This window comes from Engystomops pustulosus, chromosome 10 (genome assembly GCF_040894005.1).
Source record: "Engystomops pustulosus chromosome 10, aEngPut4.maternal, whole genome shotgun sequence".
NCBI classification, from domain to species: domain Eukaryota; kingdom Metazoa; phylum Chordata; class Amphibia; order Anura; family Leptodactylidae; genus Engystomops; species Engystomops pustulosus.
This window is the reverse complement of record NC_092420.1, coordinates 92,977,642-93,045,336: the sequence shown is the minus strand read 5'-3', so window position 1 is coordinate 93,045,336 and position 67,695 is coordinate 92,977,642. Positions and strand designations below refer to the sequence as shown.

The window sequence follows — 67,695 nt, the reverse complement described above, 5'->3', positions numbered from 1 at the left end:
GCAACAATATTTAGCTCCCAAACAGGGACTGGAATGAGGGAAACAGGATTATTGGGAAAACTGCAGTAGTGTCCAAGCTGGAAGGAAGAGACGCATTATAGCTGCACGTGAGACGCCTCATTCACACTGCACCCTCCTCCGTCCATCTCTGAGCTCCTCCTGCTTTCAGGTGAGTCACAAAGAGGTTACCTGATTGTTGCTCTGATTGTTGTCAGTGAATGGAAACATTTATTAAAGCTTAGGGCAGCTGATTACTGCATCAATGCACAAGGTTCTCACTGATACAAAGTGGAGACTTTCTGGATCCAGTAGAAGGTTTAGTGATTGCCCCTTCCCCGGAGATGTATTTGGGTCTCAGCAAAGGGTCTGGTCTACTCCCCAATACTATGGACCTTCTCTCCCACCCCAGTTCTCAGCTTCTATTCCAGCTGATGCCTATGGATGAAGAATCCCTGGAAATGATCTCCATCTCTTGGCTTCATGGATTTTCTATTTTGAGCGATTTCCCCCTTAGGTGGGGTCTATTATCTGTCCACTTCACCTCCCATTTCCTGCAGTTTTATCTTTCCTCCGCTGCCTCGAGGCCTCTCCACAGCTCCTGACCCCAACAGCAAGCGGAGATATATAGAGCTCAGTATTCACGGACAAAGGACACGGCCACCGATTGTATTAAACTAGAGGCAACATCCTAAAAAGTGGAGGGGGAAGAGGCAATGGACGCCCCTCTACACAGACCCCAAACATATGTAAATAGTGGGAATGGGGTGGACCCAGGGGTTAATATTCTTCTCCTCTGCGGTGGACAGAGGAGACCCAATAACCAGGGAGGATCTTCTATCCCTATACCTCACCATATAATACCCCACAAACAAGGAGCACACATAATAGAAACCTGGCGTAATATCTGTGCCGGGATCATCGTCAGACAACAAAGGGCTAAGGATGTGTTATATTACACTATTCTGTCTGAACACTGGTCTATTTCTTCCTAGCATCACACCCAATAGTCTCCTGTCTGGTTCACTAACAGTTAATCTGCTGTGATGGGCAGAATCCGTATCCTATCAGTGTTGGAATTAGGATTCTGGCATCACATGAAAGGTCCTGAGAACCTATCAGCAGGGCTTGTTGTAGTTCACACTTGACAAGTCTTGTGTGTATTCTGTTGCTTATATCTTGTATCATCTGTCCCCTTGGCTCGTCTTTCAGGTTATCTCTATTGTCTATCCATTTGGTACTTTGTTGTCCTCTAGGTTTCTAACAAAGTTCTGGTGACTTTTCTTATTCGTTGTTTGTCTTGTCCTGTTGTTATCATTTAGAATTGGGCAGGGACTGTCACCCAGTTACTTGTCACTGCCTCGGGTGGTCCCAGGTAAGTAGGTAAGGAAAGTCTGGTGGACCTTCAGGGCTCACAGTCTGTATCTGTCTTTCTATTGCCCCATCGTACACAGATCCGGTACACCTTTGATGGCAGATCTCCATGTATGTATGATAACACATAGTCACGCTGCCAGGGCAGTAACTGTTCACTATGGCAGATAGAGGGGAAGCCATGGCCACCCATGATATAGTCATGCTGTAATAAAATACATGGACTGGGGTTTACCCAATTATTATCACCCCCATGGCCTGGTCCTGTAATCTACAATGGGTCACCATAAGAACCGGCACAAGCCTGGCTTTCCATTATTAGTGCAGTATTTGTTGCTCATGGGGCAGATCTACCTGTAATATCATCATAGTATCATAGTTTATACGGTTGAAAAAAGACACTTGTCCATCAAGTTCAACCAAGGAAGGGAAGGGATTGGATGAGGAAGGGATTTAGGGGAAACAATTCTATATAACATAACCATCAATGTTATTTAGGTGTAAAAAGGCATCTAGACCCTTCTTGAAGCTCTCTGCTGTCCCTGCTGTGACCAGCGCCTGAGGCAGGCTATTCCACAGATTGTGTGTTCTCATAGTGAAAAAATCCCTGTCGCCTCTGGTGATTAAACCTTGTTTTCTCCAGATGGAGACAGTGCCCCCTCAACAGGATCATAGAGACAGGATCCCACCATACAGGTCCTGGAATCTGTGTGGTGTTACGTGGCCAGGAGATGTGGGAAGAGGGATAATACTGCAGCCAGTGCTAGGAAGATGGAAGAGGGACAATACTGCTGTCAGTGGGTTATGTCGCACACAGCAGGGTTACTACGAGATCTATAGTCTGATATTTTTGCTGGAGTGGACCCAGTAGGACTGATCTCCCTATTGGGCTCGATAACTCCAACATCCAGATTTCTAGGGACCCCTGCTGATAAATGTTTCCTTGTTAATATAGGCTTAGCCCTGGGTTCTGGATCTGTTCAGTCTTTGCGGACTTGAATTTATTCTACACATATCGCTGGTCCCGTGGTGCCGATGCAGCAGAGCCGACACAGCTCCCAAACAACCCTGCAGACCACTGCTATATGGCTGAGGTACTAGCTCCTTCCCCCACAACAAGGGAAGAGTTACCTTTACTCTAAGTGTATAATCCGTCCAGTGTGGCGCTTGGAGCCCTCCTCTGCACTGATACATTGTAACAGATGCTCAGGGCCGGATACATCTTGGAACAGCCATTGTACAGATCTAAAGGGAACCTGTAATGATTCTTCTATTGGCAATTAGTGACCCTGACGCTCATTACCTCCTCTGTATAAGCACTTGGTGACACGGCGCAGGAAGCGCAGGGCGCGCCATTTACTGTGTAAGAAACCTGAAGACAAAGTGGTGACATCCTCAATAACCTGGGGTCCGGGTCGCCTGAGAATCGGCAGCTGCTCGCGGCTCACAGCGTCTCAGGATGTGGAGACAAACCTCATTACTGTCCTCATACAATAACAGGAAAACATCCCGAGACAAAGGAGATGCCGAGAACTTAACCCCCGAGGTGCAGGACAAGTTATTTATAAGACATTTATTACGTTTATATTGTCCATCAAATGGTGACCTTTATCCGTGAATCAAGGATGAATCTGAACCCTGGCACAGAGATCTCTGAGGAGGGTAGGGGCAGATATGGAAGGGGCAAGGAGGGTATTTGGTTTCTTGACTGCCTGTAGAGGGGGTGACCCTGATATCTTCCTTCCACTATATTGCGTGTGTTCCCCTTTAAATTGATGGTGCACATCAGTCATTACTCCATCCGGTTGTGTGATGTTTGGTACTGGATTTGTTCTTCTTTGTGTATTTATTCCTTCACCTGGGTCATAAATTTAGGGGTCAGGAGTCTGATAAAATCATTTGTCTCGGCATCAAACTTTGCTGTTGTGAAGAGAAGTCGTCATTATGGTCTGAGCTGCCTAGAGAAGAAAAGAAAATGGGGCTTATTTACTAAGGGTACTAAGGATGGCACTTTTGTCGGATTTTGGACATTTTAAGGATTTGCTCCGCTGTGACAGCTATTTAAAAGGAGATTGTGTCACACATGATCGGATTTTGCTGCAATTGTGCCGACTTTCATGCGACAGAAATCGGGGGGACGGGACTGAGGACTCAGCTCGGGATTTAACTTTCAAATTGTGTCGCAAGACAATGCTCTTACATGCACCAGGAAGAAGAAGGTGAACTCCGGGGACCTGAGCGGGGAAGCGACACATGCAGGATATCGGTGCACGATCTTAGTGACTCCCCGCACAGCGCATTATACACGGACAATGCTCTTACATGCACCAGGAAGAAGAAGGTGAACTCCGGGGACCTGAGCGGGGAAGCGACACATGCAGGATATCGGGCGCAGGATCTTAGTGACTCCCCGCACAGCACATTATACATGGACAATGCACTTACATGCACCAGGAAGAAGAAGGTGAACTCCGGGGACCTGAGCGGGGAAGCGACACATGCAGGATATCGGGTGCATGATCTTAGTGACTCCCCGCACAGCGCATTATACACGGACAATGCACTTACATGCACCAGGAAGAAGAAGGTGAACTCCGGGGACCTGAGCGGGGAAGCGACACATGCAGGATATCGGGCACAGGATCTTAGTGACTCCCCGCACAGCGCATTATACCCGGACAATGCACTTACATGCACCAGGAAGAAGAAGGTGAACTCCGGGGACCTGAGTGGGGAAGCGACACATGCAGGATATCGGGCACACGATCTTAGTGACTCCCCGCACAGCGCATTATACACGGACAATGCACTTACATGCACCAGGAAGAAGAAGGTGAACTCCGGGGACCTGAGCGGGGAAGCAACAGATGCAGGATATCGGGCGCATGATCTTAGTGACTCCCCGCACAGCACATTATGCACGGACAATGCACTTACATGCACCAGGAAGAAGAAGGTGAACTCCGGGGACCTGAGTGGGGAAGCGACACATGCAGGATATCGGGCACACGATCTTAGTGACTCCCCGCACAGCGCATTATACACGGACAATGCACTTACATGCACCAGGAAGAAGAAGGTGAACTCCGGGGACCTGAGCGGGGAAGCGACACATGCAGGATATCAGGCGCACAATCTTAGTGACTCCCCGCACAGCGCATTATACACGGACAATGCACTTACATGCACCAGGAAGAAGAAGGTGAACTTCGGGGACCTGAGCGGGGAAGCGACACATGCAGGATATCGGGCACAGGATCTTAGTGACTCCCCGCACAGCGCATTATACCCGGACAATGCACTTACATGCACCAGGAAGAAGAAGGTGAACTCCGGGGACCTGAGTGGGGAAGCGACACATGCAGGATATCGGGCACACGATCTTAGTGACTCCCCGCACAGCGCATTATACACGGACAATGCACTTACATGCACCAGGAAGAAGAAGGTGAACTCCGGGGACCTGAGCGGGGAAGCAACAGATGCAGGATATCGGGCGCATGATCTTAGTGACTCCCCGCACAGCACATTATGCACGGACAATGCACTTACATGCACCAGGAAGAAGAAGGTGAACTCCGGGGACCTGAGTGGGGAAGCGACACATGCAGGATATCGGGCACACGATCTTAGTGACTCCCCGCACAGCGCATTATACACGGACAATGCACTTACATGCACCAGGAAGAAGAAGGTGAACTCCGGGGACCTGAGCGGGGAAGCGACACATGCAGGATATCAGGCGCACAATCTTAGTGACTCCCCGCACAGCGCATTATACACGGACAATGCACTTACATGCACCAGGAAGAAGAAGGTGAACTTCGGGGACCTGAGCGGGGAAGCGACACATGATGGAAATCGGGCGCACAGGCCATTCCAGTCGGACATTCTGGGTCGGGGAATGCGCAAGTAAATCTGCCCCAATGTCTACAATTGGAGAAGTTGCTCCCTGGCCGTAATAGGAGGTCACATCACTGCATCATCCATCCATTGGCTGCTGAGATCACATGGTCAATGACGCATCTTCAGTCACTGGTCTTAGTGTATTTGAGAAAAATTGACATAAAAAACTATAAGATGTGAAAAAGTACAAAAATGTCATGTTTTATTTCTTTGAAAATTTCAACAAAAAATGTGCAATTCTCAAGTAATTTCAATTTCTAGTAATTTCTTAAAGGTCCCCCCTCGACGTTGTGTGGACTGCAGAGCGGCGGAGACATGTACTGGGCACTGAGCGGATTTGGATCAGCGCCAGGAACTGATGAATTACAGGAAAAAAAACAACTTCTGAGACGTTCTTACCGCGTCCAGAGACCCCTCCTCTGGACCCCCAGGACTTAAGACATTGGCCAGACTTCCTCTCCATTGTTCTAGTATCAGGGCTTCAGAGGTAGAAGTGACCCATGTGAGCTCCCGAAACATCCCCACGGGTCCAGCGAGTAAACAGCACTGAAATATTATCCTAAAAATAGTAACAAAATATTACAAAGTTAGAATCTGGAACTGGGATGCCAATGTCTAGAAAAATATTCCCGAACTATTCCCAATTTTTTTCAGCTGTATATAATCGGGGAGGGGGGGGGGGGGGTTACTGGACAACACTAGGAGGCCACATTAAAGGGATTGCACTGGATTCGATTGATATATCAAAAAACAGCGCCACCCCTAGGCCAGGGCTCACAATTTGGCTGTGTTGGAATTTGTGGTAACTCATAGATGTAGTCACTGGATGATACGAGATTGTTCTGTTGCCAAAGCTTTTCCATGGGTTTCATCCAATTCATTTTTGATTATGCAATTTTAGCTGAGCCGCAAAACCAGTCACAGCCCATGGACGGATGTGGCGCTGTTTCCCAAAAAAAACTGAGGGACAAGAGTAGGACCCAAATATAAAGTGACTGAATATTCTTGCAACTAGTCAAATTGTAAATTCTACAAGATGGGCTAAAAACGGATGAATTCCCACCATTGATGTCCCAACAAGTAAAACTAAAGTTGAAAATTTTGGAATAATGAACAGTTTTAAAACTTTGTAAAAATTCCATTGGTATTATCAGGATCTGAAAAAAAAATTGCAAAAAAATAAAATAAAAGAGAGAATGAAGCTGAATATCGGCTTTAACCCATCGACAGCCACAAAGCACAATTCAGGCTGGGAAACCCAGAATCCACTAAACTCCACGAGGAGACAATGCAGAAAACAAACATTGTGCCGTCTCCGCATAGTAAACTCCATTGTGTCTCCGAGACTTAGACTCCACATCCTCTATTCTTCCTGGTTTTTCCACCACCGCCCCCCTCTGCCTCCAGGACTCCAGAAACATTTAATAGACTCAGAAATCCAAGAATCCGAATATCCTGTGCTGTGAGGATGATCAAGAAGTTGTTGATCTTCTTACCAAAAAAGTAGATGGCACAATCCTCCTTTGCCATATTGTCGCCCAAGGACCTTCCCACCTTTGAGTGAGTCAATCCTCCCAGTTTTGGACTTGGGTTCCTTGGCTCTACCAGATCTGTTTGTTCTTAGAACTTTCTGACGAGAGTTTGGGCCTGAGATGTTCCCTCTCGTTCCTCTGGTGGGTGAGACCCATTGGATTGTCTCTTACATGTGCAGTTGTGTTCATCTATTGGGTGGATGAGGAGAGGATAACAGTTTGGTCTCGTGCAACCAGACTCCATCATAGACTGCAGGAATTCTGTTTTACCCTCCCGAAACTGATCTGGAAAGTGATTTTTCTTTGGAAAATGAGAGGGAGAGTGAAAATGAGAGGGACCGCCATGGGTACAAAAATGATCCCTTTATATGCAAACTCCTGTGTTATAGATTTTCTACTCCCTTTTCAATCTTCCAATCTCACACAATGATGTGTTCAAAATGTCACCATCTTTTACATGGGATGAACCTTTGGCTTGTGACACAATGGGGCACATTTACTTACCCGGTCCAGTCGTGATCCAGCGGCGTATTATCCGTCGAAGATTTGGGTCTGCCGGCATTCACTAAGGTCCGTGCGCCCGATATCCAACAGGTGTCTCTGTTGTCCGAAAGCCACGCCCCTGATTTCTGTCATGTGAAAGCAGGCGCAAAATCCGATCGTGTGCGCCAAAATCCCGACGGAATTCGGCGCAAAACGGAAAAGTTCGGGAAACCCGCCGAAAGTGCGGCCGCGGAGCCCTTAGTAAATGAGCCCCAATGTCACAAATGGTTCAACTCTTACTAGATTTGTGGCAGCTCCATATTACTCATTCCCCTGCAGGACCTTATACATCAAAATCACCTAACCTGGCATGTGTCACTACCTATCAGCCTAAAATCCGTCAGATGGATAGAACCTGGTCTATGGGGTGGGGATTCAACATTCAGCATTAACTGGCCATAAAAGGGTCTAAAACATCACAAACTGTTCACAAACATCAGGGACACCAGGACAAACCACGGAAGTGGTAGTAGATTTTTGTCCCTCAAACATTAAGAGACATTTGGATCCACTCATTGGGGACATTGGGGCAGAGTTACTTACCCGGTCCATTCGCGATCCAGCGGCCCGTTCTCTGTGGAGGATTCAGGTCTTCCGGCGATAAGGTAGTGCGCCCAATGTCTACCAGGTGTCGCTGCTGCGCTGAAGTCCGTCGGAGTTCACTGGAGTTCACCGTCCTACCCTGGGTGCAGGTAAGTGCGTGTCGAGCGCCACTTTTTAAAAAAAAAAAATACGGCATAAATTTTACTACACACATATTCATATTTTTCTTTCTGGGGCCAGGGTGCCATCCCTACATGTGCATCGGCGATCTCCCCCATTGATGGTAGCCTTATCTTACTGACACAGCTGCCATCCTAGATCCTTGTGTGCGATTCGGGCGGCCATGGGCCGGTGCACATCGCACACAGAGACAGTCAGGAACTCAGCTGAGCTGAGTCGCTGACTGTCTGAAACTGGTGGGGGCCCCTTTAAAAGTGAAAGTGGTGGTGGCCCCAGGGCACGCGCCCCGGGAGCCCCTCCTTTAATCCGACCCTGATAAAGGTATATAGTGTAACAGTATGACAGTATATTATGTATCTGTGTATGACGTTGTACGATGTAACACTATGATGGTATGTAGTGTAACAGTGTATAACGATATATAGTGTGATAGTATAACAGTATATAATGTATCAGTGTATGATGGTATTTATTGTAACAGTATAAAAGTATATAATGTATCAGTGTATGACGGTATATAGTGTTATAGTATAACAGTATATTATGTATGGCTGTATATAACGTATCAGTGTGTAGAACTTTGTAATCACAAGATTTTGTTTCCAGAACAATCCTGAAGGCTGAGGAATGGAATGTGGAGGGCACAGGAAGCCCAAGTGTTGACTGTGTGATAAGAGGAGGACCCCCCAACACCAGCTAACGACCCCCTAACCTGCAGCGGTCACTGTCATGCATATGTGTAGCCAATATCTCCAATCAATATCTGATAATCAACCTGTAGATTTTGCGCTGTGAGATCCGGATGGGTCACCCTGGTCGGTAATATAACACATGACAATTAGGTTCAGTCTCAGGGAAGCTGGGGCAGCGGGGGGGCGGTTGTTCCTTTGTCATCTTCTTTCCCAGACGCACTCCCATTGTATTTCCTATAGTCGGAGCCTGTGCTGAGTGTTCTGCTCCGGCGCTTCCTGTGCTTCGCTCCTCTGTTACGCCTTTTCCTCTTTCCATGTCCAAATCCCAGAAATCGGTGGAAGTCAGAGGTGGGAGAACGTGAGAAAGTCGCAGGAGCAGCGCCCGGGGCACAGCTCATCAATATTCCTCTGGTACAATTTTGGATTTGTCTTAGGAGCTGACGATCTATGGCGGACGGGGCAGTCATGTGAGCGGCGATCCCGGGCTGGATACATTGTAACGACCAGTCGGATATTGGCTTGGTCTTGGGATCTCACAAGGGTCGGTCACTGGATTCCGGGATTCGGATGGAATTTCTGGGCTGATATTTTTGGAATAATTTTGTGGATCTGTTTTGGCTTCTTCAGTCCAGGGGGACACAATGTGGATGCGGCAGTGACCCCTGGACACGTGGAACGCACCCCCACATTCTCGCCTCTGGATCGGATTAAGGACAATGCTCAGGCTGATCCCTTCTCTCATTCTTCTAATCGGAATTTTACTTTTCCAGGAAATAGGTAAAAACTTTGAGAAATGTCTTTAAATTTTCATTAATTTCAAGATTTCTGCTTGCTGTCAGTGATTGCCCATACATGATGATCCAATCATGCTCTCAATCAATCTATACAATCCCCCAAAAACCATAAACACCTATAAACCCATAAACAAACAAGTCAGTCTCCTCACTTTATCTACACTAACACATTGAAACAAACCCTCAGCTGTGTAAGCAGGACTATGTTACAGATTATATAAACAGTACATGTGAGGTCAAACAACATTTCTACTTACTGTTGGCAAGCAGAAACCTTGAAAATAATAACTTCTGCTTGCTGTCGAAACTTATTGAAACTTGTGATTTGTATGTAAGATGATACATAGAACAGTTAATTAGATAGACAGTGTTTCCAGTCACTGACAGCAAGCAGAGGTATTGAATATGGCATAATAAAAATATTCCACAATTTTTTAAAACTTCATAATTGAATCTGTCGCTAAATCTTCTTCTTGCTGTCAGTGAATGGAAACTTACAATAATAGACAGGTGTAACCCAAAAGTAGTTTGGAGATGTACTTTTTGTACAGCAAGATCTCTGCTTGATGTGAGAGAAAAGAAGAATTTTGAAATCTTATGCTGGCCAGAATATTATCACACAGCTGCGACTTTGTTACAGTGTAGCAGCAGGAACAATACATGGTGAGCCAAACACAAATCTATTTCCTGTCCTGCACTTCAGCTGCCACCTGTGTAGAAACAAAGTAACAACCCCCCAGCTGTGTGAGTATATGATGGATAGTAAATACTCATTATTATATTTCATCACTTACAGAGATCTGGAAAACAGACAAAGAAAGATCCTGAAGATTTTATACAATGCACTTTACAGTGCAAGGGAACCTGGGGACACATTATCAACCACTACAGGGCAGGGAGGAGCCAACTATAATATTCTATAATAATAGGAAGACTAAGAATGTGAACTGATTTTACATCCACCAGCAGAATAGTGAGTGCAGCTCTGGAGTATAATACAGGATGTAACTCAGGATCAGTACAGGATAAGTAATGTCATGTATGTACACAGTGACTGCACCAGCAGCAGAATAGTGAGTGCAGCTCTGGAGTATAATACAGGATGTAACTCAGGATCAGTACAGGATAAGTAATGTCATGTATGTACACAGTGACTGCACCAGCAGCAGAATAGTGAGTGCAGCTCTGGGGTATAATACAAGATGTAACTCAGGATCAGTACAGGATAAGTAATGTCATGTATGTACAGTGACTGCACCAGCAGCAGAATAGTGAGTGCAGCTCTGGAGTATAATACAGCATGTAACTCGGGATCAGTACAGGATAAGTAATGTCATGTATGTACACAGTGACTGCACCAGCAGCAGGATAGTGAGTGCAGCTCTGGGGTATAATGCAGGATATAACTCAGGATCAGTACAGGATAAGTAATGTCATTATTGTACACAGTGACTGTACCAGCAGCAGAATAGTGAGTGCAGCTCTGGGGTATAATACAGGATGTAACTCAGGATCAGTACAGGATAAGTAATGTCATGTATGTACACAGTGACTGCACCAGCAGCAGAATAGTGAGTGCAGCTCTGGAGTATAATGCAGGATATAACTCAGGATCAGTACAGGATAAGTAATGTCATGTATGTACAGTGACTGCACCAGCAGCAGAATAGTGAGTGCAGCTCTGGAGTATAATACAGGATGTAACTCAGGATCAGTACAGGATAAGTAATGTCATTATTGTAAGCAGTGACTGCACCAGCAGCAGAATAGTGAGTGCAGCTCTGGAGTATAATACTGGATGTAACTCAGGATCAGTACAGGATAAGTAATGTCATTATTGTACACAGTGACTGTACCAGCAGCAGAATAGTAAGTGCAGCTCTGGGGTATAATAGAGGATGTAACTCGGGGTCAGTACAGGATAAGTAATGTCATGTATGTACACAGTGACTACACCAGCAGCAGAATAGTGAGTGCAGCTCTGGAGTATAATACAGGATGTAACTCGGGGTCAGTACAGGATAAGTAATGTCATGTATGTACACAGTGACTACACCAGCAGCAGAATAGTGAGTGCAGCTCTGGAGTATAATACAGGATGTAACTCGGGGTCAGTACAGGATAAGTAATGTCATGTATGTACACAGTGACTGCACCAGCAGCAGAATAGTGAGTGCAGCTCTGGAGTATAATACAGGATGTAACTCAGGATCAGTACAGGATAAGTAATGTCATGTATGTACACAGTGACTGTACCAGCAGCAGAACAGTGAGTGCAGCTCTGGAGTATAATACAGGATGTAACTCAGGATCAGTACAGGATAAGTAATGTCATGTATGTACACAGTGACTGCACCAGCAGAACAGTGAGTGCAGCTCTGGGGTATAATACAGGATGTAACTCAGGATCAGTACAGGATAAGTAATGTCATGTATGTACACAGTGACTGCACCACCAGCAGAATAGTGAGTGCAGCTTTGGAGTATAATACAGGATGTAACTCAGGATCAGTACAGGGTAAGTAATGTCATGGATGTACACAGTGACTGCACCAGCAGCAGAATAGTGAGTGCAGCTCTGGAGTATAATACAGGATGTAACTCAGGATCAGTACAGGATAAGTAATGTCATGTATGTACACAGTGACTGCACCAGCAGAACAGTGAGTGCAGCTCTGGGGTATAATACAGGATGTAACTCAGGATCAGTACAGGATAAGTAATATCATGTATGTACACAGTGACTGCACCAGCAGCAGAATAGTGAGTGCAGCTCTGGTGTATAATACAGGATGTAACTCAGGATCAGTACAGGATAAGTAATGTCATGTATGTACAGAGTGACTGCACCAGCAGCAGAATAGTGAGTACAGCTCTGGAGTATAATACAGGATGTAACTCAGGATCAGTACAGGATAAGTAATGTCATGTATGTACACAGTGACTGCACCAGCAGCAGAATAGTGAGTGCAGCTCTGGTGTATAATACAGGATGTAACTCAGGATCAGTACAGGATAAGTAATGTCATGTATGTACACAGTGACTGCACCAGCAGCAGAATAGTGAGTACAGCTCTGGAGTATAATACAGGATGTAACTCAGGATCAGTACAGGATAAGTAATGTCATGTATGTACACAGTGACTGCACCAGCAGCAGAATAGTGAGTGCAGCTCTGGAGTATAATACTGGATGTAACTCGGGGTCAGTACAGGATAAGTAATGTCATGTATGTACACAGTGACTGCACCAGTAGCAGAATAGTGAGTGCAGCTCTGGAGTATAATACTGGATGTAACTCAGGATCAGTACAGGATAAGTGATGTCATGTATGTACACAGTGACTGTACCAGCAGCAGAATAGTGAGTGTAGCTCAAGACAGTCATGTTAGGTTTGTTCCTCTCTGTTACTGTGTGTCTCGCACTTGCAGTTGCTGTATTGGACGTGACGTTGGTGTCATCCACCTTTGAGCACCGGAAAGGAGATCTGTTGTTATCATGTGTCACCGGGGAGCGGGATATGAGGAGTTCGGATTTGCACATTGAGCGGGATAATAAGATTGTGCTCATCCCTCCCGGTCGGACGTTCAAGACCAAATCATCGGGGAAGGAGGTGCAGGCCAGCGGATTCGCCACTCAGGAGCTGGTTGGGGTCTTCTTCTGCACAGCGAAAGGCCCAATCGAGCAGACGAAAATCCTGTATCCATATAACAGTCCAGCAGGTGAGTGAGAGGAGGGGGCAGGGGGCGGGGCTTGTATATCTACAATATAATATATAATTCCATTATACATTTCCCTCTTGATATTAATGGAGTTAAAGGGATTGTCCGAAGATTTAAGGATGAAGTGTAATTTACGTGATTGGTTGTAACCTGTCTACTGCCCCCCACCTATCATGAGATTGGGGGTTCCCATCCCTGAGGGGCCCCTCTAATGTTTTGGATCAGCTCTTGCAGTGTCACAGGCAGGGGATGGAGTGACAGGGCACAGGTGACACCTGCTGGGGGTCCCCTCTGTCCTTGGTTTTACAGGTCCCACCCTCAGTAATTGGGGAATAACATTAAATCTTTTGAAAACCCCGTTAAAACGAAACACCAAAGTTTAATAGAGGGGATGGAGCTAAACTATCAGAATTATCGGCAGAATTATGATCTCAGCTCCAGAAGTTAATGTCAGATCTGAATGATAAGTAAAAGTATCCGGACAATGGGGGTCATTTACTAAGGGCCCGAATCACGTTTTTCCGGCGGGTTATCCGAATATTTCCGATTTGCGCCGATTTTCCCTGAATTGCCCTTGGATTTTGGCGCACGCGATCAGATTGTGGCGTGCACACGTGACGGAAATGGGGGGCGTGGCCACAAGAAAACCCTACAGATTCGGAAAAACCGCCGCATTTAAAAAAAAAAAGCTTGACACGCACTTACCTGCTCCCAGCATAGGAAGGTGAACTTCAGGGAACTCCGGCGAACTTCAGCGCAGCAGCGACACCTGGTGGACATCGGGCGCACTACCTTAGTGAATCGCCGGAAGACCCGAATCCTACACAGCTGACTAGTAGACTTTCTGTTCCATTACAGCAGTTTTCTGCTTGCTGTAAGTGAATGGGACCTATATGAAATCCTGACACTTGGCATGGAATCCAGCATAATGTTACAATGTATCGGTGCAGGTTATATGTATCCAGGACGGTCTAGACTGCATACGTTTGTAACATAGAAGTGGTCGCCTCCGATGTGATTGTGGAGGGCGATCAGGGAAGCTTTGCCTCTTGTGGTCCTCCGGAGCTGGAATCCTGCAGCCCCTGATTGGGTTTCCTTCCTCTTCCTTGGACGGTAGCGCTGATCTTATCGCTGCTCTGATAAAGGCGGTAAATAACTGCGGAGTTCCCACGGAGAAAAGTATAAGTGGAGAGCAAATCATTTACGAGGAAGCGACTTTCACTAAAATCCTCTGATAATCGGTAAAAGCAGGAAAGAGAAAGAATGTGAGATAAGAGGAGGAGACGTCTGGAGCTGGAGATTGTGCTCAGATTCTCCAGATATTATACTGCTGCTGATTAAATTCAGCTGTTACATTGAGGCAAACACCTGTATGAAGGGTCGGCTCCAGGTATCAGTAGGCCTCTGGGCGACAGAACCTCAGTGAACTCTTTGCATTGGCCCCTGTGGCGGCATTAAAAATACAGAAACTAAAACAGTCTCCTGTTCAATAAAATATTCCCTAGTTTATCATCCCAAACAGCCCCTCATGGTAATTTTATATACAGCCCCCTAACCCCTTAATGATTCACTAGTTACTGCCTTATGTGGGCCCCCCAGCAGCTCTGGGCCCAGTCGCTTGCCCGGCATTATAAAAAGATAAGACATATCACACTGACAAATAGAGTCAGGCACATAATAACCTGGAGGAACATAGAGCTCCCCCTAGTGGTGGTGTATAATCTGTATGTAGTGATCTCCCCCTAGTGGTGATGTATAATCTGTATGTAGTGAGCTCCCCCTAGTGGTGATGTATAATCTGTATGTAGTGATCTCCCCCTAGTGGTGATGTATAATCTGTATGTAGTAAGCTCCCCCTAGTGGTGGTGTATAATCTGTATGTAGTGATCTCCCCCTAGTGGTGATGTATAATCTGTATGAAGTGAGCTCCTCCTAGTGGTGGCTGTATAATCTGTATGTAGTGATCTCCTCCTAGTGGTGGTGTATAATCTGTATGTAGTGATCCCCCCCTAGTGGTGGTGTATAATCTGTATGTAGTGATCTCCCCCAAGTGGTGATGAATAATCTGTGTGTAGGGATCTCCCCCTAGTGGTGGTGTATAATGTGTATGTAGTGATCTCCCCCTAGTGGTGGTGTATAATGTGTATGTAGTGATCTCCTCCTAGTGGTGGCTGTATAATCTGTATGTAGGTAGCTCCCCCTAGTGGTGGTGTATAATCTGTATGTAGTGAGCTCCCCCTAGTGGTGGTGTATAATCTGTATGTAGTGATCTCCCCCTAGTGGTGGTGTATAACCTGTATGTAGTGATCTCCTCCTAGTGGTGACTGTATATTCTGTATGTAGTGAGCTCCCCCTAGTGGAGGTGTATAATCTGTATGTAGTGAGCTCCTCCTAGTGGTGTTGTATAATCTGTATGTAGTGAGCTCCCCCTAGTGGTGGTGTATAATCTGTATGTAGTGAGCTCCCCCTAGTGGTGGTGTATATTCTGTATGTAGTGAGCTCCCCCTAGTGGTGGTGTATAATGTGTATGCAGTGATATTCTCCAAGTGGTGGTGTATAACCTGTATGTAGTGATCTCCCCCTAGTGGCGGCTTTATAATCTGTATGTTGCGAGCTCCCCCTAGTGGTGATGTATAATCTGTATGTAGTGATCTTCCTCTAGTGGAGGTGTATAATCTGTATGTAGTGAGCTCCCCCTAGTGGTGGTGTATAATCTGTATGTAGTGAGCTCCTCCTAGTGGTGGTGTATAATCTGTATGTAGTGAACTCCCCCTAGTGGTGGTGTATAATCTGTATGTAGTGAGCTCCCACTAGTGGCGGTGTATAATCTGTATGTAGTGAGCTCCCACTAGTGGCGGTGTATAATCTGTATGCAGTGAGCTCCCCCTAGTGGTGGTGTATAATCTGTATGTAATGATCTCCCCCTAGTGGTGGTGTATAATCGGTATGTAGTGACCACCCCCTAGTGGTGGTGTATAATCTGTGTGTAGTGTGCTCCACCTGGTGGTGGTTGTATAATCTGTATGTAGTGATCTCCCCCTAGTGGTGGTGTATAATCTGTATGTAGTGATCTCCCCCTTGTGTTGGTGTATAATCTGTATGTAGTGAGCTCCCACTAGTGGTGTCTGTATAATCTGTATGTAATGATCTCCCCCTAGTGGTGGTGTATAATCGGTATGTAGTGAGCACCACCTGGTGGTGGCTGTATAATCTGTATGTAGTGATCTCCCCCGAGTGGTGATGAATTATCTGTGTGTAGTGTGCTCCACCTGGTGGTGGTTGTATAATCTGTATGTAGTGATCTCCCCCTAGTGGTGGTTGTATAATCTGTATGTAGTGATCTCCCCCAAGTGGTGATGAATAATCTGTGTGTAGTGTGCTCCACCTGGTGGTGGTTGTATAATCTGTATGTAGTGGTCTCCCCCTAGTGGTGGTGTATAATCTGTATGTAGTGATCTCCCCCTTGTGTTGGTGTATAATCTGTATGTAGTGAGCTCCCACTAGTGGTGTCTGTATAATCTGTATGTAGTGAGCTCGTCCTACTTGTGTTGTATAATCTGTATGTAGTGAGCTCCCCCTAGTGGGAACTGTTTAATCTGTATGTAGTGAGCTTGTCCTAGTTGTGGTGTATAATAAGTATGTAGTGAGCTTGTCCTAGTTGTGGTGTATAATCTGTATGTAGTGAGCTTGTCCTAGTGGGAACTGCATAATCTGTATGTAGTGAGCTCCCCCTAGTGGTGGTGTATAATTTGTATGTAGTGATCTCCCCCTAGTGGTGGTGTATATTCTGTATGTAGTTATCTCCCCCTACTGGTGGTGTATATAGTGAGCTCCTGCTAGTGGTGGTGTATAATCTGTATGTAGTGAGCTCCCCCTAGTGGTGGTGTATAATCTGTATGTAGTGATCTCCCCCTAGTGGTGGTGTATAATGTGTATGTAGTGATCTCCCCCTAGTGGTGGTGTATAATCTGTATTTAGTGATCTCCTCCTAGTGGTGGTGTATAATCTGTATGTAGTGATCTGCCCCTAGTGGTGGTGTATAATCTGTATGTAGTGATCTCCCCCTAGTGGTGGTGTATAATCTGTATGTAGTGATCTCCCCCTCGTGGTGACTGTATATTCTGTATGTAGTGATCTCCTCCTAGTGGTGATGTATAATCTGCATGTAGTGATCTCCCCTTAGTGGTGGTGTATAATATGCATTTAGTGAGCTCCCCCTAGTGGTGGTTGTATAATCTGTATGTAGTGATCTCCCCCTGGTGTTGGTGTATAATCTGTATGTAGTGAGCTCCCCCTAGTGGTGGTGTATAATCTGTATGTAGTGAGCTCCTCCGAGTGGTGGTGTATAATATGTATGTAGTGAGCTCCTCCTAGTGGTGGTGTATAGTATGTATGTAGTGAGCTCCTACTAGTGGTGGCTGCATAATATGTATGTAATAAACACGCCCTAGTGGTGGTGTATAATCTGTATGTAGTGATCTCCCCCTAGTGGTGGTGTATAATCTGTAAATAGTGAGCTTCCCATAGTGGTTACAGTATAATTTGTATGTAGTGAGCTCCTCCTAGTGTTGGTCTATAATCTGTATGTAGCGAGCTCTTACTAGTGGTGGCTGTATAATCTGTATGTAGCGAGCTCGTCCTACTTGTGTTGTATAATCTGTATGTAGTGAGCTCCCCCTAGTGGTGGTGTATATTCTGTATACAGTGAGCTCTTCCTAGTGGTGGCGTATAATCTGTATGTAGTGAGCTACCACTAGTGGTGGCTCTATGATCTGTATGTAGCGAGCTCGTCCTACATGTGTTGTATAATCTGTATGTAGTGAGCTCCCCCTAGTGGGAACTGTATAATATATATGTAGTGAGCTCCCCCTAGTGGTGGTGTATAATCTGTATACAGTGAGCTCTTCCTAGTGGTGGTGTATAATCTGTATACAGTGAGCTCTTCCTAGTGGTGGTGCATAATCTGTATGTAGTGAGCTCCACCTAGTGGTGGCTGTATAATCTGTATGTAGCAAGCTCGCCCTACTTGTGTTGTATAATCTGTATGTAGTGAGCTCCCCCTAGTGGTGGTGTATAATCTGTATGTAGTGATCTCCCTCTAGTGGTGGCTGTATAATCTGTCTGTAGTGAGCTTGTCCTAGTGGTGGTTGTATACTCTGTATGTAGTGAGCTCCCCCTAGTGGTGGTGTATAATCTGTATATAGTGAGCTCCCCCTAGTGGTGGTGTATAATCTGTATGTAGTGAGCTCCCCCTAGTGGTGGTGTATAATCTGTATGTACTGAGCTCCCCCTAGTGGTGGTGTATAATCTGTATATAGTGAGCTCCCCATAGTGGTGGCGTATAATCTGTATGTAGTGATCTCCCCCTAGTGGTGGTGTATAATCTGTATGTAGTGATCTCCCCCTAGTGGTGATGTATAATCTGTATGTAGTGATCTCCCCCTAGTGGTGGTGTATAATCTGTATGTAGTGAGCTCCCCCTAGTGGTGGTGTATAATCTGTATGTAGTGAGCTCCCCCTAGTGGTGGTGTATAATCTGTATGTAGTGATCTCCCCCTAGTGGTGGTGTATAATCTGTATGTAGTGACCTCTCCCTAGTGGTGGTGTATAATGTGTATGTAGTGATCTCCCCCTAGTGGTGGTGTATAATCTGTATGTAGTGATCTCCCTCTAGTGGTGGTGTATAATGTGTATGTAGTGATCTCCCCCTAGTGGTGGTGTATAATGTGTATGTAGTGATCTCCTCCTAGTGGTGGTGTATAACCTGTATGTAGTGATCTCCTCCTAGTGGTGGTGTATAACCTGTATGTAGTGAGCTCCTCCTAGTGGTGGTGTATAATCTGTATGTAGTGAGCTCCTCCTAGTGGTGGTGTATAATCTGTATGTAGTGATCTCCTCCTAGTGGTGGTGTATAATCTGTATGTAGTGATCCCCCCCTAGTGGTGGTGTATAATCTGTATGTAGTGATCTCCCCCAAGTGGTGATGAATAATCTGTGTGTAGTGATCTCCCCCTAGTGGTGGTGTATAATGTGTATGTAGTGATCTCCCCCTAGTGGTGGTGTATAATGTGTATGTAGTGATCTCCTCCTAGTGGTGGCTGTATAATCTGTATGTAGGTAGCTCCCCCTAGTGGTGGTGTATAATCTGTATGTAGTGAGCTCCCCCTAGTGGTGGTGTATAATCTGTATATAGTGATCTCCCCCTAGTGGTGGTGTATAACCTGTATGTAGTGATCTCCTCCTAGTGGTGGTGTATAATCTGTATGTAGTGATCTCCTCCTAGTGGTGACTGTATATTCTGTATGTAGTGAGCTCCCCCTAGTGGAGGTGTATAATCTGTATGTAGTGAGCTCCTCCTAGTGGTGTTGTATAATCTGTATGTAGTGAGCTCCCCCTAGTGGTGGTGTATAATCTGTATGTAGTGAGCTCCCCCTAGTGGTGGTGTATATTCTGTATGTAGTGAGCTCCCCCTAGTGGTGGTGTATAATGTGTATGCAGTGATATTCTCCAAGTGGTGGTGTATAACCTGTATGTAGTGATCTCCCCCTAGTGGCGGCTTTATAATCTGTATGTTGCGAGCTCCCCCTAGTGGTGGTGTATAATCTGTATGTAGTGATCTTCCTCTAGTGGAGGTGTATAATCTGTATGTAGTGAGCTCCCCCTAGTGGTGGTGTATAATCTGTATGTAGTGAGCTCCTCCTAGTGGTGGTGTATAATCTGTATGTAGTGAACTCCCCCTAGTGGTGGTGTATAATCTGTATGTAGTGAGCTCCCACTAGTGGCGGTGTATAATCTGTATGTAGTGAGCTCCCACTAGTGGCGGTGTATAATCTGTATGCAGTGAGCTCCCCCTAGTGGTGGTGTATAATCTGTATGTAATGATCTCCCCCTAGTGGTGGTGTATAATCGGTATGTAGTGATCACCCCCTAGTGGTGGTGTATAATCTGTGTGTAGTGTGCTCCACCTGGTGGTGGTTGTATAATCTGTATGTAGTGATCTCCCCCTAGTGGTGGTGTATAATCTGTATGTAGTGATCTCCCCCTTGTGTTGGTGTATAATCTGTATGTAGTGAGCTCCCACTAGTGGTGTCTGTATAATCTGTATGTAATGATCTCCCCCTAGTGGTGGTGTATAATCGGTATTTAGTGAGCACCACCTGGTGGTGGCTGTATAATCTGTATGTAGTGATCTCCCCCAAGTGGTGATGAATAATCTGTGTGTAGTGTGCTCCACCTGGTGGTGGTTGTATAATCTGTATGTAGTGATCTCCCCCTAGTGGTGGTTGTATAATCTGTATGTAGTGATCTCCCCCAAGTGGTGATGAATAATCTGTGTGTAGTGTGCTCCACCTGGTGGTGGTTGTATAATCTGTATGTAGTGATCTCCCCCTAGTGGTGGTGTATAATCTGTATGTAGTGATCTCCCCCTTGTGTTGGTGTATAATCTGTATGTAGTGAGCTCACACTAGTGGTGGTGTATAATCTGTATGTAGTGATCCCCCCCTAGTGGGAACTGTTTAATCTGTATGTAGTGAGCTTGTCCTAGTTGTGGTGTATAATAAGTATGTAGTGAGCTTGTCCTAGTTGTGGTGTATAATCTGTATGTAGTGAGCTTGTCCTAGTGGGAACTGCATAATCTGTATGTAGTGAGCTCCCCCTAGTGGTGGTGTATAATTTGTATGTAGTGATCTCCCCCTAGTGGTGGTGTATATTCTGTATGTAGTTATCTCCCCCTACTGGTGGTGTATATAGTGAGCTCTTGCTAGTGGTGGTGTATAATCTGTATGTAGTGAGCTCCCCCTAGTGGTGGTGTATAATCTGTATGTAGTGATCTCCCCCTAGTGGTGGTGTATAATGTGTATGTAGTGATCTCCCCCTAGTGGTGGTGTATAATCTGTATTTAGTGATCTCCTCCTAGTGGTGGTGTATAATCTGTATGTAGTGATCTGCCCCTAGTGGTGGTGTATAATCTGTATGTAGTGATCTCCCCCTAGTGGTGGTGTATAATCTGTATGTAGTGATCTCCTCCTAGTGGTGATGTATAATCTGCATGTAGTGATCTCCCCTTAGTGGTGGTGTATAATATGCATTTAGTGAGCTCCCCCTAGTGGTGGTTGTATAATCTGTATGTAGTGATCTCCCCCTGGTGTTGGTGTATAATCTGTATGTAGTGAGCTCCCCCTAGTGGTGGTGTATAATCTGTATGTAGTGAGGTCCTCCGAGTGGTGGTGTATAATATGTATGTAGTGAGCTCCTCCTAGTGGTGGTGTATAGTATGTATGTAGTGAGCTCCTACTAGTGGTGGCTGCATAATATGTATGTAATAAACACGCCCTAGTGGTGGTGTATAATCTGTATGTAGTGTGCTCCCCCTAATAGCGACTCTATAATCTGTATGTAGTAATCTCCCCCTAGTGGTGGTGTATAATCTGTATGTAGTGATCTCCCCCTAGTGATGGTGTATAATCTGTATGTAGTGAGCTCCCCCTAGTGGTGGTGTATAATCTGTATGTAGTGAGCTTCCCCTAGTGGTGGTGTATAATCTGTAAATAGTGAGCTTCCCATAGTGGTTACAGTATAATTTGTATGTAGTGAGCTCCTCCTAGTGTTGGTGTATAATCTGTATGTAGCGAGCTCTTACTAGTGGTGGCTGTATAATCTGTATGTAGCGAGCTCGTCCTACTTGTGTTGTATAATCTGTATGTAGTGAGCTCCCCCTAGTGGTGGTGTATATTCTGTATACAGTGAGCTCTTCCTAGTGGTGGTGCATAATCTGTATGTAGTGAGCTACCACTAGTGGTGGCTCTATAATCTGTATGTAGCGAGCTCGTCCTACTTGTGTTGTATAATCTGTATGTAGTGAGCTCCCCCTAGTGGGAACTGTATAATATATATGTAGTGAGCTCCCCCTAGTGGTGGTGTATAATCTGTATACAGTGAGCTCTTCCTAGTGGTGGTGTATAATCTGTATACAGTGAGCTCTTCCTAGTGGTGGTGCATAATCTGTATGTAGTGAGCTCCACCTAGTGGTGGCTGTATAATCTGTATGTAGCAAGCTCGCCCTACTTGTGTTGTATAATCTGTATGTAGTGAGCTCCCCCTAGTGGTGGTGTATAATCTGTATGTAGTGATCTCCCTCTAGTGGTGGCTGTATAATCTGTCTGTAGTGAGCTTGTCCTAGTGGTGGTTGTATACTCTGTATGTAGTGAGCTCCCCCTAGTGGTGGTGTATAATCTGTATATAGTGAGCTCCCCCTAGTGGTGGTGTATAATCTGTATGTAGTGAGCTCCCCCTAGTGGTGGTGTATAATCTGTATGTACTGAGCTCCCCCTAGTGGTGGTGTATAATCTGTATATAGTGAGCTCCCCATAGTGGTGGCGTATAATCTGTATGTAGTGATCTCCCCCTAGTGGTGATGTATAATCTGTATGTAGTGAGCTCCCCCTAGTGGTGGTGTATAATCTGTATGTACTGAGCTCCCCCTAGTGGTGGAGTATAATCTGTATATAGTGAGCTCCCCATAGTGGTGGTGTATAATCTGTATGTAGTGATCTCCCCCTAGTGGTGATGTATAATCTGTATGTAGTGATCTCCCCCTAGTGGTGGTGTATAATCTGTATGTAGTGAGCTCCCCCTAGTGGTGGTGTATAATCTGTATGTAGTGAGCTCCCCCTAGTGGTGGTGTATAATCTGTATGTAGTGATCTCCCCCTAGTGGTGGTGTATAATCTGTATGTAGTGACCTCTCCCTAGTGGTGGTGTATAATGTGTATGTAGTGATCTCCCCCTAGTGGTGGTGTATAATCTGTATGTAGTGATCTCCCTCTAGTGGTGGTGTATAATGTGTATGTAGTGATCTCCCCCTAGTGGTGGTGTATAATGTGTATGTAGTGATCTCCTCCTAGTGGTGGTGTATAACCTGTATGTAGTGATCTCCTCCTAGTGGTGGTGTATAACCTGTATGTAGTGAGCTCCTCCTAGTGGTGGTGTATAATCTGTATGTAGTGAGCTCCTCCTAGTGGTGGTGTATAATCTGTATGTAGTGAGCTCCTCCTAGTGGTGGTGTATGATCTGTATGTAGTGATCTCCCCCTAGTGGTGGTGTATAATCTGTATGTAGTGATCTCCCCCTAGTGGTGGTGTATAATGTGTATGTAGTGATCTCCTCCTAGTGGTGGTGTATAATCTGTATGTAGTCATCTCCCCCTAGTGGTGATGTATAATCGGTATGTAGTGAGCTCCCCCTAGTGGTGGTGTATAATCTGTATGTAGTGATCTCCCCCTAGTGGTGATGTATAATCTGTATGTAGTGAGCTCCCCCTAGTGGTGATGTATAATCTGTATGTAGTGATCTCCCCCTAGTGGTGGTGTATAATGTGTATGTAGTGATCTCCCCCTAGTGGTGGTGTATAATGTGTATGTAGTGATCTCTTCCTAGTGGTGGTGTATAATCTGTATGTAGTGAGCTCCCCCTAGTGGTGGTGTATAATGTGTATGTAGTGAGCTCCCCCTAGTGGTGGTGTATAATGTGTATGTAGTGATCTCCCCCTAGTGGTGCTGTATAATCTGTATGTAGTGACCTCCCCCTAGTGGTGGTGTATAATGTGTATGTAGTGATCTCCCCCTAGTGGTGGTGTATAACCTGTATGTAGTGATCTCCCCCTAGTGGTGGTGTATAATGTGTATGTAGTGATCTCCCCCTAGTGGTGGTGTATAATGTGTATGTAGTGATCTCCTCCTAGTGGTGGTGTATAATCTGTATGTAGTCATCTCCCCCTAGTGGTGATGTATAATCGGTATGTAGTGAGCTCCCCCTAGTGGTGGTGTATAATCTGTATGTAGTGATCTCCCCCTAGTGGTGATGTATAATCTGTATGTAGTGAGCTCCCCCTAGTGGTGATGTATAATCTGTATGTAGTGATCTCCCCCTAGTGGTGGTGTATAATGTGTATGTAGTGATCTCCCCCTAGTGGTGGTGTATAATGTGTATGTAGTGATCTCTTCCTAGTGGTGGTGTATAATGTGTATGTAGTGATCTCCTCCTAGTGGTGGTGTATAACCTGTATGTAGTGATCTCCTCCTAGTGGTGGTGTATAACCTGTATGTAGTGAGCTCCTCCTAGTGGTGGTGTATAATCTGTATGTAGTGAGCTCCTCCTAGTGGTGGTGTATAATCTGTATGTAGTGAGCTCCTCCTAGTGGTGGTGTATGATCTGTATGTAGTGATCTCCCCCTAGTGGTGGTGTATAATCTGTATGTAGTGATCTCCCCCTAGTGGTGGTGTATAATGTGTATGTAGTGATCTCCTCCTAGTGGTGGTGTATAATCTGTATGTAGTCATCTCCCCCTAGTGGTGATGTATAATCGGTATGTAGTGAGCTCCCCCTAGTGGTGGTGTATAATCTGTATGTAGTGATCTCCCCCTAGTGGTGATGTATAATCTGTATGTAGTGAGCTCCCCCTAGTGGTGATGTATAATCTGTATGTAGTGATCTCCCCCTAGTGGTGGTGTATAATGTGTATGTAGTGATCTCCCCCTAGTGGTGGTGTATAATGTGTATGTAGTGATCTCTTCCTAGTGGTGGTGTATAATCTGTATGTAGTGAGCTCCCCCTAGTGGTGGTGTATAATGTGTATGTAGTGAGCTCCCCCTAGTGGTGGTGTATAATGTGTATGTAGTGATCTCCCCCTAGTGGTGCTGTATAATCTGTATGTAGTGATCTCCCCCTAGTGGTGGTGTATAATGTGTATGTAGTGATCTCCCCCTAGTGGTGGTGTATAACCTGTATGTAGTGATCTCCCCCTAGTGGTGGTGTATAATGTGTATGTAGTGATCTCCCCCTAGTGGTGGTGTATAATGTGTATGTAGTGATCTCCTCCTAGTGGTGGTGTATAATCTGTATGTAGTCATCTCCCCCTAGTGGTGATGTATAATCGGTATGTAGTGAGCTCCCCTAGTGGTGGTGTATAATCTGTATGTAGTGATCTCCCCCTAGTGGTGATGTATAATCTGTATGTAGTGAGCTCCCCCTAGTGGTGATGTATAATCTGTATGTAGTGATCTCCCCCTAGTGGTGGTGTATAATGTGTATGTAGTGATCTCCCCCTAGTGGTGGTGTATAATGTGTATGTAGTGAGCTCCTCCTAGTGGTGGTGTATAATGTGTATGTAGTGAGCTCCTCCTAGTGGTGGTGTATAATGTGTATGTAGTGATCTCTTCCTAGTGGTGGTGTATAATCTGTATGTAGTGAGCTCCCCCTAGTGGTGGTGTATAATGTGTATGTAGTGAGCTCCCCCTAGTGGTGGTGTATAATGTGTATGTAGTGATCTCCCCCTAGTGGTGGTGTATAATCTGTATGTAGTGATCTCCCCCTAGTGGTGGTGTATAATGTGTATGTAGTGATCTCCCCCTAGTGGTGGTGTATAACCTGTATGTAGTGATCTCCCCCTAGTGGTGGTGTATAATGTGTATGTAGTGATCTCCCCCTAGTGGTGGTGTATAATCTGTATGTAGTGATCTCCTCCTAGTGGTGGTGTATAATGTGTATGTAGTGATCTCCCCCTAGTGGTGGTGTATAATGTGTATGTAGTGATCTCCCCCTAGTGGTGATGTATAATCTGCATGTAGTCACCACTAGGGGGAGCTTTTGATATATTAGGCAGAGACTGTATTATGTTTTATGTTATTTCAAGGGCGGTTCTTTTACTCTCGCTCTGATCTCTGGTTTGGAGACTTCCAACCTTCATCCTCGGTTCTCAGCCATACTCACTTGTGTTATGTGGAGAGGAGATCAGCAGCACAATGGGGCAGATTTACTTACCTGGTCCCCGCGCGATCCCCGAGGTGCGTTCCCCGACTCCAATGCACAGCTGACGCGATTCCCTAAGATCGCGCACCCGATATCCTGCATGTGTCACTTCCCCGCTCAGGTCCCAGGAGTTCACCCTCTTCTTCCCGATGCAAAGTTAAATCCCACGGTTTGTCTGAATCGGTCGGATAGACTGACAGGCCGCCCCTCGATTTGTTTCGCATGAAAGCCCCTGCCGGTTCGCCAAAATCCGATTGCGTTCGACCCAATCCCCAGTGCAATGCCTGAAAAGTTGGAAAACAAAATACGGCCACGGGACCCTTTGTAAATGAGCCCCAATGTGTCAGCGTCACTGGTTTTCTCTGGGGACAATAGTCTGATCCTTGTCTTTGTGTCAGTGATAAATCTCTTGTGTTTTGTGTTTCACCTTCAGCTGATCTGGTTCCAGTGAAAGTGACAGTAACCGTCAGTGTGAATGAAGACGTACAACTGCAGGCCAGAGCGGTCAAGATCAGGCACGAGGACATCCTGTGGAAGTACAATGGTGGGTAACGCGAGTCCTGAGCCGGTGTCATTGTATAAGCTGCTCTGTGATTGGCAGAATCATTTTTCCAATACCGCCTTAGACCACCAGGGGGTGTTATAATTAGTTTATTTTTACTCCAGACCACCAGGGGGAATGCAATGAACATGTCACTACGTCAGACCACCAGGGATGCTATGAACATGTCACTTCCCCAGACCACCAGGGATGGTGTTAAGGACATGTCACTACCCCCAGACCACCAGGGATGATGCTATGAACATGTCACTACCCCCAGACCACCAGGGATGGTGTTATGAACATGTCACTACCCCCAGACCATCAGGGATAATGCTATGAACATGTCACTACCCCAGACCACTAGGGATGATGTTATGAACATGTCACTACCCCAGACCACTAGGGATGATGTTTTGAACATGTCACTACCCCAGGCCACTAGGGATGATGTTATGAACATGTCACTACCCCCAGACCACCAGGGATGGTGTTAGGAACATGTCACTACACCAGACCACCAGGGGGGATGCTATGAACATGTCACTACCCCAGACCACCAGGGATGATGCTATGAACATGTCACTACCCCAGACCACCAGGGATGATGCTATGAACATGTCACTAACACAGACCACCGGGGATGATGTTAGGAACATGTCACTACCCCAGACCACTAGGGATGATGTTATGAACATGTCACTACCCCCAGAGCACCAGGGATGGTGTTATAAACATGTCACTACCCCAGACCACTGGGGATGATGCTATGAACATGTCACTACCCAAGACCACCAGGGGGGATGCTATGAACATGTTACTACCCCAGACCACCAGGGGGGATGCTATGAACATGTCACTTCCCTAGACCTCCAGGGGTGATGCTATGAACATGTTACTACCCCAGACCACCAGGGGTAATGCTATGAACATGTTTCTACCCCCAGACCACCAGGGGTCAGGAGACCAGATTCATAGATTCATTGATGGGTTTTCTTCGACATTAACCCTTTCCTTCCAGGGACCTTCTTGAGGACGACCTATAAGAACGATGTGAGTGGTGGGATCGCGCAGCTCACCTTCACTTCGGTCCAGTACAGTCAGGCTGGAATCTACAGCGCCGGCTTCATGGGGACCATTCCCCTGGTCAACGCCTTCTTCAGACTCATTGTAAGAGGTGAGGACCCTGCGCCTCTCCGTTACCCCCCAGAGTTGTAGGATTTCCGGTGTAATGGTCCCGTGTCGTCTTCTGCAGGGTGTCCGGCCAATAAGTGGGGTCCATCGTGTCAGAAGGATTGTCTGGACTGTCTGAACGGCGGCGTGTGCCATGACAGTAGCGGAGAATGCATCTGCGCCCCCGGGTTCATGGGGACCCTCTGCGAGAAGGGTGAGTGCACCACAGGGACATCTATAGGAGAAACCACAGAATCTTATCCCAACCCACAGGAATTTATTGGATTCCCCTGGAATGTCTCACTTTGGGTCTGAAGGTTTCTCAGGGACTCGGTTCATCTCCATCCATGTTGTTTCTGGTCATTGGGGTCTTCTGCCGGCCTCAGGGGATCACAGGATCAGGAACATGGAGTCCTGGATCTCCAGAACTTCTGTGGCTGATGGTTTCCCTGCTATGGTCAGTGTCCACCATCTAATGACCCCCCTTTGTCTCCTGCAGCTTGTAGAGAGGGAAACTTTGGAAGAAACTGTCAGGAGACGTGTAAGAGGGAACATGGCTGCCGGGGCCTCACCTTCTGTCTGCCGGACCCCTATGGATGTTCTTGTGGCAGTGGCTGGAGCGGAACACAATGTCAAACAGGTACCAGGTCCAGCAAGGAGAACCGGCACCTTGTGTCGTCTGGGCTTAGGGTCTGAGTATCCCAAAACATCAATGGTCCAGCAAGGGCCAACTCATGGCTCCCTCCCTGCTGCGCTCCCTGCCGTGCTTCCTCCCTCCCTGCTGCGCTCCCTGTCGTGCTCCTCCCTCCCTACCATGCTCCCTGCAGCGCTCCCTCCCTCCCTGCAGCGCTCCCTGCCGTGCTCTCTCCCTCCCTGCCGCGCTCCCTCCTTTCCCTGCCGTGCTCCCTCCCTCCCTGCAGCGCTCCCTCCCTGTCGCACTCCCTCCCTCCCTGTCGCGCTCCCTCCCTTTCCTGCCGCGCTCCCTCCCTTCCCTGCCGTGTGTCAGTCTTCACTGCACTTGTAGCTTTCTATTCACCATTCATTGTCTCTGCCCCATTACTTGTTATGGCAAAGCATCATGGACTGATGAGCATTTCCCACATACCTGCCGAGACATGCACCGCATCTGATTGATAATCTGGTTGTGATCTCTTTCTGCCCTGGGGACATGTTGGCATCGCCCTCGGTTGGCATGGCCCTGGCATCTTACACCTGTCATACTCACATCCCGCTTCCTGCACCTTCCCCTCTTACAGAATGTCCTGCGGGAACGTACGGAGCAAACTGTGCCCTGAAGTGCGAGTGCAAAAACGGAGGGTCCTGTAACCGCTTCAGCGGCTGCGTGTGCCCCAACGGATGGCACGGACAGCAGTGCGAGAAGTCAGGTGAGGACATACACCCTGCAGGGCACAGGTCACAGCAGCACAGAGCACTTCAGAAAGAAATTGTGCTCATCTTCTGTACATTGGAATAAGCAGGGTCTGCAGCAGCACAGAGTATTTAAGGAAAGGGTTGCTCTTATTTTATACACATATTGAGAGTAACTTAGTATAAGGTGTAAGGTCCACAGCAGCACAGAGTATGTCAGGAGAGGAGGCGTCCTGATCATTAGAGATACAGAGACTAAGGAGCAGGGTCCTCCCAGCAGCGCAGAGTATTTGAGGAGGAGACCATACTTACAGACTAAGAGCTGAAGCAGCACAGATTATTGGTAGGGTCACAGATTGAGAGATAAATCAGCAGCAGCACAGAGTATGTCAGGATGCTGATCGTTTGGGAGGTTGCAGACACAGAGATGTCCACAGCAGCACAGAGTATTTCAGGAGGAGAATGAGAGTCTAATGGCGCAGTGTTCCCAGCAGCACAGAGGATGTCAGGATGTGACTGTACTGATCGGAATGAGAATTGTGCATAATGAAGGGGCATAGGATGGGAGTTGTAGTAGTGGTGGTGGAATGGTCTCCTCTAGTAGTGGGTGCGAGGTGTGGACACTTCTGCCTATAACAAGCGCATACGAGAACCACAATGGTCGGCCCAAGGCCCAGATAACCAAAGTGCTGAAAGGTTTCCTAATGTTCTTAGGGCCCTCGATGGGTCCACTGTCAGGGTGTGGGTCAGTACAGGGTCACGAGGAGCTTGTGATGATTCTCCCTGTGCTGGATAATCTTGGGAGTTTGGTCATTAGATGGAGGCATAAACCCACCAATGCAGGTAAAGTCCACACCCTCTATACCCAAAATAGGCACCCAGGAAGAGCCCCCCACCCAGGAAGAGTCCCCCACAGTAGCTGGAGCGCGGTACAAGCAGAAGATATCAGGATATGCAGGACTGAGCTGATATTGTAAATGAGTTACATAGTAAAATGAATAGGGTCCCAAGCAGAGAGAAGTACATGGTGGATCTTTGGGAGGTCACAGGCACCACAGCAGCACAGAGGAATAACACCGGAACTTACAAGGGCTGTTCTCTTCCTCCTCCTCACAGATCATCTTCCTCAGATCATTGATCTTCCGACTCAGGTGGAGTTTAATCTGGATTCCCCGGCGATCCTGAGCTGCGCTGCATCGGGGAAGCCTCAGCCGGTGCGGGAGAGCATTGTGCTGCGCCGCCCGGATGGCTCGGTGCTCGGGGTAGGTCCTGGGGTGGATGGGGGCCCATTCTCTTTAATCTGCCTGTAATTACTGCAATGGCCTGTGGGTGGCACCAATGTGTGAGGTATAGACTCTGTATAGATGGCTCTCTAATCTATTAGCCCTGGTCATGCTGAGACCTGTAGTCCCACACCTTGCAGATCACTGACGGATGGTCACGTTGTCACTGACCCCTCTCTGTCTTCCCCCCATCAGGCGAGTCAGGCGGTGCTGGACTCAGAACGCAGTACGTGTAAATTTAACATCCCTGCGCTGACGCTGTACGACAACGGCTTCTGGGAATGTCGCGTCTCCACCAGCGGGGGGCAGGACAGTCGCAAGTTCCAAGTGCTGGTCAGAGGTAACGACTCTAATTCTGGATCTGCAACAATGTATCAGTGAAGGTAAAAGCTGTCGGACTGGGATGTCCACATTGCAGCGTGCCATAAAGTGCAGCAGCTCACTCACGTCACATCTAGTGGTCACGGCTGGTACTGCAAATTGCAGAATTTTTTGTGTTTGGTGGGACTGACAGATACCTGTGTATTAACCCCCTCCCACTACAAAACCAGTGGCCTATGACCCCATATTGATGCTGTAATTGTCTTCCTATTGTTTCGGCAGTGCCACCTAAACCCCTGGACCCTCCCCATCTGCTCAGCCGAGGGAGCCGACACCTGATCCTCGCTCCTCTACATAACTTCACTGGAGATGGACCCATTTCATCCATAAAACTACTGTATCGACCCAGAGAAGGTGCAAGCTACTGGTCAAACATCGTAGGTAGGAGACCGGTCCAGTAACATACAAAGTGACTGCACCAGCAGAATAGTGAGTGCAGCTCTGGAGTAACTGTAATGTACGGTATAAAAATCATTTTATCTTTCCAGTGGATCCAAAAGATAACATTACCCTTCCCAATCTGAAGCCGGTCACGGCTTACCTGGTGCAGTTCCAGCTGAGTCGACCTGGAGCCGGAGGAGAAGGACCCCTGGGACCGGTGGCTGTTCTGCACACGGACTGTATCGGTAAATAAGTGGACATCTATGGTCGAATTCTTTCATTGTGGACAAATCATTAGCGTTGATTAAAAACCTTCCATCGTTTTGTGTATACAGCACAAATGTCTCCATGGTAACAGACTACAGAGGATCCCTGTGTGGTCTGATCCTGATCATGTGTGAAAAAAGTTTACACTTGGAGAGGGCTCTGACTACAGATGGTTTGTTTGTAGTCTGTTACCGTAGACGCATTGATAGAGCTGAGATGTCACATTGATGGGGGGTTTATTTCTTCTTCCCTGTAGAGCCCACAGTGAAGCCGGAGATCAAGGGCTACGCCATCGAGGACCGGAACACGCTCTCCATAAACTGGCAGCTCCCCCCCTATAACACAGTGGGGAGCGGCTACCTGGTCCGGATCTATCACCCCGCTAACCATCTCTACCGCCAGGAGAATATAACCTCCATCAAGGTCCTGTCCGCCCGCATCTATGGCCTCAGCTCCAAGACTGAATACACCTTCAGGGTCCTCATCTATCACTGCACAAGCCTGGGACCCCCGTCCGACCCCTACATCATCATACTCAACAGCAAAGGTGAGACCCCACCCCAATATAAAATGAATCTCTACTTGAAGAGGTGAAAATTCTCCATGATCACATAGCTGAGGGTTTGTTACAGTGTGTCAGGTTACATAAATACATCCAGGACTCCCCTCAGCTATAGGTTGTAGGCTCTTATTTTCCATTTATACACTGTAACAAACCCTCTGCTGTGTGTAGTTCATGCCTTATAGACAATGGAGGTCAGGTAGTTCTTAGTCTCCAATCACTGTGTGCACAGGTCCATCACCCCCTAAGGACGTCCATGCCGACCCCTTGACCAGGGAGAGTGTGAAGCTGATCTGGTCTCCCCCTGATGACCCCAATGGAGGAATCATTAAATATACGGTGGAGAGCCACAGGCTGGGGGCCCCTGGGGAGCAGCAATGGGCCGACACCGAGGGCCACAACCAGACCTGGTACATCATCAGGGGCCTCAACACCAGCTCCATCTACCAGTTCAGAGTCCGGGCCAACTCCAGGGTCCCCGGGGAATGGAGCCACAGTGTGACCGCAACCACCTACAGCGACGGTAAGTGCTCTGCCCCCGGGTGATCGTATAATACTTCTCCAGATACTGAAACCCCCCCTGCTGTTCTCTCCGCAGATGCCCCCATGATGCCCCCCAGTGAGGAGGTGCGCAGCCTCCTGCCCTCCAGCACCGGGCAGCAGCTCATCCTCGCCATCATCGGATCCGTCTCCGTCACCTGCTTCACCATCATCATCGCGCTCCTCGCCCTCTTCTGCATTAAAAAGAATTTATTCCGTCGCCGGCGGATGTTCACGTATCAGTCCGGATCTGTGAGTGACCCTGGGGCGATGTCACATGACTTACTATGGGGGGGTAGAGCTATAGGGGGGCAGCGTATCCCACAACGGCTTCACTATAAGAATCTGACCAATCCCAGTGGTCGTTTTGTGACCCACACAGTGGCAGCAACTGGAGGGTTAACATTAGCACAAGCGTCACACGAGATCAGAAACAATTATATCATCTGTGACATGTAAGACTGTTGTGTCCTCTAGCAGAAGAGGCTGATAACAGAGAACAGCAGCTGATACATTGGTATCTTTGGGGGTATTTGGGATTGGGGGGATTTTGGATGACACTAATGGACACCTCCACCTGTCAGGGTGAAGAGACCATCCTGCAGTTCAGTTCGGGGACCCTGACCCTCACCCGCCGGCCCAGACCCCAGACCGAGCCCTTCTCGTACCCCATCCTGGACTGGGCTGACATCAAGTTTGAAGATGTAATCGGAGAAGGGAACTTCGGGCAGGTGATAAAGGCGATGATCAAGAAGGACGGGGTGCGGATGAACGCCGCCATCAAGATGCTGAAAGGTGACGGAGGGGGAGGGGATACCACAGCAAGAAGTGGGGGGGTCCTTTAAGAACAATGTTTCAATGTACAGATGTTACATAGTTTATAGGGTTAAAAAAGACACATGTCCATCAAGTTCAACCAAGGAAAAGAAGGGATTGGATGAGGAAGGGATTTAGGGGAAACAATTCTATATTATCACCGTGTAGCAGATTTAAAGATACAATGTATAGTGCAATACTCCAGTCACATCCAGAGCTGCACTCAAATCCCGCTGTTACTTCATGTTTAACACAGTCTCATCATACATTGCACTTACCCATCTACCATTAGTGTTATACTCCAGTCACATCCAGAGCTGCATTCAATTTTCTGCCTTTATATTATGTCATATACATTAGTCTCAACTCACACAGCACTTACTACTCTACCATTGCATTTGTTCTTATACTCCAGTCACATCCAGAGCTGCACTCAGTATCCTGCTGTTGCTTCTTGTGAGTCACATCATACATTATATTCAATAACCTTTTATTGCATTACATGTAATACTCCAGTCACATCCAGAGCTGCATTCCGTTTCCTGCCATTACATCATATTTTACAGTCACATTATACATTTCAATTACTGTTCTATTATTGCAGTAGGTTTTATACTCCAGTCACATCCAGAACTGCATTCGGTATTATGCCGCAAGATCAGGCCCCGTACTCTTGTCACATCCAGAGCTGCAATGAATAATCTCCCTTTATATTATGTCTTATACATTAGTCACATCAATAGTTGCATCTTTGATCTGCTGACGCATTCACTTTAATACTCTGGTCACACCCAGAGCTGCAGCCAGTATTGTGCCTTTGTACCATGTTATGTACATTAGTAATATCATCAGATGGATTCATTGATCTACGTCATTAGTTCTTGTCCTCTAGTCACATCCAGAGCTGCAGTCACTATTGTTCCTGACTCATGTACATTAGTAATATCATGAGATGGATTCATTGGTCTTGTCCTCTAGTCACATCCAGAGCTGCAGTCAGTATTTTGTCTGTATCATGTATATTTGTAATATCATGAGATGGATTTATTGATCTACGTTATTAGGTTATGTCCTCTAGTCACATCCAAAGCTGCAGTCAGTATTGTTCCTGAATCATGTACATTAGTAATATCATGAAATGGATTCATTGGTCTTGTCCTCTAGTCACATCCAGAGCTGCAGTCAGTATTTTGTCTGTATCATGTATATTTGTAATATCATGAGATGGATTCATTGATCTACGTCATTAGGTTATGTCCTCTAGTCACATCCACAGCTGCAGTCACTATTGTTCCTGACTCATGTACATTAGTAATATCATGAGATGGATTCATTGATCTACGTCATTAGGTCTTGTCCTCTAGTCACATCCAGAGCTGCAGTCAGTATTGTTCCTGACTCATGTACATTAGTAATATCATGAGATGGATTCATTGGTCTTGTCCTCTAGTCACATCCAGAGCTGCAGTCAGTATTTTGTCTGTATCATGTATATTTGTAATATCATGAGATGGATTTATTGATCTACGTTATTAGGTTATGTCCTCTAGTCACATCCAGAGCTGCAGTCAGTATTGTTCCTGAATCATGTACATTAGTAATATCATGAAATAGATTCATTGGTCTTGTCCTCTAGTCACATCCAGAGCTGCAGTCAGTATTTTGTCTGTATCATGTATATTTGTAATATCATGAGATGGATTCATTGATCTACGTCATTAGGTTATGTCCTCTAGTCACATCCACAGCTGCAGTCACTATTGTTCCTGACTCATGTACATTAGTAATATCATGAGATGGATTCATTGATCTACGTCATTAGGTCTTGTCCTCTAGTCACATCCACAGCTGCAGTCACTATTGTTCCTGATTCATGTACATTAGTAATATCATGAGATGGATTCATTGGTCTTGTCCTCTAGTCACATCCAGAGCTGCAGTCAGTATTTTGTCTGTATCATGTATATTTGTAATATCATGAGATGGATTTATTGATCTACGTTATTAGGTTATGTCCTCTAGTCACATCCAGAGCTGCAGTCAGTATTGTTCCTGAATCATGTACATTAGTAATATCATGAAATAGATTCATTGGTCTTGTCCTCTAGTCACATCCAGAGCTGCAGTCAGTATTTTGTCTGTATCATGTATATTTGTAATATCATGAGATGGATTCATTGATCTACGTCATTAGGTTATGTCCTCTAGTCACATCCACAGCTGCAGTCACTATTGTTCCTGACTCATGTACATTAGTAATATCATGAGATGGATTCATTGATCTACGTCATTAGTTCTTGTCCTCTAGTCACATCCAGAGCTGCAGTCACTATTGTTCCTGACTCATGTACATTAGTAATATCATGAGATGGATTCATTGGTCTTGTCCTCTAGTCACATCCAGAGCTGCAGTCAGTATTTTGTCTGTATCATGTATATTTGTAATATCATGAGATGGATTTATTGATCTACGTTATTAGGTTATGTCCTCTAGTCACATCCAGAGCTGCAGTCAGTATTGTTCCTGAATCATGTACATTAGTAATATCATGAAATAGATTCATTGGTATTGTCCTCTAGTCACATCCAGAGCTGCAGTCAGTATTTTGTCTGTATCATGTATATTTGTAATATCATGAGACGGATTCATTGATCTACGTCATTAGGTTATGTCCTCTAGTCACATCCACAGCTGCAGTCACTATTGTTCCTGACTCATGTACATTAGTAATATCATGAGATGGATTCATTGATCTACGTCATTAGGTCTTGTCCTCTAGTCACATCCACAGCTGCAGTCACTATTGTTCCTGATTCATGTACATTAGTAATATCATGAGATGGATTCACTGGTCTTGTCCTCTAGTCACATCCAGAGCTGCAGTCACTATTGTTCCTGATTCATGTACATTAGTAATATCATGAGCTGGATTCACTGGTCTTGTACTCTAGTCACATCCAGAGCTGCAGTCAGTATTCTGTCTGTATCATGTATATCATGAGATGTATTCATTGATCGACGTCATTATGTCTTGTCCTCCAGTCACATCCAGAGCTGCATTCCATTTTCTCCTGTTGCTTAGAGCTTTGCATTAATCTATAATACATTTTGCAGAATTTGCATCGGAGAACGACCACAGGGACTTTGCGGGGGAGCTGGAGGTCCTGTGTAAGCTGGGGCAGCACCCCAATATCATCAACCTCCTGGGGGCGTGCGAGAACAGAGGTGACCCTCACACTGCAGCACTGCCGCCATTCACTGACTGGAAGCAGAGATCTTATACCCTGTATTTATGATCTTTCTTGTAGGATATCTGTACATCGCCATTGAATACGCCCCCTATGGGAATCTGCTGGACTTTCTACGGAAAAGCCGCGTCCTGGAGACGGATCCAGCGTTCGCCAAGGAGCACGGGACGGCGTCCACGCTGACCTCACAGCAGCTCCTGCAGTTTGCCTCAGATGTAGCTAAAGGCATGCAGTACCTGAGCGAGAAGCAGGTGAGAGGATGAGGGTCCTCACTGGGGGATATACATGAACCAGGCAGATCAGTATGAACACTTCTATAGAGCTTTGTTGTCTACTTAGTTTATTCACAGGGATCTCGCTGCTAGAAACGTCCTGGTCGGGGAAAATATGGTGGCTAAGATTGCCGACTTCGGCCTCTCCAGAGGAGAAGAGGTTTATGTGAAGAAGACGATGGTAAGTGATGAAAACTGCAACAGGTTATAGTAGTAATATAGCTATAAATACATGACACTCCAGAGCTGCGCTCACTATTCTGCTGAAATATCTGGGTTTAATACAGGGCTGTATGAATATTATTATCCCTACAAGTCTGGAATCACTTCCTACATCTGGTACTAGAAGCAGCTTCTTGGGGAATGGAGGATAAGTCCCTTCTGCTGCTTTCAATCTACGGTTTCATGACCTTTGTAGGACCTTCAAAGGTCCTGAAATTGCTCTTGTGTACATGTGTATTGAGAGTAGGAACAGATTTATGAGGATTTTATGGGTAAAGGTCCATCTGAGTATAATACTTGGTCGGTGGTTTGGGTGGCCAAGGCCCCCCCTAGAAGTCTTGTGCCCTGGGCTGCCGCCCAAACCACCCCATGTTATAATCCATTACTAGGTTTGTTCTAATGTTGGTTTCTGTCTCTCAGGGTCGGCTCCCGGTGCGCTGGATGGCCATCGAGTCCCTGAACTACAGTGTCTACACGACCAAGAGCGATGTGTAAGTCCTGTCCATGGTAACATCATGTGGTACATACTGTAAAGATATATATAGTAGGTCTGTACTGTAACCCCTTCCCGCGCGCTGATGTAACTCTACGTCATAGGATGCGGGTAGTTCCTGCACCTTGACATAGAGTTACGTCATAGTCATTGCCCACGATCCCGGCAGTATGTGGTAGGCGGGATCCCTCAGTAACAGCTGGGATTGTGACTATCGTGATCCCGCCTGTTTAACCCTATAGATGCCGTGGTCATAGTGACTGTAGTGCATTGCCGCGACGATCAGACCCCAAGGACCCCAGGGCTGCCTTCACTAGCCGTCTGTTAGGATCGTGCTGAATGCATAGGCTGACTATGTCACTTGTTTATGTCCCACCCTGGGACAAAATAAAGCAGTAAAAAAATAATAAAAAGTGCAATTAAAAAAAATTATGAAAAAAGAATTCAAGTCCCCTGAAGTCTCATCCCATGCAATAATCAATTAAAAACATAAAAGAAGGGAAAATCACCAAAAAACCCACAAAATTACCACATCCGTAACAACCCATCCGGGAAAAAAAGTACTAAAAGCCATAAGCAAGAATTATAGCACCAGGAAAGAGTTAATAAAATCTGATTATTAGCTATTCAACCACCCGGAAATGATGCACCTGAAAAGGGGATCTCATCTACAAAATAAGATTCCCCAATATTTCCAAATTACAAAAACTAAACATTTTATAGCCTGTAAAATGTGACCGTGCAGATCTGCCGTGGATGGCGCCTCCTTCTGTTCTATGCCGGCCGTGCGCCCCCTACAGCAGTCACCACCACATATGGGGCATCCTCAGACTGGGGGGAAATTGGGTATCAAACTTTAATAATAATTTCTTTCCTTTCTTGCTTTCCCTGCACAGCTGGTCTTTTGGGGTCCTCCTCTGGGAGATTGTCAGTTTAGGTAAGTGATAAAGTATTTGTCTATGCCATCTTGCAGTTTGCACACTGTCCACTAGAGCGCGCTGTCAGCTGACGTTTCCTGGTCTTTGTAGCGACTCTTCACCTTTGCTGTATAGACTGGGAGGTGATGTGCAGAGTCGCCTCATTATCATTAGATATATTCTATGTTTGTGACAATAACTTACAAATAATTGTAGTCGCAGTCGTGAGACTTAACGCTGCTCCAGATGGAGGGTCCGGTGGACATTGGACCTTTCATAACCAGCAGCTCGGTTCTTGTTTCCAGGTGGGACGCCATATTGCGGGATGACCTGCGCAGAGCTCTATGAAAAACTACCGCAAGGTTACAGGATGGAAAAACCGCGGAACTGTGACGACGAGGTGTAAGTGATGACACTGACCCCCCTCCCCCTGTCCTGTCCTGGTGGGGGTCCTATCTGATGATCTGTGCTTGTTCCAGGTATGAACTGATGCGGCAGTGCTGGAGGGACCGTCCCTATGAGCGGCCAACATTTACCCAGATATCCCTGCACCTCATCCGCATGCTGGAGGCCAGGAAGGTAGGAATGACCTGCAGGGGGCACTAGCATGGATCCCGCCATAGACTAATGATGGCCACGGATCCCCTATGGCAATGGAGGGGGGGGGGGCTATAAGCGGGTCAGGGGTGGACCCCCTAAACCTGAGTATCATAACAATGGCCCCTTGTCCGCCCCATCACTAGACACTTAGGACATTCATCCCATGTATCAAAATGCACTCATTTAATAGGGTGCAAAGACTTTTGCAATGGGGTGCATATTCTGTGATGTGCAGGATAAGGCTCATTGTGATGCAAGCGGTGAATACACATCTACAGCCGAAGGTTCGTGACAATGTCTCATCTTGTACCTTCCAGGCCTACGTGAACATGGCGTTGTTCGAGAATTTCACTTACGCTGGAATCGATGCGACGGCCGAGGAGGCGTAAGAAGCGGATGGCGGCGCGTCCCCTGGATGTACGCTGCTCGCTGGAGATAAGGACTCTGTATATAAGGACTAATGTTCTCTGGGACTGCGGAGAGAGCACTGAGCCCACGGCCGGATCCCGGACCTCTGTGTGTCAATCATCTCCGGCTGCACCCATGAACCACAGCAGTGGGTGACATGGAGATGACAATGAGTGCGGCTGGAGGAGCCTGATAAGAGCCGGACCCCTCCCCCGCTACAGCTCTACACTGCCGGACCCTGTATGTAGAGGGTCTCCTGCCCCCCCTGTACAGTCGTCTGCCCCCGTATACTGACACAATAAACCTCATTACTGTTTGTAGCTCGTCTTACGGCTCCATTATTGGAACTGGGGCATCTACGCTCTATAGCTCTTCTTACTGCTCCTTCAACTGGGGCATCTATGCTTGTAACTGGGGCATCTACGCTCTATAGCTCTTCTTACTGCTCCTTCAACTGGGGCATCTACGCTTGTAACTGGGGCATCTACGCTTGTAACTGGGGCATCTACGTTTGTGACTGGGGGACCTACGCTTGTAACTGGGGCACCTATGCAAGTAACTGGGGAACCTACGCTTGTAACTGGGGCACCACGCCTGTAACTGGGGCACCTATGCTTGTAACTGGGGCACCTATGCTTGTAACTGGGGCATCTACGCTTGTAACTGGAGCATCTACACTTGTGACTGGGGGACCTACGCTTGTAACTGGGGCATTTACGCTCTGTAGCTTGTCTGACTGCTCCTTCAACTGGGGCACCTACGCTTGTAACTGGGGCACCTACACTTGTAACAGGGGCATTTACGCTTGTAACTGGGGCATCTACGCTTGCGACTGGGGCACCAACGCTTGTAACTGGAGCATCTACACTTGTGACTGGGGGGCCTACGCTTGTAACTGGGGCACCTATGCAAGTAACTGGGGAACCTACGTTTGTAACTGGGGCACCTACGCTTGTAACTGGGGGACCTACGCTTGTAACTGGGGCACCTATGCAAGTAACTGGGGAACCTACGCTTGTAACTGGGGCACCTACGCTTGTAACTGGGGGACCTACGCTTGTAACTGGGGCACCTATGCAAGTAACTGGGGGACCTACGCTTGTAACTGGGGCATTTACGCTCTGTAGCTTGTCTGACTGCTCCTTCAACTGGGGCAACTACGCTTGTAACTGGGGCACCTACGCTTGTAACTGGGGCACCTACACTTGTAACAGGGGTATTTATGCTTGTAACTGGGGCATCTACGCTTGCGACTGGGGCACCTATGCTCTGTAGCTTGTCTCACTGCTCCTTCAACTGGGGCACCTACACTTGTAACTGGGGCACCTATGCTTGTAACAGGGGCATCTACGCTTGTAACTGGGGCACCTACACTTGTTACAGGGGCATCTACGCTTGTACCTGGGGCATCTACACTTGTAACAGGGGCATCTACGCTTGTAACTGGGGCATCTATGTTTGTGACTGGGGCACCTACGCTTGTAACTGGGGCATCTACGCTTGTAACTGGGGCATCTACGCTTGTAACTGGGGCATCTACGCTTGTAACTGGGGCATCTACGCTTGTAACTGGGGCATCTACGCTTGTAACTGGGGCACCTACGCTTGTAACTGGGGCATCTACGCTTGTAACTGGGGCATCTACGCTTGTAACTGGGGCATCTACGCTTGTAACTGGGGCATTCATGCTCATCACCTGCAGAGCTCTAAGCCCAATCATTGCCGTGAGCAATAACAGAGGAATAATAGAATGTGGAACCCACGACTGATACTTCATGGGGAAATAAGAAACTGTCAGGACCAATGACCGATCCCATGTAATGGGCAGTGATCCAGGTTGTCTGGGACCAGCACCCACATTATAGGGTCACCAGGGTCTCAAGAATTTCCAGGGGCTGTGATGGAAAATCCTAATATTCCCATTTTCTAAGGCAAATTCACAGCAGCTGTTAGGTCATGGGGGATCTTGTTGCTGGGACCCCTCACAATCAGATGGGGGCGCTGTTCAGTGAATCAGAGATAATAGACTTAGGGTGAAGACACACATGGCGTTTTTGGGCCGTTTTTGGGCCGTTTTTACTAATTGCGTTTTCAGATCGTTAAAAACGCATGCGTTAAAAAACGCATCCGTTTTTAAAAAACGCATGCGTTTTTTGAAAACGCATGCGTTTTTGTCCGTTTTTCATTGCGCAATTTCGGAAAAACTGACAAAAACGCATGTGTTTTTAAAAAACGGATGCGTTTTTAAAAAACGGATGCGTTTTTTAACGCATGCGTTTTTAACTATCTGAAAACGCACTTAGTAAAAACGGCCCAAAAACGGCCCAAAAACGCCATGTGTGTCTTCACCCTTAGGGTCCGAGCAGGATAAAGGAACTGAGAGATACCTGATATACAGAACCCCATAGATACCTTATATACAAAACCCTATAAATACCTGGTATAGAGGCGAATATAGGGGGTCATTTACTAAGGGCCCGATTCGCGTTTTCCCGACGTGTTACCCGAATATTTCCGATTTGCGCCGATTTCCCCTGTATTGCCCCGGGATTTTGGGGCACGCGATCGGATTGTGGCGCATCGGCGCCGGCATGCGCGCGACGGAAATCGGGGGGCGTGGCCGAACGAAAACCCGACGGATTCGGAAAAACCGCCGCATTTAAAAACCGAAATTGTGTTGCGAAGCTTGCGCTTACCTTCACTCAGCCGGCCTCGGTGAATTCTAGCGCGTTCAGATGCTTTTCAGCGCAGCAGCGCCACCTGGTGGACAGCGGAGGAACTACCTTCATAAATCCCGGCCGGACCCGAATCCAGCGCAGAGAACATGCCGCTGGATCGCGAGTGGGCCGGGTAAGTAAATCTACCCCAATATCTGATATAGATACTGTATTAAAACCTTACAGAAATAAAAAATATAAACCATACAGTTACAGTGTATAGTAACCTATTATACAAAGTTCTATAGATACAGTACATAAAACTGTAGAAATAGGATAGAAACCCCTATAGAATGTTTAGAAGATTACAGATACATTATTATGTGATAGATACAGAATAATAGATCCAGTATACAAAGGCTTATAGACAGTATAAAACCTTATGGATTCACTACATAAAACAGTATATAAAAGCCAATTAAAGCCGTATATGAAGCCTATAAATACAATAAATTGAAGTCCATACATGTGGTATATACACTCACCGGCCACTTTATTAGGTACACCTGTCCAACTGCTCGTTAACACTTAATTTCTAATCAGCCAATCGCATGGCGGCAGCTCAGTGCATTTAGGCATGTAGACATGGTCAAGACAATCTCCTGCAGTTCTCCCGAGCATCAGTATGGGGAAGAAAGGTGATTTGTGGCCTTTGAACGTGGCATGGTTGTTGGTGCCAGAAGGGCTGGTCTGAGTATTTCAGAAACTGCTGATCTACTGGGATTTTCACACACAACCATCTCTAGGGTTTACAGAGAATGGTCCGAAAAAGAAAAAACATCCAGTGAGCGGCAGTTCTGTGGGCAGAAATGCCTTGTTGATGCCAGAGGTCAGAGGAGAATGGGCAGACTGGTACGAGCTGATAGAAAGGCAACAGTGACTCAAATCGCCCCCCGTTACAGCCAAGGTAGGCAGAAGAGCATCTCTGAACGCACAGTACGCCGAACTTTGAGGCAGATGGGCTACAGCTGCAGAAGACCACACCGGGTGCCACTCCTTTCAGCTAAGAACAGGAAACTGAGGCTACAATTTGCACAAGCTCATGGAAATTGGACAGTAGAAGATTGGAAAAACGTTGCCTGGTCTGATGAGTCTCGATTTCTGCTGCGACATTCGGATGGTAGGGTCAGAATTGGTACAACAACATGAAAGCATGGATCCATCCTGCCTTGTATCAGCGGGTCAGGCTGGTGGTGGTGGTGTCATGGATCCATCCTGCCTTGTATCAGCGGGTCAGGCTGGTGGTGGTGGTGTCATGGATCCATCCTGCCTTGTATCAGCGGGTCAGGCTGGTGGTGGTGGTGTCATGGTGTCTTTGGGCCCCTTGGTACAACGCCACAGCCTACCTGAGTATTGTTGCTGCCCATGTCCATCCCTTTATGAGCACAATGTCCCCTGTAACATCTGATGGCTACTTTCAGCAGGATAATGCGCCATGTCATAAAGCTGGAAGCATCTCAGACTGGTTTCTTGAACATGACAATGAGGTCACTGGACACAAATGGCCTCCACAGTCACCAGATCCCAATCCAATAGAGCATCTTTGGGATGTGGTGGAACGGGAGATTCGCATCATGGATGTGCAGCCGACAAATCTGCGGCAACTGTGTGATGCCATCATGTCAATATGGAGCAAAATCTCTGAGGAGCTTCCAGCACCTTGTTGTATCTATGCCACGAAGAACTGAGGCAGTTCTGAAGGCAAAAGGGGGTCCAACCCGTTACTAGCATGGTGGACCTAATAAAGTGGCCGGTGAGTGTAAATCCTATGGATGTAGTGAGTATAACAAGATGGGGAGTCTCTCCTGTAGATGCTCAGTGTTATCTGAACTCCACAAGTGAATCAGTGCAACATATTGATAAGCAAAGTCTGTGCTACTATCTCAAGAGCTGCAGCTATAGGACATTTAAAGGGGATTGACATAAAGGGAACCTGTCACCAGAAGGCAGACTTTTAATGGTGACAGGTGTGAATAATCACTGCAGAGTACACTACATGACACCTGGATTGATAGCTCTGCTCCCCCCCTACCTTCCCCCCCCCCCCGTTCCCATAATATCCCCTGTTAAAGATGACCTGATTACGATGTCAGCTCACCGCACAGGAAACCTTGCGCGGTGCGCCGTACGCAAGCTCTGCTCGGTGGCTCGATGCGCTGTGCAGCGAACTGCGCGTGCGCAGCATCTCTGCACAATTCAACTAGGCAGCACTCTCTACGTAGTTTGTGTACCTCCATCACCTTGCTGTCTAGCCTCCTTCAGCAGACTGAGCGGAGAACTGCGTAGGCGCATATTCCTGGTGGGTTGCTCATAAAACGGACTGATCTCATAGCCCTGTTTCTTCTAGCCTGACCTGTAACATAAATCACAAGCAGCAATGTCTGGTCTGTAAATTATTCAGGAGAAATTACCTGTCCAGAGTTCATGTCTTCGTAGAGAGCATGACCCCTGAAGAGTACTTCTCCTTCCTCCTGGCCACCTGCTACATTACCCTCCTCTGCCAGATAAAAGGACAGAAGAAAGTTTCTCATTAAGACATGAGTGATATGTGTTCATAGTGTAAAGGAATGAAAAAGTGTAAATATGTATAGGGGATTGCACATGATGTAGTGTAATGCTGCTATAAATGTCTAGCAGCATTGCACTACATCTATAGTTTGTGCCAGGGGAGTAACTAAGAGAGGCAGGGCCCCATAGCAGATGTTTGAATGGGGCCCGTACACCCCTAGAAAATATACACATTTGTAAACTCAAACATTTATAACATTTATACGCTCTTACACACTTTTATGCACTGATAAATATGCTATACAATGTTTATAATTGTGTATATAATGTATATGCTGTATATAATGGTGCACATCTTTCATTCTTTAATGTGTCAGGTCAGATGCCGGGGCCCCCTGACAATGTGGGCCCCATGGCGGCTGCTATGGCTGCTACCACAGTAGTAATGCCCCTGCTTTGTGCATTTCAGCATTATGGGCCACATTTATCACTTGTTTTTTCTGTTGTTTTTGCGCCTTTTCGTTTAGGCGCACCGTTTTTGCGCCATTTTTGCGATTAAACGTCAAATTAGCCACGCAGCTAAAATAACCACCTTTCCCTCATCTATCGTTCAATTCCAGATGTTTTGCTGCGCCTAATGATATTCATCACGTGCGACTTTTGCATTTAGGCGCAAAAACGGGCGCAAAAACACTCCAGCCCGAAGGTGGCGTTATCTGAGAAGAAAGCACTGAGCCCCTTTGCAGAAGAGCTCATTTCTAGCAGCAAAGCTCAGCCAGACACTGGGACATATAATAGATACATTAGATACATTACAGACAGGAGCTGCAGACTCTATTTACAGGTCATCACCTTCTATTTACAAAATATTCTGCAAAACCTGAGCTCACAGCAAGAGCAAGAGAAGTTTGCACAAGTTTGCAGAATTTAGCAGATACTACATACAAGTGTCCCCCATGTAATTCTGCACAGTGTCTGAGGGGGATATTGTGCAGAATTACAGGGGTGCAGCAGGAGACCAGCACTGGGGGATCCCCTCCAGGAGAAGCCACTGCTGAGGAGGTCACTGGGTGCTGGGTGTCACACACCTGGGTGCTGCTGTGAGTGTTATTCTCATTCTGGGCTGTGGGAGAAGCAGAGAGGAGCTTGTAGCAGGATGACATGTAACTGCCCGAATCTAACATTGCGCCTAAACTGCGCCTAAATTGCGCCTAAACTGTGTTAAAGTAAAGTGATTAATAAGAGGCAGAAAATATACTTATCACAGATGGTTGTAGCTTGTGATAATTCTGGAAAACAGTGCGCCCGAATTTAGGCGCAACTACTACACTTAGGCGCATAAAAGTGTTAAATGTGGCCCTATATCTGTAATCCTATAATGAACAAATCCTCATATTACATGTTTCTCCACTCGGCACATATCCCCTTCTTTTACCTACCACAGAGACTGTGCTGCTGTTATTGGCTTTAATCAAACATATTGGGGGTCATTTACTAAGGGCCCGATTCGCGTTTCCCTGACGTGTTACCCAAATTTTTCCGATTTGCGCTGATTGTACCTGAATTGCCCCACGCATGCGATCGGATTGTGGCTCATCGGCGCCGGCATGCGCGCGACGGAAATCGGGGGGGCGTGGTCGAACGAAAACCCGACGTATTCAGAAAAACCGCCGCATTTAAAAACCGAAAATGTGTCACTTAGGAAGCGCTTACCTTCACCTGGTCCAGCTCGGTGTATTCCGGCGCATTCAGATGATTTTCAGCGCAGCAGCGCCACCTGGTGGACGGCGGAGGAACTACCTTCACAAATCCCGTCAGGACCCGAATCCTGTGCAGAGAAGGCGCCGCTGGATCGCGAATGGGCCGGGTAAGTAAATCTGCCCCATTCTGTCTATAAAATAAATGTGTTGACCGTATTTCATGAACTAAACACTGTCCCAGGAGCAGGAGACCCCATTCTGGATTCTATGGTGTTGGAAGTGATATTGGACAATTATATTGTGAAATAAGCCTTTAAAGGTTGCAATCAATAGAGATCTTCACTGCAAACATTATACATTAAGTATCAAAATCTTCCTGCCTTCTCACAGCTAAGGAATAGTTACAAAGTATCTGGTTTAGGCTTCATTCCCACGGCCATGCACTCTGCCCCACCTGATCCCAGGTGAGCACAGGACCGGGAGGGGGTGGTGGGAGGGGCAAGCACAGGACCAGGAGGGGTGGTGGGAGGGGCAAGCACAGGACCAGGAGGGGTGGTGGGAGGGGCAAGTACAGGGCCAGGAGGGGTGGTGGGAGGGGTGGCAACTCTTCACCCCTTTTCCCTCCATAGTCCGCCAGACTCGGTCACGGTGCGGGGAGACAAGGAGCCATGTCGACCATATCACGGCCCCCAGGATGGCCATGTGAATGAGCCCTTAGACTGTATCTGATATAAAGACAGGAGCAGCACAAGTCTCTCCTTTCTGTATGTTTTTAGTAGCGGCGTTGAAATATGTATTTATATTCCAGCATTTTGCACTGGGGGTTGTCCTCACACTGCTGTGCTCTGTGTTTTCTGCCTTAAAGAGAACCCGTCATGCAAAATAACCCCCCTAAACTAAATATATTTTCATAAACTGCCATTAGAGAGCATTGCCTCTATCCCTTCATTGTCCCTCTACATGCCTGTAATCCTAAGCAATGAGGTCCTAAAGCTGTATGCAAATGACCTGTGAGATGTCCAATGAAGCATTAGCATATTCAAGCTATCCACTCTATTCATGAGTGGGAGGCACAGCCACGCCCCCAGTGCATGACTGACAGCCTGTATAATGATGTGAGGCTGTATAATGATGTGCTTCCTGGTGCTGGTGGCCACGCCCCCTGCAGCCTGTGTGTGCATGTGTGTGTGTATAGGAGAGATACAGCAGCTCCAGGCAGCCATGTTACAGCAGAACATGTCAGATTCATGTGTAGCTGATGTCTGTGTCTCTCACATGAGTATTAGGAGGATGCAGCATGTCAGCAGATGCACTAGCAATGCTTTACTATACATTACACACAGACATGAGCAGGGGGAGGAGAGGGGAGGGGTAACAGCGGTGACATCACTGCCTCTGACCATGTGACCAGCCTCATTTACATAATAAATAATAGATGATTTTACAATGAATAATGTATGAAATGACTAGATAAAGGCTGTGATGGGATCCTTGTGAGCTGCTCCAACAGGTAGTGGTGACAGGACAAGTGGCACAGAGCTGATGACAGGTGTCCTTTAAGTTGCTCATGGCACACCCCCCCCTTAGAGTCAGAACAAAACTTCAGTGCACTTGGAGAAGATCCATATATCACAGTCCTGCTGCTACTAATAACTCCATGTCTACTGTCTGTATGGTCCTGCTGACAGGTTCCTATTATGTATAACAGTCTCTTGTAAGGTATGTACTTTGGTTGTGGAACTAACTCAAAGTATTCACTGAAAATTAGGAGTAAGTGTCAGTCCTTACATGATGTCGGGTTCTCCGGAGAACGTCTTATCTTCCCTCCTGTTTCCTTCTCTGGTTCCTGCTGCTCCGCAATACCCTCCTGCACCAGCCACCAACAGGATGCACGGAGGGGCTCGCTGTGTCACTGTCACCGGCTCACCACACACTGCCGCCTCATGGGGCACCAGCGCACCCAAAAGACTGGGGTTTCCTGAAGCTGCAGACTATCACTCTAGATAAGTGTATGCAGAACATTTCCAGTATCCACTACGGAGACCTAAAGATGCCTGGAGACATAAAGAGGAGACACCAACCTACTGTCACCTGCTGCCTGCTCCTCACCCTGCTGTGCTCTGTGCTCAAAGCCAAAGTAACGGAAGAAGGTAAGTTATGGGGATCATTTTCTAACTATCTCTAACAGTTGTGACCTAAAGTGTCTTACAGGACAATATCCGACTATCCAGGATTAATGGTTTTCATCTCCAACAAAACAAGGAATAAAACTTATCCTGTACTGATCCTGAGTTACATCCTGTATTATACCCCAGAGCTGCACTCACTATTCTGCTGCTGGTGCAGTCACTGTGTACATACATGACATTACTTATCCTGTACTGATCCTGAGTTACATCCTGTATTATACACCAGAGCTGCACTCACTATTCTGCTGCTGGTGCAGTCACTGTGTACATACATGACATTACTTATCCTGTACTGATCCTGAGTTACATCCTGTATTATACTGCAGAGCTGCACTCACTATTCTGCTGGTGCAGTCACTGTGTACATACATGACATTACTTATCCTGTACTGATCCTGAGTTACATCCTGTATTATACTCCAGAGCTGCACTCACTATTCTGCTGCTGGTGCAGTCACTGTGTACATACATGACATTACTTATCCTGTACTGATCCTGTTACATCCTGTATTATACCCCAGAGCTGCACTCACTATTCTGCTGCTGGTGCAGTCACTGTGTACATACATGACATTACTTATCCTGTACTGATCCTGAGTTACATCCTGTATTATACTCCAGAGCTGCACTCCCTATTCTGCTGCTGGTGCAGTCACTGTGTACATACATGACATTACTTATCCTGTACTGATCCTGTTACATCCTGTATTATACCCCAGAGCTGCACTCACTATTCTGCTGCTGGTGCAGTCACTGTGTACATACATGACATTACTTATCCTGTACTGATCCTGAGTTACATCCTGTATTATACCCCAGAGCTGCACTCACTATTCTGCTGCTGGTGCAGTCACTGTGTACATACATGACATTACTTATCCTGTACTGATCCTGAGTTACATCCTGTATTATACCCCAGAGCTGCACTCACTATTCTGCTGCTGGTGCAGTCACTGTGTACATACATGACATTACTACCAGTGGCTGACACCGCATCTTCTGTATAAACAAGCAAGGGGTTCACATACTTTCCTGCCTTTGACACGTTATATTTTGCAGACCTCATCCTCTTATCTGGAGACAGTGGGGTTCCTCATTGTTTCTCCCGGCAGCTGGAGACGGTCGTGTGTTACTGGGCGGCGGAGGAGCTGCAGGGTGGGGATGGCGGAGGCGCGGGGGACGTCTCCTATAGCTTCTATTATGCCTATGACAGGTATGAGAAGGAGGGATCACTATGAGACATGTCAGGTAATATCCCGTGATTTCTGATTGCTGTCAGTGAACATAAGATTAAGGCAGAAAATGTATTTGTGATTAAAAGTTTTGTTACAGTTGTATCCAGCCCAGATATTGGAACATGATTTATCACTTATTTGCACTTAAAAAGTCACGAAAATGCACAAAAAACACTCCAGTCCTCGCTAATGGTTGTGTAAAATTAAAGAAATTGCACAAAAAAATTGTGCAAAAACACCAACACAGTTTAACATAAGAAAAATTGGCCTTAGGTAAATCAAAGAGCTGAAATGCGCAACAAATAAATAAAGGGGCAAATTGCTGATAAAAGATACATCTGCCCCATAATATGTTACAAAGTTACAAAACTTCAGGTCCCAGATTGTTCCCTTCTGATTCCCTGCAGGGAGGCGGAGGAGGAGTGTGAGATCACTGTGCAGGCTGGGCCCCGCACCTTCTACGTCTGCGAGCACGATGATGTCATCCTGTTCAATGACCTCAATGTTTATGTGAGGGACAAAGCGACAAACCGTCTCCTGCGCAGCCGCAAGATAGAATTGGAGCTTTTTGGTAAGAAATCTGGACTTCCTGCAGGTATCAGGGAGTAATTCCTCATATCCTAAAGTAATAGAAGTTAGAAATGAAGTCTGGGCAGTCACTATGTATAGACTGTTCCTCCTGTGCAGTCCCTGTGTGCAGTCTCCTCCGCCTGTGCAGTATCTTCCTCCTGTGCAGTCACTGTGTGCAGTCTCTTCCTCCTGTGCAGTCCTTGTGTGCAGTCTCTTCCTCCTGTACAGTTGCTGTGTGCAGTCTCTTCCTCCTGTAGAGTTGCTGTGTGCAGTCTCTTCCTCCTGTGCAGTCACTGTGTGCAGTCTCTTCCTCCTGTGCAGTCACTGTGTGCAGTCTCTTCCTCCTGTGCAGTCACTGTGCACAGTCTCTTCCTCCTGTAGAGTTGCTGTGTGCAGTCTCTTCCTCCTGTGCAGTCACTGTGTGCAGTCTCTTCCTCCTGTGCAGTCACTGTGTGCAGTCTCTTCCTCCTGTGCAGTCACTGTGTGCAGTCTCTTCCTCCTGTACAGTTGCTGTGTGCAGTCTCTTCCTCCTGTGCAGTCACTGTGTGCAGTCTCTTCCTCCTGTGCAGTCACTGTGTGCCGTCTCTTCCTCCTGTGCAGTCGCTGTGTGCAGAGTTTTCCTCCTGTGCAGTTGCTGTGTGCAGTCTCTTCCTCCTGTGCAGTCCCTGTGTGCAGTCTCTATAGTATCACTGGGTTGTCTCTTGCAGTAATAATACCGGGTCCCTATAACCTACAAGTTGTTTGGGAAGAAGATTCTGACCGATTCCGGGTCACCTGGAAACCTCCGGAGCTGGATGTAAGTTTCATGTTCAAATATGAGGTCCAGTTTTGGTCGTATGAAGAAGAGCGCCAGGTAGGTGACCCTCCTCCTGCACCCGCAGTGACCCGTCTGCACATTGTAATGGCTCCTGTTGTGTTTCTCAGTCGGTGGTGGTCAGAGATGTGAAAGAAGTTCTGCTCCCGCAGCTGAAGCCCTTCCTTCTCTATCATGTCCGCGTCCGCACATCTTGGGATGGGGAGAAGCCGTCTATTTGGGGTCCTTGGTCTGAGGAGGTCACATTGACCAGTGTGGAGTCTGCAGGTAGGTGGATGTAAAACATGAGAGTGCAGATTATCCGACTCCCAGCCTGGAGATGTCTGGTCCTCACCCTGCAGAGCTTCTGTCTCTGTGTCCTGATCAATAATGCAGAGCCTATAGGGTCATGCACCTGCAGAGCACAGAAAGCTGCAGCACATTGCGCAGATCTTAGTGTCCTGGGTGTATATGGTGGTTATCGCTAACATTCTGAGTTCATTTCATATTCTGCGACATCTCACACCCTACAGAAACCTTGGATTTTGCTCTCTTTTAGAAACCATTGGGTTCCGGTGTTTCACCTCTGACCTGGCTCAGGTCTGCTGCAGATGGGAGGAGGAGGTCCTGGATGCCTCGTACCTTGAAGTGCATTATAAATATGGACAAGACAGGTATCTGTATAATGTGGTCTGGTCACTGTTTCAGTCTCTCATAGACAGCAGTGATGTATATGGTCACCATTGCGCCCAAATCCCATCGCGCACCAAAATCCCGGCGGAATTCGGCGCAAAACGCAAAAAGTCGGGAAACCCGACAAAAGTGTGGCCGCGGAATCAGTGTTCAAAATCCCTTGTCCAAGAGAAGGAACTGCCTTTATTTAGAAACAACCCCAGTAAGTGTGGAGGGCATTGTGTGGAGGGCATTGTGGAGCTCCTGTGAACCATGGAAACCCCGCCCCTGAGGAGCTCCCCTAGAGGCATCATACAATTACATAAACTGGACATGCGCGGCGCCAGGTGAAGGATCTTCATTTACTTGAACACTCCTAGTAAGCGAGGAGAGAAATCTGGAACTAATGTGTTTAGAATTTTGGGAATTAGCCTTGCCCCTGAGGAGCTCTTCAAGAGACGTCATACTAATACACTGATCTGTGGTCTGGATGCCATAATTTAAGAAAGGGATGTCTGTGGTCACTATAAGTGTTTCTGCCGCAGTTCTACCACTTCTGGTCACTGTTTCTGCCTCTCATAGACAGTAGTACAGCCTGTGCTCATTGCCTCCAGTAGACCAGATCCTGAATTTGAGACCCAGCAGAGATCTATAAATAGAAGAGGTAGAATACAAGTTAAAGGTTTGTTAATAATAAAAATAATGGGTGATGATCCGAACTATTCACAGGAATCTCCTCCCCCAATGTTCTGTGTTACATAGACTATATGGAGCGGGGAGCAGCAGAGGTCCTTCCCCGGAGCTAACGCTGGAGGGATCTGCTCCACATTCAGTTCCTCGTACATCTGGTGCTGGATGTGTCATATTCTATAGCTACACATCATCCATATATACTGTATATATTCTCTCTCCCCGTACACAGCGCATCCACATGGCGTCCGTGCCAGTATTCTGCACAGCACAAGGATTGTCACTGCGTGTTCCCAGCGAGGAATGACAGCTCCACGTCTGTGAAACTGAACGTAACATCCGTGGTAGGGAAGTGTGGCCTCTATTATAATAGCCCCTTCTGGATCAACCATGTAGGTAAGTGCTCCTCAATGTGTGGTCCTCTAATGATGAATGATATATGATACAACAAGCTCTGATCCAACCTATCAAGTATATTCATGGGTGGTCACTGTAGAGCAATGGTGTCCTGGAAAGCTGCTCCTCAACATGGACCGGACACAGTAATATCAGACCAATACACAAATCAGTGTCCGAAACCCCTGGTCCAAGGGAGGGAACTACCTTTATCTAGAAACAACCCCAGTAAGTGTGGAGGGCATTGTGGAACTCCGGTGAACAATGGAAGCCCCGCCCCTGAGGAGCTCCTTAAGAGGCTTCATACAAATACATAGTGGACATGCACGGCTCCAGGGGAAGGACCTTCATTTACGTGAAAACTCCTAGTAAGTAAGGAGGGAATTCTGGAACTAATGTGTTGAGAATCTAGAGAATTAGCCTTACCCCTGAGGAGCTCTTCACGAGAGGTCATATTAATACACTACTCTGTGGTCCAGATGACATAATTTAAGAAAGGGGGCTTCATTTATCTGGATATTTACTTCTAGTTGTGAGAAAGGAAACTAAAACTAAAATAATAAGAACTAGCCCCACCCCTGAGGATCTCTGCAAATATGTGAACTATTGTTTCTTCATTGTTTCTGAATTTTCATATCTCCCTGATCACAGTGAAACCTCCAGCTCCAGAGCTACATGTCCACCAGTTGCCGGGGAACACGCTGGCCCTTAACTGGTCAAGTCCGATGCCAGGAATCAGAACGCAGCTCATCTATCAAATCCGCTTCTCAACAGACAAAGGGAAATCCTGGACGGTAAAGTATCAACTTTTGGAGAAAGTGGGAAAATGAGGTCAACAAGTCAAGACCGTTTGTAGTGAGATCCATATGACTACAGAGGACGGGTGGATGAAGACCCGCGGTGCCAGCAGAGCAGCTGGACTAGGGTCTCATCGCAAGGGCAACGTCTGAGGGCCAGTTTGCAACATTTTTCCTTTACGTGGGTGATCTGGATCGCAACAGGATTGGAGGCAGCTGGCCCAGGGCAGGGTCATTGCAGGAGAAGATCAGGTGGCATCTGGGTACAAGTGCAGGTCAGAGAAGGAGAAGGTCAGGGTGGCATCTGGCTAAAAGATCAGGTCAGGTCAGGAGAAGGTCCGGGTGGCATCTGGGTACAAGATCAGGTCGTGGCAGGAGAAGATCAGGGTGGCATCTGGGTACAAGATCAGGTCGTGGCAGGAGAAGATCAGGGTGGCATCTGGGTACAAGATCAGGTCGTGGCAGGAGAAGATCAGGGTGGCATCTGGATACAAGATCAGGTCAGGGCAGGAGAAGGTCAGGTGGCATCTGGGTACAAGATCAGGTTAGGGACTTTTAGTTATGGTTCAGATTAAGGAACACAGGCATGAGATAACATCAGAATTACATCTCTGTAAGGAAGCACGGCCATGTGCACATGACACTGCCGAATAGAAGGGGGACTAGGGTGGTGGCGCTCGGGAGCAGGTGTGATATGGCACAGGATAGGCATGGACAGATCCTAGGATACAGAAGCTTCCGGTTACACCTCTGACTGTGCCTAATATCGTTTTCTATAAGACTGTGCAGGTCCCTTCCGGAGCCCACGCCAAGGAGATCTCCATGGTCTCCGATAAAACCTACATCCTGCAAATCAGAGCAGGTCCTGACCAAGAAGAAATCCAGGGATTCTGGAGCGAGTGGTCTGCGAGAGTCACCACCAAATCTTCTTCCAGCAGCGGTGAGGAACATCACAGGACGTTTGTAGGTTCTTCTCTCATGTAAGGCACAACATGAAGAGTCTACAACAGGGGTCCCCAAACTTTTTACATAGGGGGCCGTTCACGGTCCCTCTCAGACCGTTGAAGGGCCGGACTAAAGTAAAAAAAAAGAAAATAAGAAATTCCTCTGTACACTGCACATATCCTATACTGCTCCTTCATAATTAATTATTTCCTATGCTTCCCCCCACCACTTATTATTTCCTATGCTGCCCCTCTATCATTAATTATTTCCCATACTGCCCCTCCATCATTAATTATTTTCTGTACTGCACCTCCATCATTATTTCCTATATTGCTTCTCCATCATTAATTGTTTCCCATACTGCTCCTCCATCATTAATTATTTCCCATACTGCCCCTCCATCAATTATTTCTCATACTGCCCCTCCATCATTAATTATTCCCTATACTGCCCCTCCATCATTAATTATTCCCTATACTGCCCCTCCATCATTAATTATTCCCCACACTGCCCCTCCATCATTAATTATTCCCTATACTGCCCCGCCATCATTAATTATTCCCTATACTGCCCCTCCATCATTAAGTATTCCCTATACTGCCCCTCCATCATTAATTATTCCCTATACTGCCCCTCTATTATTAATTATTCCCTATACTGCTCCTCCATTATTAAGTATTCCCTATACTGCCCCTCCATCATTAATTATTCCCTATACTGCCCTATACTATATTTAAGGCCCCCATAATTAATTATTTTTTTTATATCAGGGCCCCCCGGCAGCCAAAATATATTTGCTGCTGGTTAAAAAAAAAAAATCCTATACTCACCTCTGGCAGCGGCTCCCGAGTCTTCTATCTTCGGGCTGCTGTCGGCCGGGAAGGGGTGCGCGGCCGCGTGATGATGTCATCACGCGGCCGCACACTCAGGTTCACGGAGCGATGTGCGCCGGGGTCGTCTTCCGGCCACATCGCTCCACCTGTAATAATAGTGCTCGAGCGGCTGTATCGGCCGCGTCGAGCACTATTCAGGGGCGGGCAGGAGCTTCCTGTCCGGACGGAGGCTCCTGCCTGACTGCCGCGACTTGCCGGGGGCCTCAGCAGAAGCCGCTGGCGCTCCAAGGGGCCGGATAAAAACGGTCCGCGGGCCGCATGTGGCCCGCGGGCCGTAGTTTGGGGACCACTGGTCTACAACATTAGGGGTGGGATTGGAGGTGGTATAAATGAATGGGGGGTGTTGGGTATAAACCAATATGGCCGCTTTAAAGCTCAGTAATTGTTACTCTCTGTTTCCCTCGTGCAGTCTGGGTGGTCCCGGTGGTCATTGCCTCTTTTCTAATTGTCCTGGCAGCTGGACTTTTACTGCCTTACATCTTCCCCTCATTTTACAGGTAAGTTACCTCCATCCTTTTCTCTACATTGTGTCACCTGTAGTCAATGAAGGGGCAATAATCCCGTGTATAACAACATAATACTCACCCTATATGACATTTCTACTCTAGGAGGCTAAAGGACAAGTTATGGCCTCCTCTGCCGAACCTGCACCGTGTCCTGGACACGTTCCTGGCTGAGATCCAGAAACAGTATCAGGTAAGTCCTAGGAAGTACAATCATCCAGCACCTACCTGTATGTTCATTATTAAGCTTTCTAGGATTTTGTTATAAATATAAGCAGTGGAGCCTTGTGGAAATTTGATTGAAGAGGACCTGTCACCGAAATTTTCGGCTTGAACAAACGCCTCAGTGTTAGAAGGATAGTGTTACCGGAAACCTCCGGTAACGCTATCTAACACTGCGGTGGGGAACAGTGTAATTGTTGGACCGCTAGCAAAGCTTTAGTAAGCAGTTCCATTTGTCCATTTGGGTAACAGGTCCTCTTTGAGTGTTTTCTAGAAGCACTGGCCACCAGGGGGAGCTACACTGTAAAGAAGGTTTAAGAACTACTTAGCTTGTGGACCTGCAGGTTCAGAGCTCAATGGGGATTTCTTTTGCCAGAGATAATATATAGGCAGATGCTGCTCCTATGTTTTTCTTGCTGTTATTTGTGTAACACATATGTATTCTGTACATTGGTCACATTCCCCACTAGCCAATTTTGCATTTGGGAAGAAACCTGAATGTTTGGTGGAAACTCGGGGATAACTTCATGCACATCTCCCCCCTTGGTCCCATTGATCCCAGCAGCATTTTGGGTAGTCCTGGGTGCATAGTCTTGGTGGTCCCATGGATTTCACTCTGGTTTTTGCTGCGGCTCAGTTTGGTGATGGCCGAGGCAGACACAAGATCAGTGAAGCAGCTCAGATAAGGGCAGACACAGAACTTTCTTGGGACACACAGAAAACACTGGATGAGTAAAAACACATTAGATTGGGGAAAAGAAACCACAATGTTCAAGCACCTTCCTACAGGGCAAGTTCTGGGGATTTAGTGGTGACACTGGCTCCCAGCTCCCAGTAATAACCCCGGGGCCACCATCCTGCTGCTGCTTTGGTGTCTATAGTATTGTAATGTGCGTAAACCAAGCAGATGGAGACACCAGGATCTCATAGAGACGGTGCCAAGTAGTAGCTGAAAGGAGCCTCCTGCTGGACACCACAGAGGGACGGACCCTATGGGTGACTGAGAAAGCATTGGGTGACCCTGGTGGCTGATGGCAGAAGCTCCAGGTGTATAGTGTGACCATTGTGTTATCTCTTCTCTCAGCCGAACTCCACTCTGTATGAGAAGCCTCAGGAGGAAGCAGCACAAACCTCATGCTTGGAAATCCTCAGTGAAGTCACCACCACCAGTGACAGACAACACGTGTCCCGGGATTATGTTCAGCTTGCCCCCCCGAGCTACCAGAACGAGGAGTACTGGCCCAACCTGGAGCCACTGGAGCTGAGCCCGGGCATCAGTGCCCATAGTCCGCTGCCTGGGGGCCTCACCAACCAGACCTACCTGCCCACAGGCTGGAGCTTGGGCTGAGCAGAGAATATCTTGTAACATGACGGATGTATCAGTCCTGGAAACATTAATAATTGGGGAAACAAGAGGATGGGGAAGGGCAAGAGAGTCCGGAGGATGATGACATCGGGGGTGGGAAGGGATCTTTATGTCACCGTTCTACCCCCCACCTGTGCCCATCACATACTGCAGGGCAGGGAGGACGTCACATTGTAACAGAATGTATATGCATCAAATATGTAACAGAGGACAACAAAGTATGTGAACCCCCCGCAATGGATGGATCTGAGCTGTAATAATATATAACAATAAATACTTTATATAGTTATTATCATGTATATTAGTTGTAGTAGTGGAAGTAATATATAATAATATGATCTTTGGATTAGAGGTCTGTAATCTGCAGTTAATTGATAGGACGCCCCCCTCTTTCTGCCCCCCCCCTCCCCCCAGTTTGTGAGTGTTGTCTTGTGGGCCGGTATGGTCCCACTCCGATTTCCGCCGGTTGCGTGCCGGCGCTGATGCGCCACAATCTGATCGCGTGCGCCGGAAATTCAGGGAAAATCGGTGTAAATTGGAAATTTTCGAAAAAAACATCAGAAAAACACGATTCGGGCCCTTAGTAAATGACCCCCATTATGTACCACTATGACACTTCATTTGTTCCAGAGAAATGTGTCATTTGGATTATTGTTGCTCTTTTTTTCTGCTATTTTCATCCATTGTATGTGTCTTATGGTGATTACAGCGCTCATACCCCATGTTAATATTTTCTTCCAATAAAATCTTTATTGAATATAAGTAATATATAATATTGTTTAGCATTTTAGTTTCTGATAGCATTTTCACATATTATTATTATTATTATATTCTTATTTATCTTGGTATTTTATCTCTCTCTGAGTTTTCTCTGTTGGAGGGGGGCTGGAAGTTTACCATGTTTCCCTGCATTATGGATAGACACTGGGAATCAGGAATGTATATTGAGAAGGGATAAAGGGGTTAAAATGGGCCCAACGACTGGCAGTCACTTCACAGGTTCCTGAGGTTCTGGGCTGAGGGGCTCCTGACAGATTCCCTCTCATTCAGTGCTGTATATGAGCCTAGACAGATACATTGGGGCTCATTTACTAAGGGCTTTGCGCCAGTTTTCTGACAAACTTTGCACATTTTTTTATATGTAAACTTCTTTTACCTACATATATATATAAGAAGTTTCTGCGCTGCTACCGTGTTGTATGCAACCCTTTTGCGGCGCAGCTTCGTTAGCCTCCATGGAACACTCAGTCGCACCGTGCACCGGATATAACATGGAAAGTCTGTAGCACACCCCATGTTAAAGGTGCACTGCAAAAAAGTTGGTGAACTCTGTCGGGCCAGTGCAGGGAAGCATCAGATTCATGATTTCTGGTGCACGTTCTTAATTAATCTGGCACCGAGCGTTATACACGGACAGAGCAGTTTTAGTGCAGTTTACGGCTTTCTTAGTAAATGTGCCCCAGTGTCACCACTTGTGTGTGTCCAGCAGGGGGCAGTGTCAGCCAGGAATCTTTCTATTCAAGGGATATACATGTATTCAGCCCATTAAGGTTCTACATCTTATCCTCATATTACTGCACCTGCTGTAGAATTGATACCTCCATATTGGCAGCTTGGATACATTAGCTCAGCTCTATGTATGTTAGATACCTGTATAATTGTCTATATAATCATCAATCTATTTCCCATAACGTTCTCCTACAGACCCATATTACAGATACTTACCTAATACTGTGTGTAACTACAAAGTGCTATTATTGTGCAGGGCTAGAGGAGCCTCTTACTGACTGTTCATAAAGTCGTTTTTTTAGGGGCCCCAATTATACAGGCTGTACCTGGGGACAGCCGGGTGCAGGAGGGGAGGAGTCAGTGCTCCTCACTCCTCCCACTCCGTAGGGCATATTCTATTTACATTACAGCCGCCCGGTGCCCGCACCCTGCAGTGGGCGTTACGGCCATACAAATGAATGACTGTATAATTCATTGAAGTGAATGGGCCTTGTGCTACTCATCCTCTACATTGGCAGCTTAGATACAGCAGTCCAGCTCTATGTATGGGAAATACCTGTATAATGGCAACTTGGATACAACAGTCCAGCTCTATGTATGGTAGATACCTCTTCAATAGAAGCTTAGATACAGCAGCACAGCTCTATGTATGGTAGATACCTCTACAGTGGCAGCTTAGATACAGTAGCTGAGCTCTATGTATGGGAAATACCTGTATAATGGCAGCTTGGATACAGCAGTCCAGCTCTATGTATGGTAGATACCTCTTCAATAGAAGCTTAGATACAGTAGTTCAGCTCTATGTATGGTAGATACCTCTACAATAGCAGCTTAGATACAGCAGCTTAGCTCTATGTATGGTAGATACCTCTACAATAGCAGCTTAGATACAGCAGCTTAGCTCTATGTATGGTAGATACCTGTATAATGGCAGCTTGGATACAGCGGTCCAGCTCTTTGTGTGGTATATGTATATCTATAATGGCAGCTTACAAATAGAATCTCAGTTTTATAGATGGTAGATACTTTAGTAATAAAGACACTGCTGCAGCTTCCCCCCTTACTGGTCTATGTACTGACTACTGCTACTCCTAGGAATAAGTGATTATGGATCTACTGAGAGGGAAGGGGGCACAACTGGAGCCGGGAAATCATAAATCTCAGTGTATAGAACAAGGGAAGAATTTACAATATTTATACTGCCAGACATTAAAAGAGATCATAGTGATGTGAGAGGAGCAGTCACCGCACCCATGACATAGGGGTCAGGGGGGCTCCCGATCTCACTAACTCCAGTCCTGTTATATAGTCAGACTTTCACAACTCCTTCCATCTCACAATCAGAATCACTTACCTGTAAGCCACCATATTGGTTGCAAAATAAAAAAAAAGGCAATTTCTAGAATTTATAACTTCTTATAAAGAATAAAATAGTGAATGCAAATAATGAAAAAGAAGAATTCCCGCAGCAGGACGGGGAGGACTTTTCGGGCAATGACAAAACCCAAAGAGGAACTTTAATATCTGATAAAAACGAGAGGAAAATCATCAAGAACAAGAATCATCCGCAACACGAGGAGCAAAGTCTCATCAGGGGTTAATGAGATCTCCTGGCAAATAGGACAAATTCATCTCCGCCTGACTCCGCCCCCTCGTTATTAAAATGTGATCAAAGAAAAATATTCAAAACAACATAAAGCGACTTATCTCCATCATAATCATCATATATAATAGTCATGTGACATCAATGCAGGAGGGGGACATTCTCCACGTTCCTAACAATCTATAGGGATGTAGACGAGACGAGGTTGTCAATTTCAAGGCGGTTTCTGGGTTTAAGTTAAAAGTCTGAGTTTACGTTGTCTACGAGGATTTACAAATCCTTCACCACATTCATTGTGTGCCAGAAAAGCTTTTAAAGACTTCTCACAATTGCAGGTTTGCTACTGTGTGTCAGTCTAAGGGTCCAGGAATCAGAACATCATTGACGAGCTGGGAGACAAACCTCTGCTCTGCTGTTGTTATATTTACTATTACTATTATCATAATCCTCATAATTACTATAATTATGCTTCATTATCATCATTTTATTGGAATTGTAATTCTCGTGGCGTCGGCTCAGTAGTGGGCGCCATAACCAGCGAGATTCTGACGTAACAGACGGATTTTATCATAATAATAATAATAATAATTCCTGTACAGACAGTCCCCGGGTTACATACAAGATAGGTTCCATAGGTTTGTTCTTAAGTTGAATTTGTATGTAAGTCGGAACTGTATATTTTATAATTGTAGATCCAGACAAAACAATTTTTTGCCCCAGTCACAATTGGAGTTTCCAAATTTTTGGCTGTTTTAGGACCAATAATTATTAATAAAGCCTCATTACAGACACCTTACAGCTGATCATTACAGTCTGGGACTATAGTAACATCCAGAGAGGTCACAGGGGGCAGAGAGGTCCGTCTTTAACTAGGGGTCGTATGTAAGTTGGGTGTCCTTAAGTAGGGGACCGCCTGTATGTATGTAGCGCACACAGATTACGCAGCGCTGCACAGAGCCCTATCCCTGTCCCTGTGGGGCGCACAATCTAATCAACCTACCAGTATGTTTTGGAGTGTGGGAGGAAAACGGAGGACCTGGAGGAAACCCACGCAAACACAGAGAGAACATACAAACTCATTGCAGATGTTGACTCTGGGACTTGAACCCAGGACCCCATAGACTGTGATAATATCATATTTCAGTTCGTGGATTTAAAAAAAAACCTAAAAATATTAAAATAAAAAAAAATATCCTGGCATCTGGAAATACCTGAAACCCTGGAAATAATTCTCTCATACAGTGAATGTCATCACAACAGAAAATCCAAATTCCAGGATTGACCTTTTTGTCAGATTTATCCCCCCCCAAAAAAAGAAAAATAATATCAATAAAAACTGTAACTTATCCCACAAAAACGCCCCCCGCACACTCCCCCGTCCGCAGGAATGTCACATAGATAGAAAAGTTGTGTGGCACTGAAAATATTTTCACAATATTAAAACATAATAAAAAACAACATATATTTGGAATCCTCCCGGTCCGTAGAATAAAGGTCACACATCACACAAGTGCAACACCCTCGCCGATGCAATGGCGAGGTAGTGCTTGCGAATACGTCCCACCTGCATATACCCACATGACACTACATGGTCCTGACAGGACATAGGGATATTGCAGTGGTGAATCCTGCCTGGCAAGGCAGGAGTTAAGTATTTTGTATAATGCCAGATGCTGTTATCCAATGATATGTGTTACATCCTGTGCTCTGTAAGCTGAGATGTGATTGGAGGAGCAGCCACCACCTGACCAAAGGGAGGTAATAAAACCTCTGGCCAGGAATGTTCTGGAGAGCATTAGGGGATTCTCAGTGAGAGAGATTCCAGTGTAGGAGAATCAGTGAGTGAGTGAGTAATCTCTGTCTAGCCCATACCAGAGCAGGAAGAGCTTAGCCCCTGCCTCTGAAGAGTGGAGCATTAGACTAGAGTTAGTGTAGTGAGGAAAAAGGGTATCATCTTACCTTTGAAGGTGATACCTGAAGCCCTACAGGACAAGCTGAAGCTTCCTACCAGGACACAGCTGCCTCCCAGCCTGCCCTCTACTTCCAGGCTGGTGAACTATCTCCTGAGGCTCCCTCCAACTCACATCTCGGCACCCTACCTACCTGTTAAAGGCACGTTTGCTGCGGTTCCTGCGGTTCAAATAAAGAACTGTAAGTTGTTTTCTTCAACTTCTGTCTCCGTCTGGTCCCTGCTAATACGGCTGCCTTCATCACCGGCACCCTGTCCATCACCCAGAGACTCATACTCGGGACACTAAGGGGTTGCCCCAGGGAGATCCGCTATAGCAGCCGCTCCCTCATCTTTTCTTGCCAACACCCCCCTGCTGGAGACCTGCCAGGCTGTAGGACAGCCCTCCGGTTCCCCCGTACCAAGCACCGTGACAATAGCGTGCTTAGGCCGCAACCGCCAGCCACTCCGGTACAGCGGGCCCCGGCTGTCTCCAGGCCTCACCTCAAGGGCTAGGCCCCGGTGGGGGATGTTGCAAGTGGCGTCACGAATCACAGGATATTTACTTCTGTGCCTTATCCTGGCACTAAAGACTGTACTTTATTAAGAAAAAGACTGTGCTGCCTAACCCTGCTGCCATCCGGGTTTAGGCCCAAGTAACTGTGTGTTTCACATTGAACTGTTACACTGCTGCCACGTGCTGTCGAGCGCTGCTCCAGCACTCAAGAGGTTAATCCCTGCAAGAACTGTACCAGCTCTGCTACATCCGGCGCTGCTGCGCCTGAAGCATTTACCTCAGAGGCGTGTGGCGCAGCAAGTATTTCAAGCCCGCCAAATCTTCACTGGCGGGAACTCCAGAGGCGTCATTAGGCCCCGCCCCCTGCGCGAGTGGCGCGAAGCACCGTGGAGGAGGAGCTGGAGCGTGTGCGGCCGGCAACGAAGAGGGTTAATCGGCCATCTTGGATTTCGGCGCAGGCCGCGCCTGAAGCCTGCCAGCAGTGTGCGCCTCATCCGGAGTTCCGGCGCACGTGTCCTGCGACTGGAGAACACCGCGGAGCATCACTGAACCCTGCTGCCTGCCGGACATCGGGAACGGAGACCTTCATCCGGAGCTGTCCTGTCACCGCGGCTGATCCTGAGTGAGTACCGCTGGGGAAGTTAAAGGGGGGTAGAGATTGTTTCCGACGCTAGGTTATTGGCTCACCTCCCAGGGAATAGTGACTGTGTCTTAAAGTGCCCACGTCCCATTCTAGCCATCGCCCATAGCAACGGACATTGTGTAACCCTACAGGCTTCCCTCAGCTAGGCCAGTCATGTCCGCCCAGGACGAAGATACGGGACTGGCGCAAGTCCCGTCCCCTGGTCCCTCCTCAGGGTACCGGAGCATGTTAAGTCCTCCAGAGAGTCCCTTCAGCCCTGCTACAGCTAGTGTCCCTGGGACTCCCACCATGATGCCTCTGACTATGCCCTACTATCTGGGGGCCCCCTGGTTACCCTACTACGAGGGAGAATCACATACTCTCCCTGAATTCAGGGACAAGTTGTTAGCCACCTTCGCCTTGCTCCCATTCACAGAGGAACAGAAAGTGGGCATCCTCATGGGGCAGTTGAAAGGACCCGCTCTCCGGGAAGTCAAGTCTTGGCCCCGAGAACAGTGTCAGAATGTGGTCCAGATTCTTGATAGGCTACGTAACACCTTTGACAAGTGTACTGTCTCCGAGTTGAAGCAGAAATTCTTCGGGAAAAGACAGAAGCCCCAAGAGTCCCTCCGAGACTTTGCCCTCTCCCTACAGGAGACATGGAAGGCCATCACCTGCCTGGAGCCCAAAGACGCTGAAACCTCTGATCAAACCTTAAGGGAACAATTTATTAATGGACTTGTTGATAGAAATCAAAGGTGTCAACTAAAGATCATCTCTTCTCAACATGCCCAGGCCTCCTTCCTTGAGTTTAAGGAAATTGCCATTGACATATTAGGGGACCGACCGCCTACTGGACCGCAGAAAGAGCCTGAATCCGTGGAAATGGAGGAATCTGCTCTAGCTTGCCATCCAACGCAGTCGACATCACCTACTCCTGCGGCTACGGAAGTTGCTGACTTAGCAGGACAGGTCTCTAATCTGGCGGACACCCTGCATAAAATCCTCGATCGGTTGACCCAGGTGGAAGTGACTGTCTCCGCTATGAGGAGGAAACCTCCAGAGAACCCGGTACGGTCAGCTACTCCTCGTGAATCTCCGACTAAGCAGCGCCCAAAAGAGGCGAAGTCGTTAAGCACCTGGAGTCAGAAGAAACCCCGCCAGCGGTGCAGCTACTGCCATAAATATGGGCATGAAGAGAATGATTGTCGTCAGTTAAACGACAAACCCTTGGAGCTAAGGGACGACCTCCAAGGGAAGAACTTGTAAGTCCCCGAGATGCCAACTGGATGCCCAGGTTCGTGGGGACTCGCCCCATGGTTCATGTAACCATCAATGGAGTTACCCTACCGGCCTTAATTGATACCGGCTCTCAAGTGACCACCCTCCGGAGTGCTGCCTTCGAGAAATGCCGAGGAAAAGCATCCCTAGTCCAGCCTCCAAAGGCTTACTTGAACATTATTGCTACGAACGGAAAACCCGTACCCATCCGCGGCTACTGGGAGCCCACGCTAACCATTGGAGACACTGAGTTAACCAGACAGGGCGTAGTGGTGACACGTGTGCCCGAAAACGGTAACTTCTCCCTGGTACTGGGTACCAATGTCCTCCGTAATTGCTACCCTGAAGTGCTGAAGGCTCTCCACGACTCCCTGCCAACAGTGCCCAACGGTTCCCGGAAGGTAATTCAAGAGACTATGCAGGTTCTAGCGGCGCAACAGAAGTTTGCTGGCCCTAATGGAGAAATCTGCAGAGCCCGGATCAAGGATCCCCAACCTGTCCGCCTTCAACCTGGGACTGAGACGTTAGTATGGTGTCGAGCCTGCATGGGCGTCCAAGGTCAAGACTACCAGGCGATAGTAGAATCTCTACCAGCTGATGAAGACCTGCCCATTCTAGCCGCCAGGAGCCTAGTCACCGTATCCCGAGGACAAGTACCCATTCGATTACTAAATGTGGGAGACTCCCCAGTGGATCTGAGAAAGTACCAAGCCATAGCCACTCTCTTCAGTGTCCATCCTGAAGACTTGGTGGAAACCGCTCTGTCTGCCTCCCAACAGTTGGAAGTGAAGCCAAGTGCTGAAGGTGAGCCTGCCGAGCAACCCTGGTGGCTTGAGCTCAATATTGGAGACGACGATTTTACTCCTGCAGACCAAGTACAAGGTGTCCTGGATGTCGTTATGAAGCACCACCAGGCCTTCAGCAAACACCCACTGGATTTTGGGCAGACTACTCTGATCCAACATACCATCCCTACTGGCTCTCATCCTCCTATCAAGGAACGATACCGGCCCATACCTCCAGCCCGCTACCAAGAGGTGAAAAAGCTGGTACAAGAGATGAAGACAGCCAACGTTATCCGGGAGAGTCACAGCCCATGGGCTGCCCCGCTGGTCCTTGTGAAGAAGAAGGATGGAACCCTTCGATTCTGTGTTGACTATAGGAAGATCAACAATATCACCCACAAGGACGCCTATCCTCTGCCTCGAATCAAGGAATCCCTCGCAGCCCTAGGGTCAGCTGCCTACTTCTCTACCCTGGACCTGACCAGTGGCTACTGGCAAGTGGCCATGGCGCCGGAAGACAGAGAGAAGACGGCTTTCACCACCCCAATGGGCTTGTTCGAGTTCAACAACATGCCGTTTGGGCTATGCAACGCCCCAGGCACATTTCAACGGCTGATGGAGAGATGTTTGGGTCATCGCAACTTCGAGACCGTCCTGCTATATTTGGACGACATCATCATCTACTCCAAGACTTATGAAGACCACCTCCACCATCTGGCGGAAGTCTTCCAAATCCTGACCCAACATGGGTTGAAGGTCAAGCCATCCAAGTGCCACCTGCTACAGCCTAGCGTCAAGTACCTGGGACATGTGGTGAGCGCTCATGGAATTGAGCCAGATCCAGAGAAGATTGCAGCTGTCTACGACTGGCCTACCCCATCAACCGTACGGGACATCAAAAGCTTCCTGGGATTTGCCAGTTATTACAGGCGTTTCATCCCGAAGTTTGCCCAGCTGGCAGCTCCCCTGCAAGAGCTTCTAAGGGGCCTGCCAAAAGAGAGCCAACGTTCCCGAGTATCCATTGAGTGGACGGCTGAACGAGAAGCTGCCTTCCAGATGCTCAAGCAACGGCTGACGGAACCTCCGGTGTTGGGATATCCAGACTACAGTCTACCTTTCACCCTATACACTGATGCCAGCAAGCAAGGTCTAGGAGCGGTATTATCCCAGCTCCAAAACGGAACTGAAAGGGTCATAGCCTACGCCAGCCGTTCCCTCCGAGAACCGGAGCAAAACGACCAGAACTACAGTTCCTTCAAGTTGGAGTTTCTGGCGTTAGTCTGGGCTGTGACCGAAAAGTTCAAGGACTACCTAGCTGCATCATCTTTCACTGTCTTCACAGACAATAATCCTTTGGCGCATCTGAACACCGCACGTCTTGGAGCACTGGAACAACGGTGGGCCTCCAGACTTGCCAATTTCAGCTTTACCATCAAGTACCGGGCTGGTAAGACCAATGACAACGCCGACGCTCTGTCCCGTCTCCCTGACCAGTGGGAGGGACCCTCCACGGATGCTCAGTGGGAAGATGTGGAGATGCCAGCGTTCTATGCCCGGTTTGTGCGTCAAGATGCCCAGAGAGTTTACTCCCTACCGACAGAGGCAGCGCCAGCTACTCCTCAAGAAGAGTCAGAGCCCCCTGCGGAAAAGGACCTCTGGATGAGTCTTCAGG

At 47.1% G+C, this 67,695-nt stretch overlaps 2 protein-coding genes across 2 annotated transcripts; both read left to right on the top strand.

The window, feature by feature from the left end:
- Positions 1-9,026: 9,026 nt before the first annotated feature.
- On the top strand, positions 9,027-39,882 carry TIE1 (tyrosine kinase with immunoglobulin like and EGF like domains 1). Its single transcript, XM_072127023.1, has 23 exons — positions 9,027-9,544; positions 12,993-13,283; positions 26,523-26,633; positions 27,652-27,807; positions 27,886-28,017; positions 28,303-28,443; positions 29,060-29,188; positions 30,288-30,433; positions 30,650-30,794; positions 31,058-31,216; positions 31,324-31,461; positions 31,740-32,030; positions 32,278-32,568; positions 32,644-32,837; positions 33,170-33,380; positions 36,517-36,627; positions 36,711-36,901; positions 36,990-37,103; positions 37,565-37,635; positions 38,534-38,574; positions 38,860-38,956; positions 39,034-39,133; positions 39,472-39,882. The coding sequence occupies exons 1-23, from the start codon at positions 9,484-9,486 to the stop codon at positions 39,541-39,543; spliced, it is 3,393 nt and encodes a 1,130-aa protein (XP_071983124.1). The 5' UTR covers positions 9,027-9,483; the 3' UTR covers positions 39,544-39,882.
- An 8,450-nt stretch (positions 39,883-48,332) lies between these two features.
- MPL (MPL proto-oncogene, thrombopoietin receptor) lies at positions 48,333-58,048 on the top strand. Its single transcript, XM_072127894.1, has 12 exons — positions 48,333-48,637; positions 49,736-49,889; positions 50,319-50,482; positions 51,189-51,334; positions 51,406-51,562; positions 51,834-51,948; positions 52,869-53,032; positions 53,684-53,826; positions 54,610-54,769; positions 56,077-56,164; positions 56,276-56,363; positions 57,477-58,048. Exons 1-12 carry the CDS (start codon positions 48,499-48,501, stop codon positions 57,738-57,740), a joined length of 1,782 nt encoding a protein of 593 aa, XP_071983995.1. The 5' UTR covers positions 48,333-48,498; the 3' UTR covers positions 57,741-58,048.
- The last annotated feature ends 9,647 nt before the right edge of the window (positions 58,049-67,695 follow it).

What these genes read in the sequence shown, in the direction of transcription:
- TIE1 (XM_072127023.1), top strand. Translation starts at nt 9,484, where the DNA reads ATGCTCAGGCTGATCCCTTCTCTCATTCTTCTAATCGGAATTTTACTT. An exon ending in CGGAACACAATGTCAAACAG is followed by an intron (nt 28,444 to 29,059) that starts GTACCAGGTCCA and finishes CCCCTCTTACAG; the next exon opens with AATGTCCTGCGGGAACGTAC. An exon ending in TACACGACCAAGAGCGATGT is followed by an intron (nt 37,636 to 38,533) that starts GTAAGTCCTGTC and finishes TTCCCTGCACAG; the next exon opens with CTGGTCTTTTGGGGTCCTCC.
- MPL (XM_072127894.1), top strand. Translation starts at nt 48,499, where the DNA reads ATGCAGAACATTTCCAGTATCCACTACGGAGACCTAAAGATGCCTGGA. An exon ending in CTTCTGGATCAACCATGTAG is followed by an intron (nt 53,033 to 53,683) that starts GTAAGTGCTCCT and finishes CCCTGATCACAG; the next exon opens with TGAAACCTCCAGCTCCAGAG. An exon ending in CAAATCTTCTTCCAGCAGCG is followed by an intron (nt 54,770 to 56,076) that starts GTGAGGAACATC and finishes TCCCTCGTGCAG; the next exon opens with TCTGGGTGGTCCCGGTGGTC.